At 42.1% G+C, this 72,089-nt stretch overlaps 1 protein-coding gene across 2 annotated transcripts; it reads right to left on the minus strand.

Annotated features, from left to right (window-relative positions):
* Positions 1 to 14,142: 14,142 nt before the first annotated feature.
* LZTFL1 (leucine zipper transcription factor like 1) lies at positions 14,143 to 35,542 on the minus strand. Of its 2 annotated transcripts, none has more exons than XM_026678493.2 (10): positions 35,398 to 35,542; positions 34,304 to 34,428; positions 32,103 to 32,297; positions 31,298 to 31,358; positions 25,127 to 25,195; positions 21,966 to 22,031; positions 21,471 to 21,548; positions 15,892 to 16,065; positions 15,434 to 15,537; positions 14,143 to 14,987 (listed from the first exon to the last, which is right to left on the minus strand). In XM_026678493.2, the coding sequence occupies exons 1-10, from the start codon at positions 35,398 to 35,400 to the stop codon at positions 14,969 to 14,971; spliced, it is 894 nt and encodes a 297-aa protein (XP_026534278.1). In that variant the 5' UTR covers positions 35,401 to 35,542; the 3' UTR covers positions 14,143 to 14,968. The 2 variants fall into 2 exon arrangements, with proteins under 2 accessions (XP_026534278.1, XP_087802415.1); XM_087946289.1 differs by having other exon boundaries at positions 31,301 to 31,358; positions 35,398 to 35,517.
* Positions 35,543 to 72,089: the final 36,547 nt, after the last annotated feature.

Consider the following 72,089-nt stretch of genomic DNA (forward strand, 5'->3'; position numbering starts at 1 on the left):
AGTGAAATTGATCTATACTGATGACGATGGAAGAATACTAATGGTGGAAATAATGGACAATAATATGAAAACACTCCTGATTGCAATCTATGCCCCGAATGACAATCAAGAAGAATTTTATAAAAAATTACATATGAAAATAATTGAACTGGACTATGCTAATATAGTTATGATGGGAGATTTTAATGGAATTGTAGATAATAAACTAGACTATACAGCACAGAAAACAAAGCAAAACAGAAAGACTCTCCCTAAATCTTTTTTTAAAATGATAGATGAAATAAACTTAAAAGATACATGGAGAGAAAGAAATGCTAAAACTAAACAATACACCTTCTACTCAAATAGACATTTATCATGGTCCAGAATAGATATGATATGGATGTCAACAGAATTGTTAGCTTATATTCAAGAAATAAATATTGAAATAAGTACTTGGGCAGATCACAATCCAATGACAATTAAATGGAAAGGACAAGAAGATCTAGATGGATGTTAAATAATACTATATTAAAGTAAAAAGACTTCACACAGTGGATGGAGAAAGAACTGGCTTTCTTCTTTAGAGAAAACAAAAAAGAAGATACATCAATCCAGAACGTATGGGATACAATGAAGGCATACGCTAGAGCAGGGGTGGGCAAACTACGGCCCGTGGGCCACATCCGGCCCGCTTTGTCTGTCCAATCCAGCCCGCCCCTGAAAAAAATCGCTGGCCGTGGCGTAATTGCCCTGTGCTGCGTGGCCCCCAAAGCTGCAAAACAGTGCGGAGCGATCTAGGGTAGGAAAGAAAAGAAATTTGCAAAGGCCTCGGCTGGGAGTTCGAAATCACCTTCGAGTGCGACCTCTCCGAAGGTGAGTCCCCGCCGATCCCCTTTTTTTCCGGGGCTTCCAGGCTTAAACTTTGCAAAGGCAAAGCTTGCAGGCTGGAGGGTCTTCCCGCCGAGGAGCGGGAAGGGTTCCACCCGGCGGGCGGGCGGGCTGCTTGGAGCCACCTAAAGCTAGGCCGCTGCTGGTGGAGCTTTGCCCTGCCTTGGTGCCCCGTTTCCCGGCTCGGCGGTCCTGCTCGGCGGCACTTTAAAAGCCTGCTCCCAGCACCCGAGCAACTTCCCAGCAACTTTCGGCTTCGTTTTAACTCGCGGGCGCTCGCGCCTGGCCCCGAGCCACGCGGGCGGAAGGAAGCCCGGCGGGCGGGCGGGCAGGCTGCTTGAGGAGGCTCCGGGCTTCCCTTCCGCCAGGCGCGAGCGCCCGCGAGTTAAAACGAAGCCGAAAGTTGCTGGGAAGTTGCTCCATTTTCCAGGGCTTTGCAAAGGCAAAGTTTGCAGGCTGGAGCGTCTTCCCGCCGAGGAGCGGGAAGGGTTCCGCCCGGCGGGTGGGGCGGGCTGCTTAAACTTTGCTCGTGTGGCACTTTTAAAAGCCTGCTCCCAGCACCGAGCAACTTCCCAGCAACTTTCGGCTTCATTTTAACTCACGGGCGCCGCGCCTGGCCCCGAGCCGTGCGGCGGAAGGCAAGCCCGGTGGGCGGGTGGGCAGGCTGCTTGAGGAGGCTCCGGGCTTCCCTCCGCCAGGCGCGAGCGCCCACGAGTTAAAACGAAGCCGAAAGTTGCTGGGAAGTTGCTTGGTTTTCCGGGCTTTCCAAAGGCAAAGTTTGCAGGCTGGAGAGTCTTCCGCTGAGGAGCGGGAAGGGTTCCACCCGTGGGCGGGCGTGCTGCTTGGAGCGGGCTGCCGGCTCGGGCGAGGTGCGAGAGCGCCGCGAGTTAAAACAAAGCTGAAAGTTGCTGGGAAGTTGGTTGGTTTTCCAGGGCTTTGCAAAGGCAAAGTTTGCAGGCTGGAGCGTCTTCCGCCGAGGAATGGGAAGGGTTCCGCCCGATGGGCAGGGCGGGCTGCTTGGAGCGGGCTGCCGTGCGGCTCGGGGTGAGGCGCGAGCGCCCGCGAGTTAAAACGAAGCCGAAAGTTGCTGGGAAGTTGCTCGGGTGCTGGGAGCAGGCTTTTTAAGTGCCGCCCGAGCAAAGTTTAAGCAGCCCGCCCCATCCGCTGGGCGGAACCCTTCCCGCTCCTCGGCGGGAAGACGCTCCAGCCTGCAAACTTTGCCTTTGCAAAGCCCTGGAAAACGGAGCAACTTCCCAGCAACTTTCGACTTCGTTTTAACTCGCAGGTGCTTGCGCCTGGCGGAGGGGAAGCCCGGAGCCTCCTCCAAGCAGCCTGCCCGCCCGCCCGCCAGGCTTCCCTTCCGCCACGCGGCTCGGGGCCAGGCATGAGCGCCCGCAAGTTAAAAGGAAGCTGAAAGTTGCTGGGAAGTTGCTCGGATTTCCGGGGTTTCCAGGCTTAAACTTTGCTCAGGTGGCACTTTAAAAGCCTGCTCCCAGCACCCGAGCAACTTCCCAGCAACTTTCGGCTTCCTTTTAATTCGCGGCGCTGCGCCTGGCCCCGAGCCGCGCGGCAGAGGAAGCCCGGTGGGCGGGCAGGCTGCTTGGAGGAGGTGACCCGGCGGTGCTCCGGCAGCAGCAAGAGGCAGTTTCGCCCGGGCTCCGCTCAGGTGTCCGGCTGGGGCTGTCAGGAGTTGCTACCGCCGGCGCAGCTCGTGCAGCTCCAGTCCTGCGTTGCCTTGGGAAGGAAAAGGCAAAACCAGGAGCCGCTGAGCCTGAGCCTCCGGTGCCGCTGCTCCCGTTGCAAACCACCGCCGCAGCTCTTTCTTTTTGCCTTTCCCTTCCTGAGGCAACGCGGGACTGGAGCCCCGCGGAGCCGCGCCGGCGGTAGCAACTCCTGACTCAGAGGGCCTCCGAGGGGAGGGGAGCCTCCGAGGGGAGGGGAAGGAGGAGAAGAGGGGGGGAAGGGGGAGATTCCCAAAAAATCTTGTGCTGACCCGGCCCGTCTGTCAAATTTTAAAAGTCAATGCGGCCCCCGAGCCAAAAAGTTTGCCCACCCCTGCTCTAAGGCCTTAAAGGATGAGTATAAAAGACTTGAAAAAGAGCTACAGAAAATGACACAGAAAAAGGAAATTAAGTTAAAAATGGATATAATTAAACATAAAATGGGTCTAATAGAAAAAGAATTAGCACAGAAAATCAGAGGTGCTAAACCTCTGAACTACTTTGAAGATGCAAATAAACCAGGTAGATGGTTAGCATATAAATTGAGAAAGGAGAAAGAATCAAGGAAAATATTGCAATTAATAGATGACCAAGGCCAAGTTTGCTATGGTAGTAAAGAGAAGAAGGAAATCATACGAGGCTATTATGGGAAACTATACACACAAGAGAATATTGATGAGGAAAGAGTTAAACAGTATTTACAGAATGCTAATTTACCCCAGATACCTAAAGAGATTGAAACAATGTTAGAAAGCAATATAACGATGATGGAGTTAACTGAAGCACTCAAGAAGCAAAATAATGGAAAGGCACCAGGCCCAGATGGACTTCCGGCAGAATTTTATAAAACACTACAAGAATCGTTGAACCTTCCATTGCTAGAAGTTATGAATGAAGTTATGTTAAATAAGAAGATACCCAAATCATGGTCAGAAGTTTATATTACATTTATCCCAAAAGAGGAGGCCGATTCATTACAAATCAAGAACTATAGACCTATTTCCTTACTAAACACAGTTTATAAAATCCTTGCTTCAATATTGGCAGAAAGACTTAAAAAATACTTAAACAATTTTATCCATCCTGATCAAAATGGATTTCTGCCAAAGAGACAAATTAAATATAAGAGTAATCTTGGACACTTTGGAATACTACGAGGCACACCCTGAAAAACAAACGGCTTTGATATTTCTAGATGCACAGAAGGCATTTGATAATGTGAATTGGCGATTCATGTTATTACAGCTGGAACAGATGGGCTTTCCTAAAAAATTTATTCAAGCAATAGAAGCTATATATCATAAGCAAACGGCAAAGGTAATGATAGAGGGGGAAATTACAGACTCTATCAATATAAAAAAAGGAACAAGACAAGGGTGCCCACTATCACCTCTGTTGTTTGTGTTAACCTTGGAAGTGCTAAACAGAAATATTAGAGAAGAGAAGGATATAAAAGGGATGAAAATTAAAAAGGAAGAGTTTAAGTTGCAAGCATTCGCAGATGATCTGGTTTTCATTTTAGAAGACCCACTATAAACAGCATCAAAATTGTTAGAAAAGATAGAGGCATATGGAAAGGTGGCTGGTTTGAAAATAAATAAAGATAAGACAAAGATCTTGACAAAGAATATGCTATCAAGACAAAAGGAAGAACTGGCAGATCTATTGAAAATTCAGGTCATGAATAAGATCAAGTACTTGGGGATACATTTGACAGCAAGATGCAGTACACTAAAAGAGAATAATTATATCAAACTTAAGCAGCAGATAGTGCTAGATTTGGCGAAATGGGAAAATTTACAACTGTCATTAATAGGGAGAATATCAACAATCAAGATGACTATATTACCCAGAATTTTATATTTGTTCCAAACTATTCCAATTAGACTTGGAAAAGATTACTTTGAAGATTTAAATAAAATTGTGTTGAAATATATATGGCAAGGTAAGAAAGCGAGAATAAAGTTAAAACTTTTGCAAGATGCCAGAATAAGAGGAGGATTTGGTTTGCCTAATTGGGAGTTGTATTACCAAGCTAAAAATTTGATGTGGTTAAGGAATGGATAATATTAAGAAATACTAGATTGTTGACATTAGAAGGACATGATCTGTTGTTGGGGTGGCATGCTTTTCTATGGTATAAAGGAACTAAAACACAGGGGTATTTTAGAAGACATTATATACGGGAGTCTCTATGGTTAAACTGGGAGAAGACTAAAAGACAATGTTATTTGAAAATTCCAGTCTGGCTATCGACTATTGAAGTATTTTCTTATCCTATAATATATAAAAAGGAACAAACAGTTAGATATGGTGAAATATTGAATAAAAAGGGTGAACTTAAATTTATACAAAAATTAGAGGAACAAGGTATAAAGATGAATTGGTTTTCATATGTGCAAATACATTCAAGGTATGATAAAGACTCTAAAACAGAAGGTTTCTATGATAAACTGACTGATTTAGATAAGATTTTGACTGATGAAAAGGTGATTAAAAATTGTATGGATATTTATTAGAAATTAAACTAGAAGGAGTACAAGTTAAAGAAACAATGATTGCTTGGGGGAAGAATTTTGGATCTAGAGAAATGGCAAAAATTGTGGTCTCAAAATTATAAAATGATAATGTCAACAGCATATAAAGAAAATTTGTATAAGATGTTTTACAGGTAGCATTTCCCCCCCACAAGAATAGCAAGAATGTTCAAGAATAAATCCGAAAAATGTTGGAAATGTCATCAGACACCTGGCTCATATTACCATATGTGGTGGACTTGTGCGGATGCTAAAAAATATTGGACTAAAATCCACACGTGGTTGGAAAAAATGACAAAAAAGCATATAGATTTGAAACCAGAGATATTTTTATTGGGAATTTTACCTGAAATATATAGTAAAGACTTGAAATACCTGATTGTAAATGTATTAACAGCGGCTAGGATTGTATTTGCTAAAAACTGGAAAAATGACAAAATACCATCATAGGAGGAAATCATTAAGAAAATATTGGAATGTGCTGAAATGAGTAGATTGAGATTTGAAATCAGAGAACAAGATGATAAACAATTTTATAAAATTTGGGATCTATTCTATTAATGGTTAGACAATAAAACATGGTAATGAAATATGTAGATTCTTAGAAAATAATAAATATATAAAGATGTATTCTTTTCTTATATCTACAAAATGATTGTAGGATAGATTTGAGATGATAATATGAACTGTTATAAAACAAATTAAGTAAAATATGATTATTTCGTAAAACATGAATGAATAAAAGTATAGTCAAATGATTGACTAACAATGATATTAATGTATTTAATACTTGATTGAAAATATGAGAATATATACAATGTAATTGTAATTGAAGACTACAAAATGGAAGCACAAAATAATTTGTAAACCAACCGGCACACTGTATGTATATATATGGAAGATGGCTTGATGTTTTTATGTTTTGTTTGTCTATGTTCGTCTTAAAAACCAATAAAAATTAAAGAAAAAAAACGTTGCCACCATCTTTGCAAATCATTTCCTTCTATTACTAATATTCTTTTATTTTCTAAGGTACCAATCTTTTATCCATACCATGGCTGCTGCCTGGTAGTACATTTCCCAATATGGGAGTCCAAAGCCACCCCTTTCTCCAGGGTGGGGTTCAAATTTCTTAACAACCAGTTCTGTGGGCATGGCCTAATTTGTGGGTGTGGCTTGGTGGTCATGTGACTGGGTGGGTATGGCTTGCTGACTGGGTGTGGCTAGGTGGTCATGTGACTAGTGGGCATGGCTAGGCAGTCATGTGACTGGGGTGGGTGTGGCCAGGTGACTGGCAAACCAAATATAAGTAGTCCTCGTTTAATGGCCAGTTGCTTAGCAAGTGTTCTAATTTACGATTGACCTCTCCAGAGCTACTTGACCTGTTTTTGTTGTTTTGACAGTGATGCACACACAGACACGCACACGCACACACACTTATGACCAGTTACAACATCCCACACAGTCTTGTGACTGAGGTTTTCTATATTTTTTGCCAGTTTCCAAGGCCTGGGGAGCCCCGGAGAGGCCAGGGGAGTCCCGGTGATCTATGGGGATACCTGCAGAGGGCAGGGCGAAGTCAGGGGAGCTATGAGGAGGCCCGCAGAGGGCAGGGTGAGAGCCTGGGGAGCTGCAGGGAGGCCCGGGGAGCTATGGGAAGGGCTGGGTGAGGCCCGGGGAGCTATGGGGAGGTCCAAGGAGGGCAGGATGAGACCCAGGGTGCTATGGGAAGGCCCATGGAGAGCAGGGTGAGGCCTGCGGAGCTACGGGGAGGCCCAGCGAGGGCAGAGTGAGGCCCAGGGAGCTATAGGGAGGCCTGCGGAGGGCAGGGCAAGGCTTGGGGTGCTATGGGGGGCCCGTGGAGAGCAGGGCAAGGACTGGCAAGCTTCAGGGAGGTCCAGGGAGCTACCGGGAGGCCCGCGGAGGGCAGGGTGAGGCCTGGGCAGCTACAGGGAGGCCCAGTGAGGGCAGGGCGAGGCCCGAGGAGCTACAGGGAGGCCCATGGAGGGCAGGGCAAGGCCTAGGGTGCTACGGGGAGGCCCATAAGAGCAAGGCGAGGACTGGGGAGCTACAGGGAGGCCCAGGGAGCTATGGGGAGGGCTGGACAAGCCCCAGGGAGCTAAGGGGAGGCCCATGGAGGGCTGGATGAGCCCCAGGGAGCTATGGGGACGCCCGGTGAGGGCAGGGTGAGGCCCAGGGAGCTATGGGGAGGCCCATGGAGAGCTTGGCAAAGCCTGGGGAGCTACAGGAAAGCCCACAGAGGGCAGGGCAAGGTGCAGGCAGCTTTTGGGAGGCCCGTGGAGGGCAGGGCAAGGTTTGGTGAGCTACAAGGAGGCCTGCAGAGGACAGGGTGAGGCCTGGAGAACTACAGGGGAGGCCCGGGGAGCTATGGGGAGGGCAGGACAAGGCCTGGGGAGTTATGGGGAGGGCAGCAGAGGGCTGTGCGAGGCCCAGGAACAGTGGGAAAGAGGCTAGCACAATTCACAGGCTTACCTGTGAGCAGACAGGAGCAGTTTCCCGAAGGGAGGGTTGGGGACTTGCAAGCTTTTCACTTTGCTGCAGCGAAAGGCAGGCAGCAATGGCTGGCCTGGTGGGCAGGCAAAAGCAGGCTGCAGGCATGACACGCATAAGCATGATGTTGCACATGCGCGAAATGGACTGACTGGGCAGGGAGCAGAGAAGCAGGTGGCAGGGCCAGCCTGAGGCCCGATTTACCAGTTCTCTAAACTACCAGGAACTGTAACAACCAGTTCTACACACACACACACACACACACTTCTAACCCTGCTGGAGCAGCGAGTTGGACTAGAAAATGACTAGATCACTTCCAAGCCAGCTCTAGATTACTGTGCTGCTTCAAAGAGTCTTCTGAACACAGGGTTTGTGTCCTTCCTTCCTCTCCCTTTTTTCCTCTCTCCCTCCCTCCCTCCTTCCATGTATTTATCTATCCATACATATATCTCATTCACTTTCTCCTCTCTCCTCTCTTTCTCTTTCTCTCTTTCCCTCTCTCTTCCTCTCTCTTCCCCTCTTTCTCTCCTCTCTTTCCTTCTCTTTCTCTCTTTCCCTCTCTCCCTTTTTTCTCTTTCCCCCTCTCCCTTCTCCCTTTCTCTCTCTCCCCTTCCTCTTTCCCTCTCTCTCTTCCCCCTCTCTTCCCCTCTCCTCCCTGTCTCTTTCTCCCCCTCTTCCTCTCTTCCTCTCTTCCCCTCTCTCCCCCTTTCTCTTTTCCCTCTTTCTCTCTCTCCCCCTTCTTTCTCTCTGTCCCCTTTCCCTCTCCCCTCTTTTCCTCTCCCTCCTCTTTCTCTCCCCCCTTTCTCTCCTTCCCTTTCTCTCTTTCCCTCTCTCCCTTTTCCTCCTCTCTTTTCCCCCTCTCTCCCCTCTCTTCCTCTCTCTCTCTTTCAGTTTTTTTTTCCTCTTTCCCCCTCAACCTTTCTCTCTTTTCCTCACTCTCTCTTCCCCCTTTCTCTCTCTCCCCCTCTTTCCCTCTCTCTTTCCCTCTTTTTCCCTCTTTCTCTTCCCCCCCTCTCTCTTTCTCTCTTCCCCCTCTCTGTCCCTTCCCTCTCATTCTAAAGCCAGGAGACCCACCTGAAACACACAAACAGAGAAACAGACCCAGACCCATAACCCCCCCCACACACACACTTCCAACATTGCTCTTTAACTTACGTTCTTCCCAGCCAGTCTCCTAGAGTCCCAGAAACCAGGTGCAATTGTTTGTTCGCACCTGGTCTCATGTTGCCTGGAAAAGCTGGCAGGCAAGGCTACTGGGTCCAACAAAGGGGGTGGGACTTCCTCCCCTCCCTCAAGCACCCACCACACTGATACCCCGAAAGTTCAAACTTATCTTCCTCTCACAGCTGGTGGCAGAGGGAAAACTGAGTCAGTCAGGGAAGAGTCATCACCAGCCCACATCTCGTCCCCTGCTCCTATTCTCCACAGCTGCAGGGCTCGCGGCTGCTGGCCGGGGAGGGGGGTGCAACCAGGAAGCACGTCTCCACCTGCATTGTCCCTCTGGCAGCCATGGCACCCCTCTCTCACCTGGCCGAGCATTTTAACCGAGTGCGGGCCACCAAGGAAGATCTGCTCTCACGAGGCTTGACTTTCTCACAGAATGCAACCCGCATTCAGCTAAAGTACACAGGCCGGCATGTGGCAGAGGGAAGGGGCAGCAGGCAAAGGGGCTCCCTGGTCACCTACTCCCATCCCTAGCAGATAAGACCAAGCAGCTGCAGAGAATTGAGGCAGGGAGGCAAGAGATGAAGGCTGGTGGGGACCCGAGTGGCAAAGGGTCAGGCCTGGCTCACCTTCCTCTGCTAACAGTGAGCCAGGTAAGCTGGAGGCTAGAGACAGTTGGGGTGAATCTTGCTAGGCCATGAGAGCCGCATGGGCAGCGGCCCCTGAGGCTAAGCAAGCTAAGCGAGTACAGGGGGGGAACCTTGCTTACTCACCTAGGGAGATCATGGTGGAAGGCAGACAGCGATAGTGGGCGGGTGAAGGCAGACTGCAGGCAGTGATGGTGCATGGCCGAGAAAATGAGGGGAGGCAGGTGGGGTTAGAATACAGTCAATGTGATGTTGCGCATGCACAATAAAGACTGTCTGGGCAGGGAGCGGAGAAGCAGTCGGAGAGGGGCAGGGCCAGCCAGGGGCCAATTTTACCGGTTCTCCGAACTACCGGGTATGGTAGCAACTGATTCTACCAAACTGGTCCGAACCGGTAGAATCCCACCCCTGCCTTTCTCTCCTATCCTGCAACAGTTTCATTTTAATTCTAGCTTTTTTCCCAGCCCAAAAAAATTTAGTTAGTGTTTTATCCAATTCCCCAAAGTATTTTTTGTCCAGTTTTACCTGTATGGTTTGGAATAGATATAGTATTTTTGGTAAGATAGACATTTTGACTGCTGCAATTCTTCCCATTAATGAAATTTGAAGCCTCCCCCATATTTCCAATGTAAGGCATCCAGAAAATATCCATGATATCAATCACTCCGAGACATTTTATCTCCAACTGATTTATTTAGAAACAGATCTGGTATGTCTAAAGCAATTTCCCAAAGTGAAATATTTTTGCACATTACACAGAATCCACCTTCTCTCCTCCCTTCTCTCCTCCCACTTCTACACTTCATAAATCACAAGAACCAATTAACTGCAACTGGAAGTTCTTAATACGACATACAGAATAACCTTGAACTTTTCAACTCCTCCAACCCCCTTCAAAAAAAATGTGGCAGCTGAATTTAAAAGCTGACAGGCGTCCCCCCTTGAAAACTCCTCCTCCTAAAAGAAAAGAAAAAAACACATACAGGGGTTAATACATTGTCCTTAACCCCCTCTCCCCGCTCCACGAGGACCCTTCAGTTAGTGGGGAAAATCCTCATGGCATTGGTTAACCAATTGATCAGCATGAACATCCCAACTCTTTACCCAACTAGCATCTGGGAGGGCATATCCCTTCCATAAGACCAAATATTGCAGTCAGCCATGATGTAATCTAGAATCAAGAATTTTTTGAATTTCATAATGTATTTCCCTCTGTACCATTAACAGTTTAGGGGGGACGATTGGCAATGGTCTTATCATTGATGTAGTAGCTGGTTTTAGCAAACTACAATGGAACACTGGATGAATTTTCCCCAATAGTCGAGGAAGACTTAATTGGAGTGACCGGATTGATTATCTTTGAAATTGGAAATGGATCCAAGAATTTTGGACCCAGCTTCTTATTGGGCAGTTTCAACCTAAGAGACTTGGTTGACAAATATACTTTGTCCCCTACTTTAAAAGGCGGTTGAAGGGATCTATGTTTATCCGCCTGTTTTTTATAATTTTTGTAGCTTTGGCCGTTTTCAATTCTGCAGTCAGCTTATCTTCCAGGCATTTGGGGTTGCGGTTGGCTTGGGCTCGAGTGGTCACTTGGCCTGCCGATTGAGTGTCTGAAATTAAGGCTTGTAGTATTTCCTCTCGGTGGCTGTCAAACTGAGGTTTTCTGGGCAGATCATCCGCCAGTATGTTTTTCCCTCTGGGGATATTTAATGTTGATGTTGAATCACTGGAAATATTGGGCCCAGCGGACTTGTTTGGGTGATAATCTCCTAGGGGTCTTTAGAGCCTCAAGGTTCTTATGATCAGTCCATACCTCAAAGGCCTCTGGTGCCTTCTAGAAAATGCCTCCAAGTCAATAAAGCCCATTGTACAGCAAATGCTTCTTTCTCCCAGACCACCCACCTTCACTCTATGTCTGTCAGCTTTTTGGACATATAAGTGCAAGGCATCAATCGGCCTTGAGAGTCTTTTTGCAGCAAAACAATAGCCACCACTACATCACTTGCATCTGTTTGGACAATAAAAGGCTTGGTCACGTCTGGTTGCTGGAGGATGGGCTCAGCTGCGAAGAGGCATTTTAAGGTCTTGAAAGCTTTCTGACAGTCCATAGTCCAAGCCAGGGGTTGACTCAGCTTTGGTTTGGTGGATGATGGGTTCGTTTTTAATAGCTCTGTCAACGGGAGGGCAGACCCAGTAGTAAGCTTCCCTGAGATCTAGCTTGGTGAATACCTTGCCCTTTGACAGGTGGTTCAATAAGTCCTTCATAAGGGGAAGAGGACACGTTTTTTATGCATACAGCGTTCACGCCTCTAAAGTCAACACACAATCTCAACCTGCCATCTTTCTTCTCCTGGAACAACACGGGGGCAGCTAATCTTGATTTGGCAGGCTCAATAAAACCTTGTTCCAAATTGCAGTCGATGTATTTCCTTAATTCAGTCATTTCAGTAGGCATCATGGAATACATCTTTGGTTTTGGTAATTTCGCCCTGGGCTCTAATTCTATGGTGCAATCAGTGGCTCGATGGGGAGGTAAAACATTACACTCTTCTTCACTGAATGCTTAAGTGAAGTCTTTGTATTGGTCGGGTACCTGGGGGTTAACTGTGAGAAGGTGGGATGCCATGGATGCTGGCTCTGGCTCTGGGTTCAAGTTGACCAGTGGCCTTGTAGTGGGTGGAAGAGGGGGCAATGGGTCCGGTCCAATGAGGATATTTCTGAATCCATCCTCCCATTTGATCGTCGAGGCCCATTGTGTCTAGCCAAGCAAGTCCCAGTATGATTGATTCTGACATCTTGGGGGCCACTATGAAGCATATGAGTTTGCGATGGGGCCCTAATTCAATCTTGATCAATTCTGTCATTTGAGTGGCTGTCCCAATTAAGGTTCCATCCACTTGCTCAAATCTGATTGGGCGTTTTAGCGGGTTAGTCTTTATGCCCAATTGTTCAATGATGGGGAGTGCGATGACATCTAGAACACCTAGTATCAATGATAGCTTCTAACTCCCCGGCCTCCCCTCTGTTTGGTTCCACTAATTTGACCTAATTTGATGCTTTTCTGGCTTCCTCCAAATGGCATTTGTATAGCCTCCTCATTCATGATACTTGGGTAAGTGAATATGGATGGGTGGTCTCAAGTTTCCACCCATCAAAACAGACTGTGAGAGCAAACCTGTCACCTTTAAATTCTGGAACTGTTGATGTAAATCTGCCCTTGATGGACTTCCAGGATAAATCTGGGGGGTGCCTTCTTGAGAGAATTCTGACCCCAATTGTCTATCTTCCCTCCAATCTGACAGAATAGCAATATGCCTGGGACTAGAGAAAGATTTCTCTTCAGACTGCTGGGTTACATCTGGGTTATAACAACTTCTTGAGTTGAAACGCTTTGGTATAGCTCCCAAATCTCTTTCTTCTACTGCCATTATGAAAGCATCCATCATCTCCTCCAAACAAGGGCTGGCAGATTCAGTTAATGTTCCGAAGGGAGGCCCCCCAACACTACCCCCTGCACATCTCCAACTTTGGCTGATTGTTGATCTTTCTCCATCTCTGGGAAAAGAACTCCAGGGTATCAGTCAAGCCCCTTCAAAAAATAAAAGTAAACTTTGGGAAATAAATGTAAGGCATCCAGAAAGTATCCATGATATCAATCACTCTGATACATTTTCTCTCCAACTGATTTATTTAGAAACAGATCTGGTATGTCTAAAGCAATTTCCCAAAGTGAAATATTTTTGTGAGTTACACAGAATCCACCTTCTCTCCTCCCACTTCTACACTTCATAAATCACGAGAACCAATTAACTGCAACTGGAATTTCTTAACATGACATACAGAATAACCTTGAACTTTTCAATTCCTCCAACCCCCTTCAAAAAAATGTGGCAGCTGAATTTCAAAGCTGACATCCAATTCCTTTTTTATTTGTGTCATTAATTTGTTATAATTATTTTCCTTAACTGATGAACACCTTGATGTTAGCCAATTATCAAGGTATTTTACCTTTTTAACAATTTGCATTCCCAATTTTCCTTCTAGTTCCCTTTTTTGCTTATCCATCATATTCTTAATTAATACCTTCATTTTATTTTTATTTATTTTAAATCCTGCAACATTACCAAATTCTTCAACTTCTCTTATTAGTCATTCCTGTTTCTAGTTCCTCTAAAAAAATACTATATCATTGGCAAATGCTTGTACTTTATATTCCTCTTTTCTAATTGTAACCCCTTTAATTTCTTTGTTTCTTCTATTGTTCATCAATAAATTTTCTAATGTGAGGATAAAGAGTGGGGTGACAATGGACATCCCTGTCTTACTCCTTTAGGGATAGCAGTATCTCCGTCATCTCAATCCATGGACAGGGGCAATGAAATAACTACCAGTTTCTATCCTTACAGAAACAAACACAAGCATTCTTGGAAGGCAGTGCGAGGTGGGATTCCTTTAAGTGACCAGAAACATCCATTCCAGATGGAAGAATTTATGCTGCTTATAAATTCCCCTGGAAGATGATTAAATCTGAGAGGGTTCATTCTAGGTTTTGATGATTCCGTGAAGCCACTGTCCTTGTCAAAGAGAACCAAATAGTCAAACTGTTACCTGGAATTGTAGGATTCATTGTTAGCTTTTTAATAAAGGTGATATTAGCATTTAGCATGGCATGAAGTTCAGGAAATCATCTTTTCATTTTAGCCAAAACAATTTATTTCTTTTATTTGCAAATATTAGCTTTTTCAGGGACTAAACAAATAAGGAGCATAATCTGAAGTCCTTATGTACTGCAAATATTAAAGAAACAAGCCCAGATGGGAAAGCGGAAGAGACAGCATATTTTAATAGTGTCTATCTTATGTTTACTTAATGTTTTATTTTATCTGTTGCTTTTTGCACATAGCATATACAGAATGTTATGGAGTATTTGTTTCTTTATTTCTGTACCTAAGTAAATGCTTTTTTCTTTGTCTGAATTACTTGATGATTTGCATTTTCGGGTGGACAATAAAGCTCCTTTGCAAAGTTAAAAGTGTCTCTCTCAGGGTTCAAGTTCTTCAAGCCAAAATTGGGGGCTATGTTTCATGGCAACAGAATTAATTCGTTTCTAGCTAATATTCTGAAAAAGAAAAGCAATGTTTCAGAAAAATAAAAACTTTAGGGAAAACGTTTCATTACAACTGCATTTTAACAGTATGTAAAGAATTATAATTAACAATTTGAACTACTGTTCATAATAAACTTTTTTACTGAAAAAAGAAATTGGTAAATGTTTTGCATTTGTACTTGTTATGCAGTATACAATCTAAACATTCAAAATGGCCCTAAACTACAAATATGTATTTTTCTTTATTCAGCATTTTCACTTATGGCTTTCTAATAATAAAATGTTTAAAAAAGGAAGTAGACTGCTTGGAAAATATACTGAAACATATTGAATAACAAATCCTTTTTCCCAAATCTTCATTCCATTTCTTTTGTGGCTGTTTCTTGAAACAAAACAAGCTCTTCAAAACTAATCATCTGGCTCATATCTATGGAAGTAAAATAGAAAAATAGTTAGATGTAATTTTTCATACTCCACATTTTGCATTTTACATTACAATAATTAATCCATTTTTTGAATAAATAATCAGTATTTGTTGAAAGAGTCACATTCTTCCTGAAAGAACAGACCACCGCCTGGGAGCATATTTATTTAATTTATTGACAGAATTTAGATGGCTTCCTATTTCATATACTTATTCTAGGTTGCTCACAATAATCCAGATAACAGATAATCAGAGTTGGAAGGGACCTTGTAGGTTATCTAGTCCAACCCCAGCCCAAGCAGGAGACCCTACACCATTTCTGACAGTTGGCAGTCCATAAAAACAAATTTGAATTTTTAAAAAATTAATCATGATTCTGTAAAACCAAATATCATTAATAGAAAAAAACACAGAAAATATAAAAATACAAATGAAGGATAATCACTTACTTTGAAAGCTTCTTTCGTAGCTCTTTTATCTGATCATTCTTTTTTGAGAGAATCTCCTTCATATTGCGATAGGCAGCAGTTTGTTGGAACTTCTTTTCTAATTCCTATGCATTTTGAATCATTAAAATATTATTTTAATGATACTACATTTGTATTATACTAGCATTAAAACTTTCAAAATGGCAGTATCTATAAATACATGAAAAATAAGTATGATAGAATATTTGTACAACAAAAGTTTAGTTTAGCAAATTACTTCATGTAAAAAGCCAAATCAAACCCAAAGAATTTCATTATTTATATTTATAATATGTTGAAGCTTATTTTTTATAATTAAAATCATCATGGGATTAAAATAATTTCTTTCAAGAGCATGGTATTTAGCTACTGTTCCAGATAACAAGAATTAAAGTTGAAAAAAGGCAAAGATGGCCACAAATGTAGCTAGGGAAACAAACCTTTTCAGCCAGTGCTAACTGGTCTTGAACCTTAAGTAAGTCATGTTTTGTTGACACCAGATTCTCCTCCAAGGATTTTTGGCTTGCAGTACTGTCTTGCAGTGTTTTCTCAAACTGACACTTCAAATTAGCCATAGTATTTTCTAGTTCAGTAACATCCTGAGTAGTGTTAAACTGAAAAAAAGATATATGATTATTGAGAAAATAAATGTCTAGCCAAATATTTATTTAACAATATTGTGTGTGTAAAGATAATCCTCAGAATGGATACTCATGGTCTGTAAAACATTTACAGTCAAAGTTTGCACCAACTGGCCCACCTGCGTTATTTGACTGCCTTTTGGATGCTTGGCAAACTGTTTGCATTTATGATTAAGGCCTTTTCAGGTTGCCAAGTGCCCTGCAATCATATAATTATCACTTGCAATCTTCTCTGCCACCTTCCCTGGAAAGTCAATGGGAAAGCAGACAGAGAATATATTACATTTGAGGTTTGTTCTCCTGGCGTGCCAATGGATTTCCCATCTCCTCCATGCAGAAATTATCCCACAAAATGAAAAAGCAGACCTCAGATCTGGTGAAAATGCAACAAATGCCAGCATTCTGAATCTTCCAGAATGGTGGTGTTCACTATCATTTTCCCCCTTCCCTTGAAAGGTTCTAGAAGGAAAAATGCCAACAAGTATTTCCAGAGGGGAAATCTCTTGGCATTTTGGAGAAATGGGCCTAAAATCTGGCAAAAGCATTAGTGAATGGCAGTGTTCATGCAACTGTTTTCCTTGGTAGGGTGGAGAAGGTTTAGGCTCAAGGTGTGATGGGAAGCCTGCCCATTCTGCCCACTCCTAGGAGTTTCAGGCTATCTCCCTGGCAGTTCACTTAACAATCCACAAAGCTGCTCAACAACCACAACTGAGGGAGCTGGGACTGATGTCTTTGAGTGAAGCAGTCAAGTGGCATCTTGCTTAATGATTGCTTCATTCAGTAACTGAGATTTTAGCCAAATGTGGTCATAAGTAGAGGACTACTGATATTTTTACATAGAATTTCATAAAAATAAACCCAATTCACAGATACTGTAGAAAACTTGAAGCCGTAAAATTCAATGGACTCAAATGCCTAGCATTTGTTAACATTTATAAAATAATATTAAATGAAAATTTTAAATTGATAGCATTAAGAGAAAAGGGAGAAACAAATGAAACAAATTCATAAACAATATTAGGCAAATTTGCTTTTTAAAATAAAAGTAACATGGCATTTATGGATGATTTACAAAATGAAAATGTATTTGATTAGTGTTATCAATATTTCTAAAATGATACATATACTATATATATAGTTTTATTAGTTTCATTTGATTCTATTCATACACAAAACTTGCAGGTACGTCTTTAAGAATTACCCAACTAACAGGCTAGGTAACCAAATGGCAATAAATGAGGCCTACACAGAATTTGAAGGTTTTCCTAGGAAAAAGAAGCAAGATTATCATGACAGCCTTTAAATTATTCATAGTGAAAGCAATGACCAAATTTTTTAGGGTCCTCAGTTAGGTACAGATAAAAAATTTGATGCTACTTTATTAGCATGAGTAAAATTCAAATTTCAGAGTTCTGCTTTAAGCACCAAGATATATATTTAATGCTAAAACTGGATAACCATTTGTTCAAGATTGTATGAAAATTCCTGCACTGGGCAGGGGAGTTGGAGTAGAAAACTTCCAAGTACTCCTCCAAGTCTAGGATTCTATATTTAGTCTTATTTTGGAAATGAAGGAAAGTACATGGTTTTCCATTTTCAAGCAATGGCTGTCAACCTGGAGCCATTTTCTTTGGCATCTTCAGGGCTACCACAGCAGTGACTGGGCAAGCTGTGGGAATGGGAGGGGAGAACGGAGGTAGAGAAAGCGAGGGCTTTGTAACCAAAATAAAATTATTTCCTCTGAGAACAAAACACCAGGTGTGAAGAGGCGGGATGTGAGTTCAGATGAACTTTGGACTGTGACCTGATTGGGCCATGTGATGGTCTAAAGGGGCAGAAGGGAGGAAATATTATTTTTTATTAGGGGGAAACCCAGAGGATTTTAAATTCAGGTTTCCCTGCCTCGGAATTCTGATTCTGTTGCAGGTGTTCCTTGGAACCTTGACAATGGCTTGAATTAAATTCTTTTTTAAGTGTTGCTGATATTTTCAAACAACTTAGAAAAATTCATATAAAAATACTGTTACGTGACACAAGTTCTTATATGAAATAACCATTAGTGTTCTGTAATTTTAAAATATTACTCTATAGAAAAATTATTTGGATTTCTTGGTCGATTTATTTCATTTGTTGATTGAATTTATTGTAATTTTACTGATTCTAGTGTATTTGAAACTATTTTTAGTTTATTTGGATCATTTTGATTTTTCCTCATCTGAAACCATGAAAGGGCTCCAACACAAGGAGCTGAATATTGTACAAAGTTTGATAATTGTCAGAATATAATGGCCTTTAATGAGATGTTATTAAAGCCTACACATACCTGTGTTTCCCAAAAAATAAGACCGGGTCTCATTTTCTTTTGACCCCTGAAAAAACGATTAGGGCTTCTTTTCGGGGAGGTGTTATTTTTCCCCCCATGTACCAGGAGCCACGAGCTATCCCTCATAGCTCCTTGCCTAATGGTCTTACCAGTAGTGTGGTCCGCGGAACAGCTGATCAGCAGGTGATGTCCTGCCGCCACCTCGAAGAATCACGGCTGCTTTTGCAGCCGATTGAGGCTGCAAAAGCAGCAGGAGGCCCCACATGCCTCACACCCCTTTCACACCCCTTACTTCAATCGGCTGCAATGGCCCAAGTTCTTGGTGCACCCTAGCCTCCACCTGCCCTTCTTGCTGGCTCTGCTGCTGCTGGGACACTTGGCCGCTAGCAGCCGAGCGGCTGCCTGTGCTGTTGCTGGCCTCGCAGGAGCTCTTTGCCTTCCTGGCAGCGCTGCTTTTGGCCATTGTTGGGCTGCTCCTGCCTGGTGTGAGGGGAGTTGTCCCAGATCTATGTCCTCCGGAGCGTCCTGGAGCGCACAGCCATCACGACAGCTAGCATCCACCAGGGCCAGGGCCCAAGGAGTACCGGACTTAGCTCGTAGCCCAGCACCTGCAGCACCGAGTAGACCTGCAGGAAGGTACTCAGTAGCCCGAAGGTGGTGGCAGGCGAGGCAGCATGGCTCTACCGGTGGCCACTGACGAAGGGGCCCTGGCAGTTCAACAGAGCGATGGATGCTCCAGAGGATGTAGTTCTCGGCTTACTCACTCCCGCACTAGGCAGGAGCAGTCCAGCAGGGCAGCCAAGAGCAGCTCTGTCAGGAGGGCGAAGAGCTCCTGTGAGGTCAGCAGCAGCACAGGCAGTTGTTCATGCCAGTTGCTGCAAGTGAGTGGTGAGAGCATCAAAACCAAAAAGCAGGACTTGGCTCTTTTCTGAAATGAGTTTGCAGCAGCTTCTGGACACGGAGTGAGCAGCCCATGCCTCTGCTTGCTGCCAGTGCCATCCTGGCATGTTTTGGAAGGGAGATAAAAATAAATCCTGCACTCTTTCGCTGCCGCTGTGCAAACCCCAACACAGGCAACAACAGCTTTGCCTTCTCCCTTCCAAAATATGCTGGGACAGCATCGGCAGCAGGCAGAGGGCAATCCAATCAAACCTCTTTTGGGGTGATTGTATCCCAGGATTGCAACACTGAAGGTTCGGCAGGAAAATGCTGTTTAATGAAGACATACAGGCTCAGCTCAGCAGAGCTGCTTCTTCTTTCGGACCCTGAATGGGCTCCGCTAAACAAAATCAGCTGTTTAGTGAAGACATGCAGGCTCAGCTCAGCTGTTTGCGGAGGATGTTCAAGCTCTCAATGGGGCGGCAGCTCTACTGTTTAGAGAAGACATGCATGCTCAAATTTCGCTGCAGATTGCTGAAAAGGCTCCATTCTGAGACTTCAGTGTTGCAATCCTGGGACACCCCCAGCTTCCTGATGCTGCTCTGGGGCTTCCACGGTGCCAGGGGTGGGGAGGCCACCAGAGGAATTGTGTGTGGCCACCTGGTTCCACTTCACCTTTGCTAGGGCAGCGGGCGCTAGTCCTTGGCCGGGCAGCCCCAAGTGTCATTCCAAAGCCTTCCTGCCACTTAGTTTGGGGTGGATGGCGGCACAGCTAACTCGAGTTGCAAACAACCTGGGGATTTCGTCAGCCTTTACTTGGCCAGTATGCCTGCAAGATTCCTGGTTTCCGAGGCTGGCATAGTTCAGCGTTTGGGCTCCAACTTGCTCTTTTCCTCTCGGGTAGCAACTGCACATGTGCGGTGCCTACGGCTGAGTCTGGCCTGCTAATCTCAGACGGCAGCAGCTTTGACCCAATTCTGGCTGCCAACGTTGCAGGCAAAAACCTGCTTCATGGCCACGCAGACAGAGCCCACACTGCCCGCTGCTTCATGTGGGAAAGGAGGCGCTGCAAGGGAGCCCATTTGTAATGTTGGCTGGGTGGGGGTCACCCATGCAGAGGCCGGGCCTCGGAGCACCACCCTGAGCGGATGCCAAGCCAGAGGCATTCCCCTTACCCAATTGCCCTCCGCCATTTCTCATCAAATGTCCATTTATGTGTGTGAAAGAGAAAAACAGAGAAAGAGAAACAGCGGAGAGGGAACCCTTTCAAACAGCGTTACCTGCAATTCTTGTTACTCCTCTCCGTTTCTCTCTCTCTCAGCTGATTCAAGGGCCGCTGTTAAAGGGCCGAGGTGACCGGGGAAGGAAAGGGCTGCCTCCTCAGCTGGCCACGCCCACCCACTTCACTAGGGCTTATTTTTGGGGTAGGACTTATATTAGGCCCACTCCCAAAAAATCAGGGGAGGGTACTTTCAAGGTAAGTTGTATTTTGGGGGAAACACAGTAATATTTTATGAATTTATTTATATTTATTAGTTCTTTGAACAATTAAAACTTGTTATTTAAAAACTATTTTTAAACATAACCTTTACTTTTGAAAAATGAGCAACAGAGATAAAATAAAAAAGAATCAATAAGTCTGAAGGAAATTAGTGGGACAGTGGAGAAATTGGTGTTTATTTATCAGAAATCAAATGCCTATTCACAAATGAACAATTAATGTAAAAAAGTTGACTTGAAATAAGGTTTTGACTCATCTGTTTAATTGGGTTCTCTTTGTTTAGTTTTAGGATTTGCGTGAAGAATAGATCACATTTTAGAGAATATTTATGCAGAAATATTGAAAATTCAAGGGGTTCACAAACCTTTATGCAACATTGTTCTTTGAGAGGCATGTATTAAAAAGATAGTGTTAATTTGCTAATGCAAGGATTCAGATAAAAAATTATGGTGGAAAAAATTAAATAGCTATGTATATTAGGAATATCATAGAACTTGAAAAAACAGGAGGAAGCAGGGAAATTTTTATTATGGTTTAAAATTGGACTATACAGCAAATTATTATATTTAGATGAATTAAGTTCACCATAAGATTTTGAAACACAGCTAAAAAATAATTTTCATGGAATAATTTTATCAAAATAGTAGTTATTGATATGGCCTAAGTATTTTTTACCTTTTGATCCCCCTGAGCAATTTGTATGGTCTGTAAAGCCTTTTCTAACTTTGACTTTTCATCCAGTGCATTTGTAGCCTGCAAAAGATTTGAAAATTCAAGTCAAATCTTATTTTAAAAAGATACATCCATCCACTCTAGAAATGGTTTACCATTTTCTTCTTTCTTTATCCACATAACCATCTACTGTAAAGCCTCAATCTAACATATCATGTTGGATAAAGACAGTTCAGATGAACATATGTCATTCATTGAGAACTGCATCATTATGTTGTTTGCATATTTTACAAATTGTGTCATTTTTATGGCAATCTGCATCCTTTGTGAAATGAAGTCATTATGTAAGTTAAAATTGATTCAAATTATATAATATCTAATTTAAGATTTTTCCATTATTTTGTGGAATATCTAGATGGAAATCTCCATTGCAACTCAGATACCCTAAATGAATGTCTGTTAAGTCAAAGTCATACTTGATTTATCAAAGAATTTTACCTGCAGCTCTATTGTCTTTAATCTAGTCTTCAGTTTTTCATTTTCTTCATGAAGTCTTGCAATTTCCTGCAGGCAAAATATCAAACAAACTAGAAATATTTAGATGTTTTATAAAATCATTTATCACAATTTGAAAAAAGTAATGCTTATATATATTGCACCAGTACATAGAGATTGTCTGGATTTTCCCCCTGTGGATTTTGGATAGTGTGGATTTTCTCCCTGACATAGGTTTTAATTACTATTTAAATTGATTTTTTTACCCTTGCACATTGCTCGAACTCATGTACAAGTGAATTGCTGTAGAAATAACTGAAGTTATAAATTAACTAAAATGCATTAAAATACATTTAGTTTCATTCATAAAATACATAAACCCCAAAATGAGATTAATCTACAGAATATATATTTGGAAGGAAATTAAATATGGTGAAATACCTAAGAATACACAAAGATTGTGAATCAAATGAATCAACAAATCAACAGGGAAGCTGGCAGGGAAAGTTGTAAGCTGCTGACATTGTCAAGAAATCCCCTCTTGTCTCTAGGGGCTGATTGAAAGAACTGCTTCCCAAAGGAATCTAATCTGCTTTGGCAGGATGCAAAAACAGAAGAGTAATCCTGCAGATGATGCAGAGGGGACTTAAATTCCTCTGCTGGGATGCAGAAATGGAGCCAAAAACAGTTTAGAGTTTTCCTTTTTATTAGTTTATAATATTATAATACAAAAGCAAATAATAGGAAAAATAGGGGAGGGAAAAGTATTAAAAAGGGGGGAGGAGGCATTGATTTCCGACTCCCTTTGCAACAGTAGAATAAGATAGTAACATCAAACCTCATTTTTTTTACTTTTACTTAATAGTACAAACTAGCCATTTCTTCTATAACAACAAACCTATCTAATCAGTAAAACCCAAAATCAAAGTTTCATTGTTTTTCTTCTCAAGCACAAAGTCCAGAAGCAGTTTCCAAGTAGAAACAAAAATAATTGTTTTTTCTTTTCTTTTATCAAAGCAGTCAATTTAGCCAACTCTGCTAACTCCATCAACTTTTGCAGCCATTTGTCCATTGTGAGGAAGCAATGAATCCAAAATCCTGAAGTTATCTCTGTTCCTGCACCCCAACAAGAGTTCCCCTCCGTGTATGGAGGGCTGCTGAACTCCCCTGAAAAGCAGTTTTCAGACCTGTTATAAGAGAAGTGAGATTCAAAAATTTCAGCAACTGGTTCTCTGCCTGGTTGCTGGGTGGGCATGGCCATTTAGGGGTGGCCTAGTCAGCCTCCTGCACCATGGCAGGTGGGAGCATTTTCAGCCTCCCCGGGCTCCAGAGGCTTTCCTCGAGCCTCCAAGAGGGCAAAAACGGCCTCCCACGGGCTCTGGAGGCCCTTCAGAAGCCAGAAACTGGCTCATTTTTTGGCCTTCTGAAACTTTCAGGCCTGTTTTTCACCCTCCCTGAGCCTCCGTGCGGGCCCTGCATTTACCTCACATCCAAAATGGGCTGCGTGGAGATTTTTGCAGGGGGGCAGTCAGGGGTGGGATTTGAAGGTTCGCTGAACCAGCCATAACAATAGTCATAGACATAGAATAACAGAGTTGGAAGGGACCTTAGAGGTCATCTAGTCCAATACCCTGCTCAAGCAGAAGAGTCTATTCCAAATATTAGCCTCTACCTAGGATCAATCTCACAGCCTTCTGATTGTGAGGCGAGAGCTCCACCTCTAGGCAGGGGCCGCCAACTTTTGGACCTCAGGCACCACCAAACTCATAATTTTAAATCCCGCAGACCAGAGACCATGAGAAAATCCCCCAAAAACTTTGCAGGAAAATTCCCCACCCTGTTTTCCTACCGATCGATCCCTCTTTATTTGGGATTGCAGGATACTGTCTCCAGCTCCGTTCTCAGGGGGAAGGAGAGAGGGGGGAGGGAGGGAGGGAGGGAGAGGGAGAGAGAGGGGGAGAGAGAGAGAGAGAGACAGAGAGGGAGAGAGAGTGAGTGAGTGTTAGTTTTCTGGCAGAGTTTGCGGGAAAGAAAGACTTTTGCTGCTTTCCTTCCATGCAGCCAAAAGCAGAAGAAATGGAAAGAAGCAGCCAGGTGCAGGTGCATGGGCGAGAAAGAAGCAGCCAGGCCAGGTGCATGGGCAAGTGGAGCAAGTTCCCCCCTCCTCTATCTACCTTGTGCTGTTCGCAATGCAAGCGACACAAACCTTGTGTTCCCACGCAGCCTGGATTAATTGCTTTGGGGATGACATTTCTCTGTGGACCACTGGTTGGCAAACACTGCTCCAGGCCACCGTACTGGTTGTTGGCTTATGGGTTATTAGCTATGGGTTTGCCCAAACCTGGCGAACCCGTAGCAGCCCTAGAGTTGGTGCCTCAGACAAGTAGGGGAAGCCCTGGGATGCAGCATGTTTTTTCATTCAGTAGCTAAAAAAGCAGTGTGAGGTAATCACATGGGAGTTGTGCTTAACTTCAACTTTCCTCAATAAGTGAATTTTCTGCCCCAATTGTATTTTTTAACTACCTATACATGTATATCAGAAAGGATGGGGCAGGCTACATATACTCTGGGTCACTGACCAGGAAGTAATAAATAATAAGCAGTTAACATTCAGAGATGCTGCCAACTGCTTTTCCCAATCTGATGCTGTGGGAGAACTTTTAGGGAATGTTACTTTTTCTAAAAGTTCTTCCAATGCATCACATTGACAGAAGCAGTTGGCAGCATCTCAGACAACAGCCTTATCAAGCTCACATTTTAAAATATAATATTTCTTTTGAAGCTTCTCCCTAGAACTTTTGCTTCCATTTTACTCAAGCTCCAGAGCACTACTGTGCGTTCACCAAAATTCTGGCCTCTTTTAAATATTTTTTAACATTTAATCTACTTGCAAATACAAAGAAAAAGTATACAATATTTCCAAATTATTTGTGGACTTTTCTTTTTTCAACTATTTCCAAATTATTTGTGGACTTTTCTTTTTCCAGATGTGTGTGCTAAAATGCAAAGAATTTGTTTTTATAATTATTAAGTCATTAGCAATTTAAAGTTATTATAATTGGTTACTTAAACTTCTAAATATAGCTTGAATAATAAGGAATACAGTTAGTTTAATTGATAACTAGTTATACTGAGCAGAGTGAAGTGAAACAATGAATGGTCACCTTGTTTAGCAATTCTGATGCTCCCTCATGCAATGGAGTAAGTTTAGTTTTAGCCAACTCTGGATTCAGCTAAAAAGGAAAAAAATACAAATCAAGTATCTCTAACACAATATAAACTTATTCAGAAGTAGGATCTTCCAAATCAAACTAAAGTTAAGGTGTACTCTAAAATTTATATTTAGAAATTATTGTTCATCCTTCTCTTATTCTGATAGGAAAAATCCTTTCTAGTTACCATTTGCAATCAGACAAGATCTGATATATACATATGAGACAAAATAAGGTGTATTCTAAAAATCGTATTTAGAAATTATTGTTCATCCTTCTCTTATTCTTATCCTGGAGCACAGGGGAAGTACCAGATGTTTGGAAAAGAACAGATGTGGTTCCCATCTTCAAAAAAAAAAGGGGGGGGGGAAACAGACCTAGGAAACTATAGACCAATCAGCCTAACATCAATACCCAGGAAGATACTGGAAAAGATAATAAAAAACAGCTCTGCCAACATCTAGAAACAAGTAAACTAATAACTAGCAGCCAGCATGGGTTTGTTAAAAACAGATCATGCCAAACCAATCTTATTTCATTCTTCAACATAGTGACTAAATTAGTAGACCAGCAAAATACTGTGGACATAATATATTTAGATTTCCGCAAGGCATTTGACAAAGTAGACCACAATCTATTTCTTGGTAAGCTAGAAAAAAGTGGAATAGATAGCACCACCACTAGATGGACTCGCAACTGGCTGACAAACCATACTCAACGAGTAATCCTTAATAAGTCTAAATCTACATGGAGGGAAGTAAGCAGTGGGATGCCATAAGGTTCTGTCTTAGGTCTAGTAGTCTTCAATATCTTCATTAATGACTTAGATGAGGGAATAGAAGAACTTACCAAATTGCAGATGATACTAAGCTGGCAGGAAGAGCTAACACCCAAGAAGATAGGCTCAAGATCCAGATGGATCTTGACAGACTAGAACCTGGGCTGTATCTAACAAAATGAAATTCAATGTAGAGAAAAGTAAAGTCCTACACTTAGGCAAGAAAAATCAAAAGTACACATACAGACTGGGTGAAACCAGGCTCAATAGCAGTAACTGTGAGAGGGATCTTGGAGTCTTAGTGGGCAACCAGCTAAATATGAGCCAGCAGTGTGCAGCAGCAGCCAAAAAAGCTAATGCAATCCTAAATTGCATTAAGAGAGGGATACAATCAAGATCAAGTGAGGTACTAATACCACTCTATAAAGCCTCAGTAAGACCACACCTAGAGAACTGCATCCAGTTTTGGTTACCACATTGTAAAAAAGATGTTGAGACTCTAGAAAAAGTACAGAAAAGAGCAACCAGGGTGATTAGGGGACTGGAGACTAAAACATATGAAAAACAGTTACAGGGACTGGGCATGGCTAGTCTAGTGAAAAGAAGACCAGGGGAGACATGATAGCAGTCTTCCAATATTTGAGGGGCTGCCACAGAGAGGAGGGGGTATTTTCTAAAGCACCTGAAGGCCAGACAAGGAATAATGTATGGAAACTGTACAAGGAGAGATTTAACATGGAAATAAGGAGAAACTTTCTGATAGTGAGAACAATCAACCAATAGAACAGCTTGGCCTCAGAAATTGTGGGAGCGTCATCACTTGAGACTTTCAAGAGATATTTTTTATTTATTTTTATTTTATTTAGTTTGTCAATTGCTTACAAGATAATAGATATAAGTAAAAACATAGTTATGAATACATGGAGACATATAAAAAAAATAAAAGAAACAATAGGACAGGGACGGTAGGCACGTTGGTGCGATTATGCACGCCCCCTACAGACCTCTTAGGAAAGGGGTGAGGTCAATAGTAGAAAGTCTAAGGTTAAAGTTTTTGGGGTTTGGGGAAGAAACCACAAAATCAGGTAGAGTATTCCAGACATTGACCACTCTGTTGCTGAAGTCATATTTCCTGCAATCAAGTTTGGTGCGATTAACCTTGAGTCTGTATCTATTGTTTGCTCTTGTATTGTAATGGTTGAAGCTGAAGTATTCATTGACAGGTAGGACATTGCAATGTATGATTTTACATACTATACTTAGATCGGACTGAAGGTGGTGTAGTTCTAGGTTTTCTAGGTCTAGAGTTTCAAGTCTGGTGGCATAAGATATTCTGCAATGAGTAGGAGTGGAGAACTCTTCTTGTGAAATATTTCTGGACTTTCTCAACTGTGTTAATATCAGATATGTAATGTGGGTTCCAGACTGATGAGCTGTATTCGAGTATTGGTCTAGCAAATGTTTTGTATGCTCTAGTTAGTAATGTATTACCAGAGAAAAAGCTACGTTAAAACTAGGTTAATAACTCTTAATGCCTTTTTGGCAATGTAGTTACAGTGGGCTCTAGCACTTAGAGCATTAGAGATGAGTACTCCAAGATCCTTGACAGAGTTTAGATCATCAACAAGGTCTTGACTATTCAGCCTGTATTTTATTTTCTGATTTTTTTTTTGTCAATATGTAAGACAGAGCATTTATTTGTTGAGATTTGAAATTACCATTTGTTTCACCATTCTGATATAGTCAAGGTCTTTTTGAAGGGTAGCAGAATTGTCTGTGGTGTTGAATAGCTCTACATTGTCACCGAAGAGAACTCAGTTGCTCTTAATATGATCACAGAGGTCATTTATGTAAAGTATGAAGAGGGTTGGTCCTAGAACACTGCCTTGGGAGACACCACTGTTGACAGGTACAGAATTTGATAGGATGCTCCCAATTTTGACCATTTGTTGCCTGTTTGACAGGAATGCTTCTGTCCAGTTATGCAGGTGTCCAGAGATACCATAAGATTTTAGTTTTAGTTTTAGGTGTACCACTGAATCAAAGGCTTTACAGAAGTCTATGTAGATTGTGTCTATTGCTTTGCCCTGATCGAGTTGTGTAGTCCATATGTTTTTGCAGTGTAAGAGTTGCAGATTGCAGGATAGTTTTTTTTCTGAAACCAAATTGTTTATTAAAGAGTAGGATGTTTGTTTCTAAGTGGAGGATGATGGATTGGTTAATAATTGATTCCATGACTTTACAGGTGACGCAGCATAAAGAGATTGGTCTGTAATTTTCAACTAGGCTGGGGTCTCCCTTTTTGAAGATGGGGATGACTGTGGCTTGTGACCATAGTTTTGGCAAGGAGCTGGTCCTGAAAGATTTTTCGAAGATTATGCTTAGAGGTTCGGCTATGGTAGTGGAAAGCTTTTTTAAGAAGTAGGCACATATTCCATCCGGTCCAATAGATAGAGATGGTTTTAGATTGCGTAGTGCTTTTTCAACATTGTCTTCTGTAAAATCGATATGTATTAGATCATTGTAGTTGTCTGTGGTTCGACTAGGAAATACTGGGCATGATCCATTGCTGTTTACAAATACTGAGCCAAAGAATGTGTTAAAGAGGTTGGCTTTAATAGTGTCGTCATTGCAGTCTTTACCATTAGGTCCTTTCAGGGGTGGGATGGACCTTGAGTCTTTTAGTTTGTTGTTTACAAAATTGTAGAAAGCGCGGGTGGAATTGGTGCATAGGTTTTTCTCTTGTTTAATGTGATAATTGGTGCATTCAGTCTTTATCTGGTGGCATAAATTTTTGTATCAGCTTTTGAAGTTGGTAATGTGACCAGATTTGTTTTTCCGCCAAAGTGATCTCTTTTTGGATTGAAGCTTCCTTATTGTTATGGGTAATGTTTTTTCTGGTTTTTGGAGTTGTTATTGGTACATATAGTTTGATGACTCTTTTGACTTCAAGTAAAAATATGTTGTAATGGTCTTCAACAATATTGCATCCAGTGAATAGAAATTGCCAATCAAGGGATGAGAGATCGTTGTCTATAAGATCATAGTTGCCTTTTTTTGTGCTGTGGTCACTGTTAGAAAAGGGATCTTTAATTTATATTCCATAAATTGAATTCAAACTATTGCAGAAGATGAGTTTGGAAAGGATGAGATTTGGGTGAGGGTTTAGTGGAGGTTATCCAATCAGATGAGTGGGAATTTAAATTCAGGCTGACTAATCAGCTGGGTTGTTTAAATGGAGCTGGGTGATTTATATGGAGACTATCAATTCTCTGTGAGTCTCCTCTGTTCTCCCCAATTGGTGGCCGTTTAGAATTATTTTTGGTGATTTGATTTAAATGGAGACTGTAGACATCATTCCAGTTCTTCCATCATCGGAATTCACAATCAATCTCAGTTTCAAAAGGCAATTTTCCTGAATAAAAACCTTCTTCACACCTCTTCTTCTTGTCTAGTCCCCCTTTTTTCTTTTTTCTCTCTCCTTTAATCACTCTTTTCTCAAGCTGCCATTTAACTTCCAGAGTTAGAGGGTAAAAACATAAATTAAGCCGCTGCCGCTTAATCTCCGCTCTGGAGTCTTCGCTTTTTAAGTTGTTTCTGACTCGGGTCCACAGTAAATCTTCGAGCCGTTTACCTGCTCCTTCCTGCCACTGAAAAATGCACCACTAATCTATAAGGAGCCGGGGGAGACACTCACCCACAGTTGGGTAGCTTCTAAGCTTGCAGTTGGCAGTTGCCGCAAACCCACAGCTCGTTCGTTCCCCGCGTTGGCTTCCCTCTCCCGAGATCAGGCAAATTCTTTGACCAGGTAGCTTCTTTTCACTAGGCAGCTTTTTCCTCTCCAGGCAGCTGAAAGGGAAGCTGCTCAAGACAGGATTCCTGGACCCCAAAATGCTGGTCCATGTTACACAATGCTGGATAAATGATGTTCATCCCAATGGTTTATGGTGGCCATGAGGAAATCACCTGCATCTGCATGCCATTTGTCAGAAATGGTGTAGGGTCTCCCACTTGGGCTGGGGTTGGACTAGATGACCTACAAGGTGTCCTTCCAACTCTGATTATCTGTTATTCTGATAGAAAAAATCCTAATTACCATTTGCAATCAGACAAGATTTGATATATACATATACTGTATATATCAAAAAGAGATATAAATTAAAATAACACCAAAGATAAAAACAAAAAACAAATTTTGTTTTGTAGTTAAAAAGAGATTAGAAAATCTGCTTTATATTTTCCAAGTGATTTTTCTGATGCTACATACCATTGAAATTTTTAAAGCAAATTCTGTATGTATCTTTGGATCTGAACTTAGTAAGCAAAAAACTACTTTATGACATCCTTTGGTAACATTGGAAAGATTCTTGAAATAGGATTGTGTTGATATATATCTTCAATATATCTCTGATATTCTGTTGATTTCACCTGAAGTCACAAAGGTAAATTGTAATACCATATATAGTTTTCCTGTATTGCAGCTTTTTAAAATCTATATACAGGCATGATATTCCCCTCTGAAAAAAAAATCGGGGCCGGCCAAAAGAGACCCCCCACCGCGCGCCAAGAAATCGCTGCCCAGCTCCCTTTTCCTGCCGCTTAGCGGCCTCCGCTCGCACCGCCCGCCGCTCGCACCGCCCGCCCAGGCTCCGCTCGCACCGCCCGCCCAGGCTCCGCTCGCACCGCCCGCCACTCGCACCGCCCGGGCTCCGCTCGCACCGCCCACCCGGGCTCCGCTCGCACCGCCCGCCGCTCGCACCACCTGCCCGCGCTCCGCTTGCACCGCCCGCCCGTTCAGGCTCCACTCGCACCGCCCGCCCAGGCTCCGCTCGCGGCGATTCCCAAAAAAATCGGAATTCCGATTTTAATCGGAAGAATATCATGTCTGTATATAGGAATTGCTATACTAAATAAATAATAAGTTGGCCTCAGGAAACAATTTATTTAAATCTTGGTAAATTGGACTTATCCAACTGGTACACCTGGTAAAATTTCCCTTTAATATTGGCTCCAACGTTTTCCAATCCTAATGCAGACAGTAACTTTCTTTAACTATTTATTTAACTATTTGTCCTTAAACTGCAATTGACAAACCATATTCAACAACTTTTTCCTGCTGACTGGTCATATATTCAGACTTGAACACAGTAAGCATTCAAAATACTTTGCATTGATTTGTGCTACCAGATATCAAACTTAGCAAGGCAGTAAAAAAACCCGCTGAGGACAAAAAATGAGAATAATGTACTAAATTTCTATAAAATCCTCATACATATACCTATGACAACAATATAAACCCACAGCTATTTTTCCGTTTAATTACTCTTTTAAAAATAAAGTCATACCTTCTTATTTGAAGATGTAAATTCTGATTTTTCAAACTCAGCAACGTGCTCTAATAAATCCCTTGAAAAAGCAATAAATATTTTAGTTAAGTCTATTGAACATTAAATTACTTTCAATAGATCACAGAATCTCTCAGCTCAACCTTGTTTGATCTCAGATGCTAATTAGATGTAAGAGAAGGACTGGCAGAGCCAGGGAGAGGGGTGAAAAGGTGGATTAGCCTAGAATCACTACATAGACTCAAACAGAGTATATCCACCCTCCTCCTCCACATGACTGTGATTATCTGATTCTAGTCAAACTGATTATTAGATGAGAAGATTTCTGAACATAGGCTTCCTGCAATAAATCAGTTAAATTGACCCTTCAGGTTTGGACCTATTCTTTTATGCCTGACACTAGATTCTTGATGGGAGCGGGCACCTGAAAACTCCAGGGTTGTTAGCTAGATTTGAATGTAAAAAAATAGCTTAGAAAAAGCAATGACAAACATCCTCAGCAATAGTGCCAATATAAATGCAAACACAGTTATTAGGATTTGAGCTTAACTTGAAGGTGTCTTTATAATATAAACAGGATACATTAATAAGATGTCTCAAATGAAAACATTACTTTTGAAACTAAGACAATTAAAAACATACTTTTGAAAGAATAGCAAACTAGATCCACTTCTAAATAAACAGCTTTAGGACTCTGCTATCAATTATTATACTAATGTACTGGACTGATAACATTATGACTAAAGAAAGCATATGTATTAATAGCAATATTTAAAATTTATGAAGTTATCTTTAAAGTCCTCACCTATTTTCCAGTTCTGAAATATCAGTCTGCAATTTAAGACACCATTTTTCTGCCTGAGAAAAAAACTGTCGTATAAGTAATACATTGGTGTAAGTTGTATTAATAAGTTCTGATTCCACCTCACTATGCACTACAGTCTGTAAACCATCCAGGATATCTGTCACTTCATCAACAGTGAATGTATCTTCCACAAGCCTAAAGAGAAGAATCCAGAAATAGGATAATTTAAAAAACTATTATTCCAAAAACATTTTTAAAGTAGTTTACGTAGGCATTCCATTTCACTAAATATAGACAAGATGTAATATATCATCAATGGAATTCAGATTTATTCATAAATTTATTCAGAATTTATTCAACAAAACTAGCAAAAACCAGCACAAATTCATAGTCTCAGAGGACATTATCATTTCATCAATAAATAGCAAAGATGAAACTAATACATTAAGAATATCATTTCTACATTTGTAAGTAAATTATTTATTTATTTTATATTTATTTATTATGTCAATCTATATACAGATGCCTTCAATTTTTAACAACTGGAATCAGAATCTCAATCATTGAGTGCAGCATTGTTAAGCAAGATATCCACATTACTGACCATGTGACTGTTTTCCTTAATGACTGTAATCCCAGCACTCCTGGTTGTAGTCATTAAGCAATGGCACAGGTTAAGTGGATAGAATTTCAGGTAAGGAGCGTGAGGGGAGTGAGAAAGACCCTAGAACGCTGCCCTCTAGAGCCAAAAATCTTCCCTGCCAAATCCAAGCAGGATTTTCAAGATGGTAGTTGTAGTGCAACATTTTGCAATGGTCAGAAGTCCTTTATGAGTTGTAAAGCATCCTTTCTAAAACCATCATAATTCCAGACCATCATTAAATAAATGATGATAAGTCAAGGACTATGTGTTCTTCCCATCTTACACTTTCTGTTGGAACTGCATTTAAATAAAATTATGGTTGATATATGGAAGAGAATTGCTTTTGCATGAATGTGGGTGATACCATAATCAAATTTTAACTTTCTATATTTTCTCATACTTCATGAGGGATTTTCTGAAGATAGGTAATCAAAAGGTGATAGGCTATGATGAAACCAGTAAAGTATTCTAAGTGCACAAAATATACAGGGCAAAATCCTAACAGTGGTTAATTAAAGAATTTTAAATATTCCACTTTATGGTATTATTGAAACAAGCTAATTTGAAACAAATATTTGCACATTATAATTAATAAGAGTACAAAGCTTGTCTTTCATATTTGAGTTCTATAATATGGATTAGATTATATTTTATAACAATTTTTTGGCAAAACACTGTCAAAATGGCTTAAAACAATTTATATAAAAATCTGGTACACATAAACTTAATAAAATAACAAACTGAAAACATTTTTAACACAAGGAGAAGAGGCTATAAGAGCAGAGAAGGGTTGGTTGATACCATAATAAAGATGGCTATATACAAATATGCCACAATTTGGCCTCCCATTTTATTAAAAAGAGAGGTGTTGGGAGTCAATTCTAAGTACTGATTTTAATCAATATTGGAGTAATTATGTAAGAGACTAATAACAAATGCAATATAGAAAGAGATTATGCACATCTTGACTGTGCAGGCTTTTGGATTCAAAGGCAAAAATGAGATTTTTATTCATACAGCATTCATTAAAGCAACAGTGCCTTTTCCCAGTACTGAATTGTGAGAATAGTGCTTTAAAAATTGTAGAAAGTGGACCAAACCACCCCCACCTCTAAATAGTGGCTAGGACGCTATGATTGAAGTTATATATCTTTTATGTGTGTTACACAAACACAGCTGCCATCTTGAATATTTGGATATCCTATGCACACATTCCTGGTTGCATGCTTGCTTGTGTTCCAAAGTAACTTTTTATCTTTGAATTCAAAATATTGTAGACTCTAATATTAGTAAATGTGCTTGAGTCTTATCATTATTTATTTTGTAAAGAAGTACTTATATGTTCCATATGTTATCTGGTATAAATATTCAAAATAAAATTAAAAAGATTTAAACTGCATGAGGATGCTTCCAAATCTCATGCATTAATTGCAGTATTGTTACATTTTCATATTGGTAAATATGATTATGCTCTAATTAGAGTACACATTTTCAACAGTACATTCAAAGATTATTGCTAAAATTGGCCTCTAAGTTAATTTTCCCATTCTCATATTACCTGCTTTCCTTAAGGTCTTGAAAACAAGAATCTACCGTCTTAAGGCGCAGACCACGTTTAGAGCGTGCAAATCGCATGTAGTTGATTACTTCATTCTGATGGTGATCATTTAGACCCAACTCTGCCTGCATATAGAATTCAAAATACAAATATAAAGATACATAATGAGGATTTTCTATAATATTTAAAGACTTATATGCTTAATATAAAGGGTACTTAGGTTTCCCCATATCTAAAGAAATGATTTACAGAAAAATTTATGAAAATATACTCAGAATTGCCCCTTAATAAAATACTGTATATATTTATACACCATTTTAAAGTGACTGTACCCATTGTATAATTACATTGTCCAGATTTAAAAACCAAACCTGGTAGCCATGATGTTAATAAATACTATATAAACTGAATAAATATATACAATTTTCATATACTCTTAGAAAAGAACAGCATATGGAAAAAGTAAAAACAAGAATGAGAGAATATCAAATAGAAATTCATCATAGTCATTCTCAGATTCATTTGACACCAACAATCCCATTCTCATTCATTCAAAGCAAGAAATACCCGTACTGAAAAAGATGCACCACTTTTTGTCTGACCTATCCAGCATAAACCAATACTAAGAATGGTCCTGGAAGTGATTTGATAATAAACTAGCAAAAAGAAGAAAAGGGGGTGTGTGAGTGGTGATGAGGATCGTGATCAAATGCTGCAAGACAAAATCCAGTACCAGAGTGTAATGCGAATTCGGCGTAAGTAAAAGCTTCCATTATCAGTGTTATAAAAACAGCGTGCACTTTCTGTCTCTGCTGCTATCTAGTGATACGGATTTTTGCAGTCAAGAATTGGTAGCCCTATCTTTGGGGTCACAGGAGTCCTAATGTTACACGATTTTAATTTTTAATGTAAAGATCTAAACTGATAATTTGGAATACGATAAGGGAGCGATCGGGCCTCTTTTGAGTTGGGGGAGGGAAGCGCCACATTTTGCGCGAATAATCCCAAATTCCATTTCTCCCGGGAAGTGAAGCAAGAGCATAACCGAATATTGAAGGGGCAGCTGAAAAACAGCAAAATCCTCGGTTGCTCACCATGACGAACCGCCGGTGGCCCACAACGAAGAAGACGCGACGATTTACTGGACTAAGGTTGCCATGGTGAAGAAACGAAAACCTCGCGAGCGTCTTCTTTAAAATATCATTGGCTGATCGAATGTTCGCGCTGATGGAAACGAAGTCCTTTAATGGTCGCGTGGGCGAAAAGGCGGGTTAACGGCTTTTTGGAAGGAGGGGTTAGTGCGGTAGCTTAGGGGTTTCAAAGTCGGAAACTGGCGCTGTATTGTTGTTACTCTTTAGGTTATTTCCCGCCCTTTCCCAGTACGCCGGTGATAAAATAATACGGTGTAGAATACAATGCATTTAACGGCTTTCGCTGTCATCACCAAGCAGCCTTTTTTTCTCTTTTTCTCTTTGCTTTGAAAGGTTCGATTGAAATCAATGCACCCGATGGTGGCTGAGTCGGAATTCAGTCTCTCAAATAGTTCTTTTCCGCGTAGTTTCTTTACACTGATTATACGATGTGGAATATTTATTTATTTATTTATTTATTTGATTTGATTTGATTTGCCAATTGTTTACAAGATAATAAGTATAAGTATACATAGTTGTGAATACATGAAATGGGTACATATAAGAAAAATAAAAGAAGAATAAGAAACAATAGGACAGGGACGGTAGGCACGTTGGTGCGCTTATGCACGCCCCCTACAGACCTCTTAGGAAAGGGGTGAGGTCAATAGTAGACAGTCTAAGGTTAAAGTTTTTGGGGTTTGGGGAAGAGACTACAGAGTCGGGTAGAGTATTCCAGACATTGACCACTCTATTGCTGAAGTCGTATTTCCTGCAATCAAGTTTGGTGCGGTTTACTTTGAGTTTGTATCTATTGTGTGCTCTTGTGTTGTTATGGTTGAAGCTGAAGTATTCATTGACAGGTAGGACATTGCAATGTATGATTTTATATACCATGCTTAAGTCAGACCGAAGACGCGTAATTCAAGGTTTTCTAGTTCTAGAATTTCAAGTCTGGTGGCATAAGGTATTCTACAACGAGTAGAAGAGTGGAGAACTCTTCTTGTGAAATATTTCTGGACTTTCTCAATTGTGCTAATATCAGATACGTAATGAGGGTTCCAGACTGATGAACTGTATTCGAGTATTGGTCTAGCAAATGTTTTGTATGCTCTGGTTAGTAGTGTGATATTACCAGAGAAAAAGCTACGTAGGATTAGGTTAACAACTCTTAATGCCTTTTTGGCTATGTAGTTGCAGTGGGCTCTAGCACTTAGATCATTAGAGGTGAGTATTCCAAGGTCCTTTACAGAGCTTGGGTCATCAACAAGCTCTAATGTTTCATTGTAGCTTTTGCAGACTAAATAAAGAAAATAAGGAACTAGAAAGTTAAGGAACTTTTTGAAATATTAATTAAAATATTGTTAAGGCGGTTGTCATTACAATTCTACCGTTTGAAGCCTCCTTTGCATGCAAAAATGGCTTTATGTCAATCTTACGCCTCCTATGTAAGACTTGCCATTGGTTGCTTTCCTGTATATGTTATAGGCTTAATACTGTGGAAAGGGAACTTCATGAGGACAGTGGTGACACCCAAGCAGGAAAAGCCCGAGGGGAACATCAGGCCAGCCATAAAACAAACTTGCATAGGAAAAGAGATTTAATAAAAGGTATTGAAAGAAGCTCCCTAGACAAAAGCCAAGTAATTAAGAAAGCTAAGGAAACAAGAAAAGAAAACCCTTACAAACACAAGACATGCCAAATCAGCTAAACAAACAGACAAAAGACACGAAATAAGTTCCATAGCAGACAGGAGATTGCCACAAGAAAACATTAGGAAACTGATAATCCAATCAAACCACCCTGCAAAGTTTGCCTTCTGCACCCCACGGAGTTTACCCTCCGGCGGAAATGAAGACAACCCCTGACAGGATTTAAAACATTAAGAAATACAAACACAAGCACTCACACACAAAAGGAGAAAAAAAGTATAAAAATCAGGGTTTTTATTATACAAAGAGAGCTAGCTCCAGGAACGCAGACTTCTTGCTATCTCTCGCCTTCCTGAAAAATAAAAAAAAACCCGGCTTCCAAGTAGTTGTCTGAATCTTTGCACTGGAGTACTCCCAGCAGGAAAACCGAACCCTCAGAAGAAAGGCATTTTCCAGCCTTTCAACAATACTCTTGCTAGATCTTATATTTGAGGGTGATTTTAACTGTTTTATAATGGAGGTATGGAGGTACTGATGAGTCAATACGAAAAGCTTGCATCTATCTCTATTTGTCTTTTGGCTATATTATTTAAAATAGTATTGTTTTACAATTAACAATGTGATTCAGAAAATTCTAGAACAGTGGTTCCCAAACTTTTTCAGTCCACAGCCCCCTTGGTGCTACAAACTCATCCTCAGTGCCCCCCCCACCCAGGGGTGGTATTCAAATTTCTGTGGGCGTGGCCTAATTTGAGGGTGTGGTTTGCTGGTAATGTGACTGGGTGGGTGTGGCTTGCTGGTCACATGACTGGGTGGGCATGGTTTGGTGACTGGCAAAGCAAATACAAGTGATCCTCACCTAATGGCCAGTTGCTTAGTGAGTGTTCTAATTTATGACTGGCCTCCCCAGAACTACTTCACCTGTTTTTAGAGTTTTGACAGCCATGCACACACATACACACACACTCCCTTCTAACCCTTCCAACCCTGCTGGAGCAGGTCATTGGACTAGAATCGGCAAAGCATCTCTGATTAGATTCTAGTAGTGAATAAAATCTAATCAGAGATGCTTTGCCAATTCTTGTTGATTTGTTTTATTTGTATTTCTTTATGTTGCTGGATTGCATTGACATGTGTGTCCCTTCTTGTATACAACCCAGAAGCTTTTGTGATTTTTTTGCAGCAAAAATTACCGACCTCTGGCTTTGCTCTACTTTTCAAACGTGCCGGCACTGCAGCATTCTAGGTGCCGGCCCCGCAGGACCACCCCATTGAGCCCGCTGCACTGGAGGGACCTGCCCAAGCAACTCCGAGCGGAGCGGTGCACCAAATCAATGGGGTGAGCCTGGCAGAGGGAAAGAGAGAGAGAGAGAAAGAAAGAGAGAGAGAGAGAAGAAGAAAAGAAAGAGAAAAGGGAAAGAAAGAAAAAGGGACAAAGAAAGGGGGGATGGAGGGATGGAGGGGGAGAGAGAGAGGAGAGAGAGACCTGATGCATCAGATTGAAATGATGCCTAGTTTAGAGGCCCTTTTCCACATTGAAACATCTTTGCCAGCATCTTTGCCAGCACATTGAAACATCTTTGGCTTCTATTAATTAAAGGTTTTGTGGACGAAACATGGCCAAGCCTATCAGGAAGCTCTCACATTTTGTTGAGGCTTTAAACAGGATCCATTGGACCAGACCTCCACCCTAAAAAGTTACTTTTCCCCAATGTATTACAGTGCCAATTCTGAAGAAGGCAAAACCAAAGTGTATTGGTAAATTACAAGGAGAACACACACACACACACACACACACACACACACACACACACACACACACACCCTTCTAACCCTGCTGGAGCAGGTGATTGGAACTAGAATAGATATCTCATTATCTTTTTCCTCCCTCCCTCCCTCCTTTATTTCTTTTTCTTTCGGTCCCTTCCTTCCATCCCCCCTCTTTCTTTGTCCTTTTTTCTTTCTTTCCCTTTTCTCTTTCTCTTCTTCCTTCTCTCTTTCTTTCTCTCTCTCTCTTCCTCTCTCTTTCCCTCCCTCAGGCTCACCCCATTGACTTTGTGCACTGCTCCATTCGGACTTGCTTGGGCAGGTGCCTCTGGTGCAAGGGGCTCAATGCCACTCAAAGCCACTTTGGCTTTGCTCTCCTTTCCCAACGCTGTGTTCAGGGCAAGGCCCCGCAAGATCACCCCATTGAGCTCCTTGTACCAGAGTGTGATCCTGCAGGGCCTTGCCTCGAACGCGGTGGCGGCGGGATTTTTTCTCACCCCTGAATTGTGCCCTGCCGCTCACCTCCAGCGCCCCCCCGCCGCCTCTTAGCGCCCCCCTAAGGCATCCCACCGCCCCCCAGGGGGCAGTACCTCCCACTTTGGGAACCACTGGTCTAGAAAGAAAGGGGGCACTTTCTGACACATTTCAAAATATAACCAATTATGCAAAACAGCAAGGGAAAGTTATGATTTATGCATAATTACACCATGTCATGGTGGGTTTGGGGGGAATATTGTTAATAGATGCAACAGATAGATTGTGAGCTTGGTAGGGAGACAGGATATAAAAACCTTTTACATGCTTTGATCTAGATCTATCTTGTGTGCACCCGTATTTGCAAATATGTTAATAAACTTTTGCTACTTTTTGGTACCATATTACCTTCAATGGTTTATTGCTTCATTCCTATTTCTAACAACTATGTGTTTATTCAATGGAGAAGAACCCCTAAACATACATGAGTGTATGGTAAAAGTGACAGGAGCAGAAATAGGAAAAGATATAACTGGTTAAAAATGATATATAATGATGCTATTTGGATCATCTACCCAAAAAGTACTTTCTTCTTAAACAGTCGGTTAAAAATAAAATCCTGACATGAAAACACCTACAGTTTCATGACAGTATTACTCTGCTGAACAAAGAAATAAAATACATTTACAATGTATTTGTAAAATACATTTACAATCAGGTATTTCAATTCTTCACTATATATTTCAGGTAAAATTCCCAATAAAAATATCTCTGGTTTCAAGTCTATATTCTTTTTTGTCATTTTTTCCAACCACGTGTGGATTTTAGTCCAATATTTTTTGGCATTTGCACAAGTCCACTACATATGGTAATATGAGCCAGGTATCTGACGACATTTCCAACATTTTTCAGATTTGTTCTTGAACATTCTTGCTATTCTTGTCCGGGGGAAATGCCACCTGTAAAACATCTTACACAAATTTTCTTTATATGCTGTTGACATTATCATTTTATAATTTTGAGACCAAAATTTTTGCCATTTCTCTAGATCAATGCCATATCCAAAATTCTTCCCCCAAGCAATCATAATTTCTTTAACTTGTTCTTCTAGTTTAATTTCTAATAAATATCCATACAATTTTTTAATCACCTTTTCATCAGTACCTGTCAAAATCTTATGTAAGTCAGTCAGTTTATCATAGAAACCTTCTGTTTTAGAATCTTTGTCATATCTTGAATGTATATGCGCATATGAAAACCAATTCATCTTTATACCTTGTTCCTCTAATTTTTGCATAGATTTAAGTTCACCCTTTTCATTCAATATTTCACCACATCTATCTGTTTGTTCCTTTTTATATATTATAGGATAAGAAAATGCTTCAATAGTCGATAGCCAGACTGGAATTTTCAAATAACATTGCCTTTTAGTCTTCTCCCAGTTTAACCACAGAGGCTCCCGCCTGATGATGGCAGATGAGATTCTGCTGAAACGTTGCTACAACTTTAAAAGCACAACTACTATGACATGGGAAAATACCCGAACAAAGCTGAATGCCATACATGTAAGTATATATATATATATATATATATATATATATATATATATATATATATATATATATATATATATATATATATATATATATATATATATCTCTCTTTGGTTATTCGGGTTTTCTCCCGTAAGATTGGAAGTGTCTAGGCAGCGTTTGATGAAGTCTCATTCATCATCTTCAGGCTTGTGTCTTTGGCTCTGTGCTTCTCAGAGTGATGTGAGCTTGCAGCTGCTTCTTCCTTTTAACTGCTAGTGGGGGGGTGTTCTCATTGGTTGGGGGTTTGGCTGTGTTCTGATTGGTTGGGGGGTTGGCCGTGTTCTGATTGGCTGGAGGCATGTTCTGTTCAGGTGGGGGCTTGGTTGTGCTCAGGTTAGTCTTAGTTGCTGGGGGATTTGAGCTGGTGAGCTGTGATCCTGCTGTTTGGCTTCGAGTTCGTGGTCGTGCTGCATCTTCATGGTGGGGGTCAGTTCGCTTCATGTATGGCTCAGAGGGGTTTGAAGTGGGTAGTGATGCAGCTGCAGTGCGGCTTCTGGTTCGTGGTCGTGTCTCATCTGTGTGGGTGTGAGTCTGCTTTCTACGTGGAAGTGTGGTGGTGGCATCTTGTGTGGCTCTCATGGGTGTGGGTCTGGTGTCATTTTTCATGTTAGGTACTCGTCTGTTCATGAGGGCGGGTTTCCAAATGGCTGGTAGGCGGGAGGTCATCTCGTTTATTCATGCTGTGTGGGCGTTTTTCTATCTCTATGGCTTCTCTGATTATTCTGCTGCTGAAGTGTTTGGTTTTGGCGATAGTTCTGGTATTTTTAAAGTCAATCTCATGTCCTGTGGCTTTGAGGTGTTGGACCAGGGAAGAGGTCGGTTCTTTCTTTTTGATTGAGTTCTTATGTTCTCCAATGCGTGCACTTATTCTTCTGTTAGTTTGTCCAATGTATGTGGTGGGGCAGGCAGTGCAAGGGATTTCGTATACTCCTTGGTTTTCTAACTCGATTTTGTCCTTAGGGTTTCTTAGGATGGTGGATATCTTTCTGTTTGTGCAGAATGCTGTCTTAATGTTGTGTTTTTGGAGGATCTTGCTGATTTTGTCTGTAGTGCCTTTTATATATGGGAGGAGGGCTTTGCTGTTCTCTTGTTCTCTGTCTTGGATTTTGGTTGGGGTTTCTTTTTGGATTAGGTGGGTGATCTTCTTTCTTTGGAATCCATTGGCTGTCAACACGCCGGTGAGAGTGTGTAGTTCGGTCTCTAGGTGTTGTTCGTCGGCTAAGCATTTTGTTCTGGAGATGAGTGTCTCGGCTACGGAATTGATCTGTGCTGAGTGGTGGTGTGAGAGTGTGTGTAGATAGCGGTTTGTATGTGTTTTCTTCTGGTAGATGGTGTGTCCTAGGGAGCCATTGGATTTTTTGTATACCAAGATGTTACGTTTCACCTATATTCACAAGTGAGAATACAGAGTTCCACAGTTCCAAACATCCAAACAAAACAGAAGCAGACTAAAAAAGGGTTAACAGTACTTATTCCAGTCCTTGGCAGACTTCCGGAATCTGTCTGGTAATTCAGAATGTCCATAAATTACAAAGGCCACTCCACACGTATTCTTTCGACACATCAAACACTTTGCTTCCAAGCAAAGTTTGAGAATCATCACGCCTCCTTAAATCACCTGGATTGGCGTGTCAATCTCCCTAATCAATGTCTGGCTTGACGCCTCCCCTCAGCTTGACGTTTCAGTCTCCTCCTAGTTCTGGCGTCAAGCCACGATCTGTCAGCTTCCCCACTCGAAGCCTCTGACTCATTTTGTGGATCAGTTGCTGGCATGAATGAGGTCGAAGGTTCTGGGGAGGACTGTCTCTGTGACAAACTCTCATCCCCTGGCTCACATCTGTGTCCTCTAATAATTCAGACTCCACATTCACAGCAGGCTCCAGCCTTCCATCTTCAGAGTCATCAGAGTCAAAACTCCCAGCAGGATCGATCCTTCCAGTCACAACACTATCCCTCACCGCAGGGCCCTTCCCCCGAGTCTGACGATCAGGATGTGGTTTTGAAGGGAATTGTGCATGATATGTGCGAATAAGATCTGGGGCATGCACCTTGGATACATCCTGCCAAGAGCGAATCTCCGTTTCATTTTCCAGTCTTCCCACGAAGTACTGGAATTGTCCCTTCAGCCATCGTGAATCATAAATTCCGACCACTGTAGTATCCGTAACAGGCTCAGTGCTGAGCCTGGATGGAGAACCTGTATCTTCTGGAGAGCGGATATTACACGATGGAGTGTCAGGTACTAACAGGGAGCGATGAAAAACAGGGTGAATGCGCATGGAGCGTGGTAAAGTAAGTCAATAAGCCACCGGATTAATAACTGCCTCGATAGGGAAGGGACCAATAAAGCGATGATCCAACTTCCTAATCGGATGATCGACCCAAAGATGTTTCGTTGACAACCACACCTTGTCTCCCACAGCCAACGGAGGCGTCGCTCGACGCGAACGATCTGCAAAACGCTTATAATCTGCTTTCGCTCGTTCCAATTGTCTAGAAATTAATTGATGCACCGCATATAACTCCGACAAAAAATCTCGTGCCTCCGGAACTGGAGAATCCGCGATTGACAGGGGGAAAAACCTCGGATGATAACCCACATTGGCATAAAAAGGCGTCATGTGGGTGGAGGTGTGCCGAGAATTATTAAAGGCAAACTCTGCCAATGGAAGATAGGTCACCCAGTCGTTTTGTCGTTGATTTACAAAACATCTGAGGTATTGGGCGAGGATGCCAATTACCTTCTCAGTCCCGTCATCGGTTTCTGGGTGGTGTGCCGACGCTAAATATACTTGTACTCGTAGGGCATTCATTAGACTTTTCCAGAATTGAGCGGTGAACTGAACACCACGATCTGAAACAACTCTGTCCGGTAGGCCATGTAAACGGAACACGTGTTGTATGAAAAGCCGGGCAGTAACACGAGCCAAGGGTAATCTCCTACACGGGATGAAATGGGCCATCTTAGTGAGCATGTCAACCACCACGAGCACCGTCGTATAACCCGACGAAAGGGGCAAGTGCATTAGAAAGTCCATGGAGATCACTCCCCATGGTCTGCTCGGAGTCGGCAGTGGTTGAAGAAGTCCAGGAGGTGCACCCAATGCCGCTTTCGCTTGTCGACATTGTATGCAAGAAGCGACATAGGAAGACACATCGTGTCGAACCCGAGGCCACCAAAAAGTCCGAGTGACCAAGTGCAGGGTTTTGTGAAAACCAAAATGACCAGCAGCGGGGTTGTCATGACATTGCGTCATGATGAGGGCTCTAAGCGTCCTGGTGGGTACGTACAATAAATCCCGATGTCTTAGCAAGCCCTCTTCAAAGGACCATGGGGAATCAGGTCCGACTTCCCCCCTTCTCTGCTGCGTCCACGCGTCCAATCGCTGTGCCTCCCGTATTCGAGCCCGTAAATCTACCGGATCTTGAAGTACGGCCAAGGATTCCGGTGGCAACACCATTTGTGGAGGAAGAGGATCCTCGGGACCGATATATTCGGGTTTCTGAGACAATGCGTCTGCCCTCCGATTTTGACCACCTGGAACATAAGTGACGAAGAAATTGAACCTTGTGAAAAACAACGACCACCGGATTTGGCGTTGGTTCAACTTTTTAGCGGTAGACAAATGTTCCAAGTTTCGGTGATCCGTCTGAACCTCCACCTTGTGCCGAGCCCCCTCTAGATGATGTCTCCAGGTCTCAAATGCAGCCTTAATAGCCAACAACTCTTTTTCCCAGATGGTGTAATTACGCTCAGAAGCTGTGAGCTTCCTAGAATAGTATGCACAGGGGAAAAGAGGCACGCCATCCTTCGGAGCTTGCAACAATACTGCTCCGATAGCGACATTAGAGGCATCTGTCTCGACCACAAATGGACGATTCGGATCAGGATGCTTCAATATTGGCTCGGCCACAAACGCTTTCTTTAAAGTTTCAAAAGCCTGTTGTTGCAGGGGCCCCCACAGAAACGGGACCTTCTTATGGAGGAGCTGAGTGATGGGATCCATTAACTTAGCAAAACCCGGAATGAAGGTCCTATAGTAATTGGCGAACCCCAAAAGACGTTGCACGTCCTTGACTCGACGAGGGGCTTCCTAACTACACAAGGCCTCGACTTTTTTAGGGTCCATAGCAATGCCCTCGGGAGAGATGATATGCCCTAAAAACTCTATCGACGACTGAAAAAAGAAGCACTTCTCCAGTTTCACGTAGAGTTTATGCTCCCGAAGACGTTGAAGCACTTGACGAACCTGCTGAAGGTGGTGATCTCTGGACCAAGAGTAGATTAAAATATCGTCCAGATACACCACGACAAACCTATCCAGCATGTCCCGGAAAATGTCGTTCATCAAATGCTGGAATACAGCGGGAGCGTTGGTCAGACCAAATGGCATGACGGTGTACTCGAAATGACCATAACGAATGCCAAACGCCGTCTTCCACTCGTCCCCCTTGCGCATCCGAACCAGGTTGTAGGCCCCACGCAGATCGAGTTTAGTGAAGATAGTAGCCTCCCGCAACCGCTCCATCAATTCCGGAATGAGCGGCAAGGGATAGCTATTCCTCACTGTGATGGAGTTCAACCGTCGGTAGTCGCAGCATAGACGAAGTTCTCCCGACTTCTTTTTAACAAAAAGAACAGGAGCCGAAAGAGGGGACGACGGGGGTCGAATAAATCCCCGAGCTAAGTTTTTATCTAAAAACTCTCAGAGTGCAACCAACTCAGGCTCCAACATGGAGTATAACTGCCCCTTTGGCAATGGAGCATCCGGTATCAGGTCCACAGGACAATCATAAGCACAATGTGGTGGTAATTGGTCTGTCTCCTGTTCGCTGAAAACATCGGAGAAGTCCGACAGCTCCGAAGGTATTGAGACAGCAGGAGCGGCGATATCTTGGCCAGCGCAGACATGTCTCAGGTGGTCCACACGTTGGAGACTTGGCAAAGAAATGGCATTCTGCGCCCAAGCCACCAACGGATCGTGCAAACGCAGCCAGGACACTCCGAGAACCAAAGGGAGATGGAGGTTCGAGGTGACATAAAAACTTATCGCCTCCTCATGATCCCCAATAAGCATACGCACTGGCTGGGTGGCGAAACGAATGGGCCCAGACTTGAGTTCAAGCCCATCTACGGTTTCCACCTTAATGGGTGGATCCACAGGAATCAATGGGATTTCAAAATGTTCGACAAAAGCACAGTCCATAAAGCTGGTTGTAGCCCCTGAATCCACCAGCGCAACGGCGGGAATTCCCTCCTTCTGGGACTGCAAAAAGATACGAGTGTCCAAAAGTAAATGCCGAGGAGGGCCAGGATTTACTTCAGCAATTTGGGATGGGGGTGTAGAACGTGCCCGACCTAGGGTTTCCCCGAGGTCGGGCCTACCCCGTTTCCCCAACAGGCCAGGAGTGGTTTCGGGCACAGGTCTGCGAGTCCCCCTCCGTTGGCAGGAATTTGCAAAATGTCCCGGACCCCCGCAATAAAGGCACAAGCCTTCCTGGAACCTTCTCGAACGTTCTCGCGCCGTTAAACGAGGGCGGAGTGTGCCTAACTCCATCGGCTCCTCAATCTTAACCGTGGTTTGTGCACGAGAAAAAGAAGGTGGTTCCACAACGGGCCGTTTCCTTCCGCGCTGTTGTAAACGGGCTTCAATACGTAAGCACTGGATTACCAATGCATCCAGAGTTGAAGCCCACTCTGCATGGACTAACTCATCCTTGATGGTATCAGACAAGCCTTCCTGGAATGCAGCCATATGAGCCGGTTCGTTCCAATTAGAGTCCATACACAGCAAACGAAATTCTGCAATGTATTCCTGCAGGGGACGTTTCCCCTGATAAATGTCCCATAACCGTCTAGCCACAGTTTGTATTTTAATTGGATTTTCGAACATAATCCTCATTTGTTGTAGAAAACCCTGAAAATTGTCCAACAACGGGCTATCTTGAATTAACAAGGGAGTAGCCCTTTTGGCAGCCTGCCCAGATAATAGGCTAATCATAAATCCTACCTTAGCCCGGTTGCTTGGAAAATCTTCAGGCCTCAAAGATATAAATAATTGGCACTGCCCCATGAATGCTGGGAACATGTCCGTTTGCCCTGAAAATTTCTCCGGCATGGATACCGGGCTTTTCCTCAAGGGAGGGGCTGAGGCAGCAGCAGCAGGGCTTTGCAAGCTGGAAACATAATTCACCAGTTGTGTCACCTGATTTTGAAGAGTCTGATTGCTTTGAATCAGTTGAGTTATCTGTTGCTGTTGCTGCTCTACCAAACTCTGCAGTTGGGTTTGGTCCATCTTGTTTTGAAGATGGTTTGTTAGGTTTGGAAGCAAAAATGTTATGTCTCACCTATATTCCCAAGTGAGAATACAGAGTTCCACAGTTCCAAACATCCAAACAAAACAGAAGCAGACTAAAAAAGGGTTAACAGTACTTATTCCAGTCCTTGGCAGACTTCCCGGAATCTGTCTTCCCGGAATCTAATTCAGAATGTCCATAACTTACAAAGGCCGCTCCACACGTATTCTTTCGACACATCAAACACTTTGCTTCCAAGCAAAGTTTGAGAATCATCACGCCTCCTTAAATCACCTGGATTGGCGTGTCAATCTCCCTAATCAATGTCTGGCTTGACGCCTCCCCTCAGCTTGACGTTTCAGTCTCCTCCTAGTTCTGGCGTCAAGCCACGATCTGTCAGCTTCCCCACTCGAAGCCTCTGACTCATTTTGTGGATCAGTTGCTGGCATGAATGAGGTCGAAGGTTCTGGGGAGGACTGTCTCTGTGACAAACTCTCATCCCCCTGGCTCACATCTGTGTCCTCTAATAATTCAGACTCCACATTCACAGCAGGCTCCAGCCTTCCATCTTCAGAGTCATCAGAGTCAAAACTCCCAGCAGGATCGATCCTTCCAGTCACAACACCAAGACATCTAGGAAGGGAAGTTGGTTGTTAGCTTCTGTTTCCATGGTGAATTGTATTTTGGGGTGTAGGCTGTTGAGGTGTGTGAGGAAGTTGTTCAGTTTTTCTTTCCCGTGTGGCCAGATTATGAAGGTGTCATCTACGTATCTGAGCCAGAGTTTGGGTTTGTGATCATATTTTTCTAGAGCTTGTGTTTCAAAGTGTTCCATGTAGAGGCTAGCGATGACAGGTGAGAGGGGTGATCCCATGGGTGCTCCTTCTATTTGTTTGTATTTTTGTCCGTTGTAGGTGAAATATGTATTGGATAGGCAGTGGTTGGTCAGATCTAGGATGTGCTTGGGGGGGGTTGTATTTGTTTTGGATGGCTGTCAAGGCTTCTTTTATTGGCACTTGGGTGAAGAGGGATATGACATCGAAGCTCACTAGTAGGTCACTTCGTTGTAAGTTTTGTTTCTTTATGATCTCGATGAACTGGAATGAGTTTCTTACGTGTGAGTTGATGGATTCTGCATAGGGCTGTAGTTGTTTGGCAAGAAATTTAGCTAGGTTTTGTAGAGGTGAGCCTATGGAGCTGACTATTGGTCTAAGTGGGGTTCCTTCTTTGTGTATCTTGGGGAGACCATAAAGCTTAGGGCATCTGGATGATTTCTCTCTGGGTATGATTGCTGGATTTCTTCACTGATGGGGGAGGCTTTTATTTTGGATCTGGTGGTTTTTTCTAGGTAGGTGGTGGGGTCTGTCTTTAGGGGTTTGTATGTGGGGTCTTGGAGTAGGTTGGTTAACTTGGATTGGTAGTCAGATGTGTTCATAACCACTGTCGCGTTGCCCTTGTCTGCTGGTAGGATTATTATGCTGGTGTCTTCTTTCAGGTTAAGTAGTGCAGTTTGTTCTTCTTTGGATAAGTTGCTTTTGGGTGGTTTGCTAGTGCAGAGGATGTTGGTGATTTCGAGTCTGATTCTATTAGCATCATCAGGGTTGGTTTTGGTCAGGCTGGTTTCAACTCCGCATATGATGGTTTCTGTGGGGATGTGTTTGGGAGCGACAGCAAAGTTGAATCCTTTTGAAAGGACCTTGGTTTCGGCTTCGGTGAGGATCTTGTCTGAGATGTTGTGCACTTTTTGTTTCATGTGTGGCTGTGAGGGGGGAGGAGTTGGTTTCTGGCGTTGCTGTAGTTTTCTGAGTTTGTTGGTGTGTGTGTCTGTCTTGAGGGTGGTCTGTGTTTCGGCTCTCCAGACAGCGAGTTGTTTGGATTTGTCCCAAAGTAAGGGGTGAATCCTGTTGCTGAGTCTGAGGTGAAGTGTGAGGAGATCTTTGTTGATTTGGTCTAGGAGAAATCTTTTTGTGTGAAGTTCATTTCTAATCAGGGCCAATTCTGTTCTTTTTAGGATGCGTTTGGTGGCTGCTGTGTTGGTGTGGAATTTCAATTGGGAGCTTGTGGGAATTAAATTTTGATCTCGGCAGTTGCATAGGAATGCGAGGTCACATAAAATGGAAGCTCTTTGGACTTCAAGTTTTTCATAAGTCCTGGTCAGATGGTGGGTTTCCTCCCCGTAGAGGTGCAATATCTGTTTTCTGAGGTTCTCGCGGGTATTTGTATGTGGATCTTTGGTTATTCGGGTTTTCTCCCGCGTAAGATTGGAAGCGTCTAGGCAACATTTCGATGAAGTCTCATTCATCATCTTCAGGCTTGTGTCTTCGGCTCTGTGCTTCTCAGAGTAATGTGAGCTTGCAGCTGCTTCTTCCTTTTAACTGCTAGTGGGGGTGTGACTTGATTGGGTGGGGGCTTGGCTGTGTTCTGATTGGGTGGGGGTGTGTTCTCATTGGTTGGGGGCCTGGCTGTGCTCTGATTGGCTGGGGGCCTGGCTGTGCTCTGATTGGCTGGGGGTGTGTTCTGTTCAGGTGGGGGCTTGGTTGTGCTCAGGTTAGTCTTAGTTGCTGGGGGATTTGAGCTGGTGAGCTGTGATCCTGCTGTTTGGCTTCGCGTTCGTGGTCATGCCGCATCTTCATGGTGGGCGTCAGTTCGCTTCATGTATGGGTCGGAGGGGTTTGAAGCGGGTAGTGATGCAGCTGCGGTGCGGCTTCTGGTCCTTCTATCCAAAACATAGGAATTATTTTTTTCCTGTTTTTATGGGGATGGGGGAACAGCGGGAGTAACTCAGATGCTGTTGTTGGAGACAGCGCTGGCGAGAGGCACCAGCACCGGCAGGAACCGTGGAAACTATGGAGGCCTGAGAAGCAGCTGCAACGCTGCCGGTGTACATCCCCGCCTACCCGCTGACCCGGGTCTGCAGCAAAGGCACTTGGTGGGGGTAAGGGAGCCCTCTGTGCTCCACCATGATTGGCCGTTAGGAGTGGCTGGTGGCAAGGCATAGCTGCCGGCGGGGGCACCCTAGGCGAAGATGCGTGGAGGGGGGGAGAAATTAATTCACCCCTGAAAAGACATCCTAGCCATTTTTTCGGGGCTCAAAAAAAAATAAGGCCCAGCCTTATTATATGAGAAACACGGTATATATATATATATAAAACTTACTACAAGTCAGCTAGGTGTTGAAAGAACCTTAACGCCATGCAACAGGAAGAAGGGAGGAAGAAATTGTCTAAAATAGTTTCAACAAGACCTTTGTGTATGTGTGTGGAATCAAATATGGGAGATTAATGGAATCCAACAAATTTGGATTGTGGGTGGCTATTGCGTTTTGCCCAATGGGACTGGACTGAGCGAAGTTCTAATAAAAAAATGTAACTGGTAGTGAAGTGTGTTATTGTAAGAATCATGAAGCAAATAATAGCAACTGGACTGCCCCAGAAGGTATGTATAGGGAATGTGAAAAATATGCCTATACTAGCCTCCCCACAGGGTGATTTGGACTCTGTGTAATGAGATTCATAAGGCCAATCTTTCATTAAAGCAATAGAGGGGAATCCATGTCGAAGGAATGAATTCAGGCTTGGAAAGCAAAGAGCTCCTGAATCCCTAGATACCAGTGATGCCCTGGATGCTTGGAACTCTAGAAAAGCCTACACGTAGGTGGGGGATGGCACTCTGGGAGGTAATGGACATACAATTAAATTTGACTACAAACTGTGGTAGAAACCCCCTTAAAGGAGGTGACTGCAGTCTTGGGAACTTAGCCAAAGAAAAGTGTGGAAAATAACATTGTGCAAAACCAGCTAGCCCTAATAAAATTTTTGGAGCATAGCAAATTGGGTTGGTGAATTGTTAAACAAAATCTGCTGTATTAGGAGTCTGTGTTCCAATGTCTCTCTCCTGTTTGATTCCCTTTATCAGAGATATGTTACTATCAAAGTTTAAAAGAATCAAAAGGAATAAAAGGAATTAGGTTATCTCCTTTTGAAATGATGTTTGGAAGACCCCCTGTCATAAGTACTAATTTGAGAAATAATATAGGGGATTTAAGTCAATTAGGGGATTCATGGGTGAGTCTAATGAGTGGTACGCTTGAAGAAGCGCCCCTATAACTGCCCTACTGGCAATGGGCAGGCAACATACGGGGCAGAAGAGGCCTTACTGGTGTCACCCCGGAAGCTGACCCTCTATGTACAGCTGAAAATAAGAACAAGTAAAACAGATGTTAATGTGTTAAGGATAGAGTGTGTGGTGGAAAGATATATTCTTTTGAATTCTTTTAAAGGATTTTATGTATCAAAAAGGGGGTTGGACTAGATGACCTAGAGGGGTCCCAAATTTTAAAAGCTGATATGTTTAAAGTGCTTATCTGAGTTGAAGAAACCACAACATGTTTCTTGCTCAGTTGCCTAGCTAAGAGTTTCCTGGTCAAACTTCCCTGCTTCGATAGAATACCTAACATTATATGCGTAAGGGCTAATCTAAGACATCATAAAAGTGAGACTTAATTGTTAAATAAAATCTCAAAGGGGGGAATAAGGCAGGACATAAAAATATATTAATTTTAGAGAAATAATTATACAAGTTTTATAGATAGTGAAATAAGTGGTATTAGCAAGAGAAAGAATAAGGAAGTGTGAAAAGCTAAACCACAAGGATCATCTATCAGTCACAAAGTCATATTTGCCAAGATACCTTGTCTCACTTGTAACAAAACCACAAGCTAGGAAGTTTAGGAAGATGGGTTGGTGTCAACCAGCCATCCTAGCCTAGCAACAGGGGAGGGGGAAAGCTGTGTTTCAAGTAACCAATGAATGACTGACAAGTTATATTTCTGTGTTTTGCCCCTTCTGAAGAAGTATATAGGCATGTGCTGTTCTATAAGAAATTTGTTCAGAAGTGACTCTCACTAAAATATTCTGAATCTGTTTGTGCAAACAAAAACCAACTTATTTTTGGATTCCAAGGTCTGAGTCTCGTAATTTCCTGCAATAGAAAGACTGCAGAATGTAAAATTGAATGAGAAATGCTTAACTGATCAACACAAAAGATAAACCATTATTCACAATGGAGCTGTGAAAATACTGGATTGATCTGAAATACAGTAAATGACAGCCTGTAATCTTGTTGCATAATTTAAAAATTATTAATAATTTTATGATATTCCTTGTATTCCCTATTCCTGGGAATACAAGGTTCTCCCAAGCAAGAAGAAGCAGGCTAGTCAATTGATAGAACAGGGCAGACTGATTTAGTCACACAGCCAAAAATTGACACAATATTTTGGTCCCTTATTTCTTCTATGTCTTTTAGTACAAAATATAGAATTTATTATTATGGAAGAGCTGGGATACTCAGTATAATGCATTTTTTCAAACCACAGCCAGAGATTCTAATATATTTGCAACAAACCCTCTTTTTTTTTTACAGGCTCAAGATGTAATGAATTTTAAAAATGGCAAAACTCCTGGAGGGGACTTGATCCTCCTGGAAATGCTTAAAGAAAAGCATTGGTGAACTACTATATTTTTCAGGAACATTAGTACATCCCTCTAAGTCCTCCAAGAATTGACCAGCATAGTCCAGTGTTCAAATAGTCACAACCTGACTGTTTCTATAATATTCTCACTTTGAAGTGAGCTAAACAAGAATGTACACTTACCATTTTGTTATTTTTTTACATTGATACTATTCAAGACATTATCAGATATTAAACATATATACAGTATAATGTCTGGGTGGATGATTATGTAATAAGATTGATCAAAAGAAATGCACTGAAAGACTTTCATATCCTACTGATGTCCATCTTCCAATACATACAGTTTGTCAGGGTTCCAGCGATTGCCCTAATTAAATCATAAGCCTCGAGCCAAGGGTCAAAAAAATCCAAAATATTTATTAGGAGCAACATGTCAGCATTGAGCCATATGAAGCCACATGTAAATTATGATCACGTGTGACCTTCTTTCCCCCCTCCCCCCTGGGTGTTATAAATCAGATTCTGCAGTGAAGCACGTTCACAGCCTGGGTGTCATCAGTCACATTCTCTAATGAAGGATTTTTTGCGGGCAAAAGATCCAGTAGCCTAGGCTACAATCTTTGTAAGATAAGCATGGAGTGTTCTTCTCGTTTTAATTGCTGTCCTGCTCCTTCAGGTTTACCCCCCAATTGCTTATGGCAACTCCAAAACAGGCATAAGATTGCTTTACAAGTTGACACAGTTCACAATAGAGAAAAAAACAGCTAGTGTCAGATCCATATATCTGTCATTTCTTCGGTGGAAGAAGAAAAGGGGGGGGGCTGATAAAGAAATCATTCTTGATGTAACCTGAATATATTTAATCTTATATCAAATTTTTATAACCTACACATGATACAATGGAGGGATGAAACCCAGATGGCCGGAAACTATTACCTCTGGGAGAGACAGCCAGGGAATGAAGAGACCATAAAAATTCCACAGTAAGATGTGTCCTGGGAAACCCTGGAAAAGATCATTCTAAAAAGGGGGTGGGGGAATTAGGTATGCCCTGGGAAACTCTGAAAAAGATCGTTCTGAATAGAGCAAGGGGAAGCCAAATGCTGGGGAGAAACGTCGACAGTTACCCAGTCAGATACTGACTCGGTGCACCCCATCGAGGATAGCAAAGCTATCTGCGAAGCCTCCACAAAGCCCCGGAGGTCTCTAGGTGTAGAAAAGCTGGGATGGAAGAACCAAGGGAGTAACCCTCACCCAGGGTAATCGTAAACCCAGGTGGAAATTGGAGTTGGAGGCCCTATCATATCAGGAAGAGTGGATCAAGGAACCACCGGCCGATGACCGACTGAGACAGTACACAAATCACCTTGTGAGGGAAGCCATGGAGGACCTCAATGTGAGAGATGCATCAGGACGCCAATGTAGGGGGGCAAGGGAACCAGGAATTGAGGGACCCTGAGCCACTACCCCGGATCCAGCTGAGAATGGTCGGGTAGTGGGACAAGTCAAAGAACCAGGAGCCATACCAGAGACTCGACCACTTATTGCCCCAGAACAGGAGATCCACCCTGGCCAACCCAGAGATATACAACTACAGAGGTAGGTACCATCCCTGGGAGTAAAATTCGATGGAGACCCCCAGAAACGGATTTTTCCTGGCACAAGTGCTCACCTACATGCCAGAATACAGGCGGAATTTCCCAACCCAGGGGTCCTGAGTATGAGTCATCACCCTGGCTCTTGAAGGAGCAGCAGTCAGATGGATGGTGACGCTCCACAACGTCAACGCCCCAGAACTGAGAAAACTTGATCGCTTCATGACAGCCCTATGCCACCATTTCGAAGACCTCCTCGCTGATAAAAAAAAGCCCGCGACCATATCAGAGTCGTAAAACAAGGCCATCGCCCGGTAGTGGAATACACCAAGAAATTTTGTGACCTGGTCAGCTGAGTCGACTGGCCTAGATATCCTAGTCTGTTGGTTCAGAAATGGTCTAAATGATGACCTGTACGCTGCCTGCCTCGCCCGAGGGGCCCCAAACCTCCTGCATGAATGGTACCTGATGGCAGAGAAGGCGGAAATTGACATGACTCGTAATCGATACCGCAGTGGTAAGCTTTGGAAAAGATCCCCACCCCAGGGGAAACAGGAAATTTTCAAACCCCAAACCACCATGACTCCAAGAATGTCTGGCTGTTTTAAATGTGGAAAGGAGGGACACCATGCAGCAGAATGCCATTCAAAAATCCTTGCCAGAAAGCCAGACCACCAATCGGGGGGGGGGGGGACCTGGAACACCCAGCCCTTGAGGAAAGGAGACTGACCTGAGAAGCCGAGAAGCTGTGGGATTCGGATCATCCCCCAACCCAGAGAATGAAACCCCAATGTTCTGTGGAGACCTGAGCCAGTCCGAAAGGAGACCTGAGCCAGTCTGGAAGATGACCCATTGGTAAGTGACCCAATTGAACCAATTACTCTACCTCTAAGACTGTTCATCCCTAGCCGAGGGAAGGGGAGGGAAGTTGCAGTGCTACTGGATTCAGGATGCACCCGTTGCCTGATCAACCCCTCCCTAACAAAGAAATTGGGAATCCAACTAAAAAGATTGAGGAGCCCCATCGCCTTCTGCCAATTAGATGGAATGATAGCGGGGGCAGGGGAAGCCAGCTAGGTTTGTCACAGAACCATTGAAAATAAGACTAGGAAACCATAGTGAAATGCTCTCATTCATTGTAGCCCCAGGGATGGAAGGACCACTAGTCCTAGGTCCCACATGGCTGTGGAAATGGAATCCAAAAATAAATTGGAGGAGAGGAACCATACAATTCCAGAGAGACGTAGTATCTGCAAATAGCTCAGAGGAAAGGATAGAGAAAGGAACAGAGAACAGAGAGTCAGCCATGACCGGAACCCATTTAAATCCCCAACGAGTACCAGGATCAGGCCCAAGCATTTAGCGAGGAAGCTTGTGATGAACTCCCACCCCATCACGCCACAGACTGCGCTATCAAAATCCTACCAGGGGCTAAACTCCCAAAACCACAAATGTACTGCATGTCTCCCAGAGAACTAAAAGAACTCAGAGCGTTTATCAATAAAAATCTAAAAAGGGCCTTCATCAAACCCACCTAACCAAAAATAGCCGCCTCAGTGTTATTCCATGAAAAGAAAGATGGCTTTACACACGTTTGTGTGTAAATTACAAAAAATTAAACGTAATTTGCATAGAGAATATGTATCCACTCCCCCTCATGAAGGACATGTTAGCCCACCTCTCGAAAGGAATTTTTTTTTCAAAGTTAGACCTACAAGAGGCATATTACTGCATCAGAATAAAGGACGGGGATGAGTGGAAGACAGCTTTTTTTTATTGAACAAAGTTTCTATTTTTTACAACAAACATACAAACAAAACATAAAAATATAAAACCCTCTTTCAATTATATACATACAGTGTGTCAGTTGGTTACAATCTTTTGTGCTATCCTTTTTTTACCATTACTCACAAGTTATATAAATTCTCACCTTATCAATCTAGCTTGTGCTTATGTAATATCAATTATTAAACATTCATTTGACTAAACTATTTTTCCATCATTTTATATGAGATATTCTAATTTTCATTATGATTTAATTTTATACATTCATCCAATGGTTATATATTTTATATTGTATTCTATACCAATCTGTTAACTTTTATTGTAAGGCTTACTAATCTATTTCTTTACCATGTCTTTTTATCTAACCATTGATAAAATAAATCCCATATCATATAAAATTGTTTATCCTCTTGTTCTCTAATTTCAAATCTCAATTTACTCATTTCGGCACAGTCCATGATTTTCTTAATAATTTCCTCCTGCATAGGTATTTTTTCATTTTTCCAATTCTTAGCAAATACAATTCTAGCCGCTGTTAAAACATTTACAATCAAATATTTCAATTCTTTACAATATATTTCCAGTATAATTCCCAATAAAAATATCTCAGGTTTAAAGTCTATGTGTTGTTTTGTCATTTTTTCCAATCATGTATGGATTATAGTTCAATATCTTTTTGCATCTGAGCATGTCCACCACTTGTGGTAATATGAACCAGGTATCTGATGACATTTCCAACATTTATTCGATTTATTCTTGAACATTCTCGCGATTCTCATCGGGGGTAAGTGCCACCTGTAAAACATCTTATACAAGTTTTCTTTATATGCAGTTGACATTGTCATTTTATAATTTTGAGACCACAATTTTTGCTATTTATCTGTCAATCCCATATCCAAAATTTCCCCCCATGCAATCATAGTTTCTTATACTTGTTCTTCCTCTAATTTAAACTTTAGCAAATGTCCATAAAGTTTTTTGATTACTTTTTCATCAGTATCTATCAAAATTTTATCTAAATCAGTCAACTTATCATAGATACCTTCTGTTTTAACATCTTTATCAAATCTAGATTGTATTTGCAAATATGAAAACCAATTCATTTTTACACCTTGTTCTTCCAACGCTTGCATAGATTGAAGTCCACCCTTTTCATTCAATATCTCACCATATCTGTTTGTTCCTTTTAATATATTATTGGATAGGAAAAAGCTTCAATAGTAGATAACCATAGTGGAATTTTTAAATAATATTGCTTTTTTATCTTCTCCCAGTTTAGAAACAATGCTTCTTGAATATAATGTCTTCTAAAATACCCCTGCATTTTAGTTCCCTTATACTAGAGGAAGGCATGCCACCCTAACAGCAAGTCATGTCCTTCTAAAACTCAAAAGTCTAGTATTCCTTAGTGTTATCCACTCCGTTACCCACATCAGACTCGTCGCTTGGTAGTATAATTCCCAACTGGGCAAAGCAAATCCTCCTCTTATTCTTGCATCTTGTAGCAATTTAAGTTTTATTCTCACTTTCTTCCCCTGCTAAATGTATCTTAGCACTATTTTGTTTAAATCTTCAAAGAATTATTTCCCTAATCTGATTGGAATTGTCTGGAATAAGTATAAGATTCTAGGCAATACATTCATCTTAATTGTAGATATTCTCCCAATCAGTGATAATTGTAAATTTTCCCATTTTATCAAGTCTGTCACAATCTGCTGTTTAAGTTTAAGATAATTATCCTCCTTAAATGTGCTACATCTTGGTGTTATGTGTATCCCTAAATACTTAACCTTATTTGTGACCTGGATCCCCAAAACTTCCTCCAATTCTTTCTTTCGTCTTACTAACATGTTCTTTGCTAAAATCTTTGTTTTATCTTTATTTATGTTCAAACCTGCTACTTTCCCATACTCTTCTATCTTTTCTATCAGTTTAGGTGCTGACTCCAATGGATCCTCTGATATAAATACCAGGTCATCTGCAAAAGCTTGTAATTTATACTTTACTTTTTAAATTTTCATTCCTTTTATTTCTTTTTCTTCTCTGATGTTCCTATTCAGCACTTCCAGTGTTAACACAAACAACAGAGGTGACAGTGGACAGCCTTGTCTAGTTCCTTTTCTTATATCTATAAAGTCTGTTAACTCTCCATTTATCATAACCTTTGCAGTTTGTTTATGATATATCGTTTCTATGGCTTGAGTAAATTTTTACCAAAGCCCATTTGGTCCAATTGTAATAGCATAAAATGCCAATTCACATAATCAAAAGCTTTTTGTGCATCTAAAAACATCAGAGCCATTTGTTTTTCAGGATGTGCCTCATAGTATTCCAGTGTATCTAAAATTATTCTCATATTATCTTTAATCTATCTCTTCAGCAGAAATCCATTTTGATCAGGGTGAATAAAATTGTTTATGTATCTTTTCAGTCTTTCTGCCAGAATTAAAGCAAAAATTTTATAATCTGAATTTAAAAGTGATATTGGTCTGTAGTTTTTAACTTGCTGTGGGTCTGTGTCCTCCTTTGGTACAAGTGTTATATATGCTTCTGACCATGTTTTGGGTATTCTCTTCTTTGTTATAACTTCATTCATAATTTCTAATAAGTGAAGATTCAATGTTTCCTGGAATGTCTTATAAAATTCCACTGGCAAACCATCCGGACCTGGTGCTTTCCCAATGTTTTGCTTTTTTAAAGCTTCTGTTAATTCCATCATTGTTATGTTACTTTCTAACATTATTTCAATATCTTTGGGTATCTGAGGCAAATTTGCTTCCTGTAAGTATTGTTGAATTCTTTCTTCCTGAGCATTCTCTAGATGGTACAGTTTTCCATAATAATCTTGAATAATTTTTTTTCTCTGCATTTCCATAGCATACATGTCCTTGTTCATTTATCAATTGATTTATCCTTCTTGAGTCTCTTTCCTTTCTCAATTTATATGCTAGCCATCTGCCTGGTTTGTTTGCATCTTCAAAATAGTTCTGCTTAGCATTTTTAATTTTTTGTGCTATTTCTTCTTTTTCCATTAGCCCCATTTTATGTTTAGTTATGTCCATTTTAATTTTAATATCCTTTTTTTCTGGAAATTTCTGTAGTTCTTTTTCTAATTTTTTGTAGTCATCTTCCAATATTTTTTTAAAAAAAATTCTATTTTATATTTCTTTTCCTTGTATAGTCCATTATCAAGCCTCTTGTATAAGCCTTCATCATGACCCAGAGGTTCTGTAATGATGTATCCTCTTTTGTGTTTTCTTTAAAGAAAAAAGTCAATTCTCTCTCAATTTTCTGTTTAAAGTCTTTTTCCTTTAATATCGTATTATTTAAAGTCCATCTAGATCTCCTTTTTTGTCCTTTCCATACAAGTGTTATGGGATTGTGATCTGCCCAGGTACTTCCTTCTATTTTAATGTCTTGTATGTTAGAAAGCAATTCTGTTGACATCCATATCATGTCTATTCTAGACCATGATGCATATCTATTTGAATAAAAGGTATATTGTTTATTTTCCGCATTTCTCTCTCTCCATGCATCTTTTAAGTTTATCTCATCTACCATTCGAAAGAAGGATTTTGGCAATGTCTTTCTAGCTTTCTTTGCTGTTTTTTGTGTTTTATAATCAATTTGTTATTTATTATTCCATTAAAATCTCCCATCAGACAGATATTAGCATAATCCAGCTCAATTATTTTCTCATGTAATTTCCTGTAAAAAATTTCTTGATTATCATTTGGAGCATAAATTGCTATTAAAAGTATCTTTAGATTATTGTCCATTATCTCCACCATCAAAATCCTTCCGTCATCATCTGTATATATTTGTTCCGCAGGGATTATATCTCTAATGTATAACACCACTCCTCTCTTTTTACACTGTGTCAATGCTGTAAATAATTTCCCTAATTGTTGTTGTTTCAATATATAATCATGTTGTTTTTTTAATATGTACTTCTTGTAGGCAGATTATATCAAATTTTAATTTCTCTAATTTATGAAATATTTTTCTTCTTTTAATAGCTGAATTAAGTCCATTTATATTAATTGTAATCAGTTTTTTCTCATCCATTTTAGACTTTATAAGAAGGATTTGTTGCTCTAGTAGATCTTGGTTCTCGTTGGCTCTTTTAAAATTTGACAGACGGGCCGCCACCTGGGGTCGAAATGCCTGTCATTACAAGTCAAAATCAAATGAATGCAATCATTCAATCATTCACATCAAACCTTAATTCTGTACCAATCTTCGGCGGGCCGGATTAAAAAGACCAACGGGCCGGATGTGGCCCGCGGGCCATAGTTTGCCCACCCCTGGCCTAGAGCAAAGGGAGGGGAGGGGCCAACTCTCACCCCATCCAACTGTTGCTAGGGCAGATTTGGAAACAGTTAATGTTCAAATCCCACAGTCTTGGTCACCAGAGGGAGCTGTTGAGCTCAATCCTGCCCTTCCTCAAGATTTAAGTAGAAAAGGCCCCAGCAACAGGCCTGTGCTTTGGCCTACTCCTGCCATTCCTCAGTTTATTCCATCCTTTAGCCAGCCTTTTAGTCAACAGTTTAGCTGGACCTTACCTAGGGCTCAATCCACGTTTATCCCCTCTGCTGCAGGACTTTGCTCAGGGGGCCCTTCATGGTCTGACATGTCAGACTCTATGAGAGAGGTGCTGTCTTCAGCCATCAGACAAGGTATTGCAGATGAGATCCACCAGCTGCTAGGTCCTTCTGGGATTGCCCCTGGGTTGTGGAGGGATCAACCCAGGCAGATTTCACCTGGGGCTCCTTCCACCAGTACTAGACCCGTACATTCCAGCATAGCCAGACAGACCTCTACCCTAACCCATAGTGAATTGGGGGGGGAATCAGGAGGCTGAGTCTAGGGAAAGTTCAGAACACAGCCACTCTCTTGACCCAGAGGTGGAGGAAGGGGAATTGAGGGCCCCTAGATTCTCAGACGATGAAGAGGTCTCAATTGATACACCTGTATTCTCAGGTTTGTTTGACCATTCCTTATTCAAATCCTTGTTACACAAGGCCAAGAATACACCCCAGTTGGTTCCAGGTGAGTCCTCATTAGAGCCAAACCTTCAAGGACAGCCCCAGGGGGACTCATTTTTCTCCCAGCCCACTATCCAGGCAGAGGTATTACCATCACCTAGAATGTTCCTGGATGTAATACTAAAACAATGTGCTTCTCCAGGCATGGGCCTTAACCCATCCTCTTCACAGAAAAAAATCTACAATGTGGGTCCAGATTTAGCCAAGGCTTTGCAACTTCCCTCAGTGAATCCACCAGTGGTTAGTTCTGCATCTTTCTCAGGGACCCCCCATGGAACCAGAGGATGCGTTAAAAGGGGAGGACAAATGCTCGGAAAATATCCTGCAAAGGTCCCACCAGGCTTTGGCCGTGCCTCTACAGGCGGTCCGTGCCTCTACAGTGGCATTCTTTTTCATGCAGGCATCATTCCGCTGGTTAAAACACTTGCAGGAGCAAGTACCAGGATCTGACATCAGGACTCATCAAGATCTGTGCAAAATTATAGTCGCCACGGAATTTACAGCTGATGCTACTCTTGATTCAGCTAAGTTTGCCTCCAAGGCCATGGCTACCTCTGTCACTGTGCGGAGGCTTTTATGGCTCCACAACTGGCAGATGGATGCCCGCATAAGTGGAAGGTGGCTTCAGCCAGTCAAGCTCTTTGGGGGGGCTTTGGAACCCTATTTAGTCAAGACCTGGGACAAATGAAGGATCCTGCCTTTGACGCCTAAGAGATCAGAAACGAGACCAGCACCATACTACCAGCGGTCGTCCTTCAGACAAAATTCAGGTTCCAGATTCGCCCGCTCACAGAGGCCCTTCCCAGATCAGCCAGACCAGCACCAGGAATGGTCAGGTAGACAATTTCCTCCCTCACAGGGCAGGCAGCCCTTTCGAGGAGGAGGAGGTCATCTGGCCCAGTGTTCCAAGTAACTGCATTTATGATTCCCCCATCAGCGGTCGTTTGTTTCTATTTGCTGCTCGTGGGAGAGGACAACATCTGATTCCTGGGTTCTGCAGACTGTGAGGTCAGGACTTTGCCTAGAATTTCTTTCTTCCACTCCGAGGTTTTTTTGTAAGCTGCCCCATCTGCAGGGACAAGGCTAGAAGGGTCCTCATGGAATCCGCCATTCAACACTTAATTGATATTCATACCATCCAGGTGGTTCTGGTGGATCAGCAAGGGCAGGGATTTTATTCCTGGTTGTTTGTCATCCCCAAGGCCTCGGGCGCCTGGAGGGCTATCTTAGACTCAAACGTCTGAATAGTTATGTTCTTTACTGGTGTTTCAAAATGCAGTCACTCCAAACTATATTGGAGAGCATTCAGGAGGGCGACTTCCTCACTTCTATTCACTTGATGGAAGCTTACCTCCATGTTCCAGTTTGGACTGGTCATCATTAAATTTCTCCATTTTTATTACAACGGTCAACAGTATCAATATAGGGCCTTACCCTTTGGTCTTTCTTCGGCCCCTAGGGTTTTCACCAAGATACTGGTGGCACTGGCGGCCTCATTGCAAGCCCTGCCAGTGAGAGTTCAATATTATTTGGACAATATTTTAATTCAGTCATCCTCAGAACTCACTGCCAAGAGAGATCTCCAAATTACATTGCAGATGCTGCAGTCACATGGGTTCTCGATAAACATCAAGAAGAGTCATCTGGAGCTGACCAACTGTCTTCTACATTTGGGAGCAGTGATAGACACGGTGGCCTGTGAGGTCTTATCTCCAGATCATCAGCAGAGCTTGCAGTTGTTGGCCGGACATATAAGACAGCATCAGATTGTACCTTTGTCTCTTTTATCTCAGCTTTTGGACAAGATGATCTCATGCATTTCAATTGTCCCATGAGCAAGACTTCATGCATGTTCACTACAGTGGTTCCTACTTCCCTACCAACAGGCAGGCAAGAGCCACTCGACCCTCAGTTCCCCGAACGGTTCTCAGGTCATTCTGGTGGTGGCTTTCCCCAAGCATCACAGTGGGTCAGCTCTTCAAGGAGCCCAGCCGAGTGGTTATCACCACAGATGCCAGACTATATGGCTGGGGAGCTCATCTTCAGTCGGAGATGGCTCAGGGGCAGTGGTCTCAGCTAGAGAGAATACATCCCATAAATTGGCTGGAACTCAGGACTACCAACCTGGCCCTCAAACAGTTTTGGGGCAGTGTAGTGGGGAACCACGTACTTATTATGATGGACAATGTGGCAGTCAGGGCACACATCAACCATTAAGGGGGAACCAGGTCCAGGGCCTTTATGCAGGAAGCAGAGAAGCGAGGTCTTTGGGCAGAGAGGCACCTTCTATTTCTGAAGGCGGAGTACATTTCGGGGTCGACAATGTACAGGCAGATTGGCTGAGCAGAGTCAAGATAGACCACTCCGAATTGCATCTCCATCTAGATTTGTTCAGAGAGATGACTGGGATTTTGGGGATTCCTGTCGTGGACCTTTTTGTGTCCCCAGCCAATGCTCAACTCCCCTGGTATTTCACCAGTTTCTATGCACCGGAAGCAGAGAGGACCAATGCTCTTCAGTCCCAATGGTCAGTAGGTCTAATGCAGTGGTTCCCAAACTTTTTCAGTCCACCGCCCCCTTAGTGCTACAAACTCATCCTCAGTGCCCCCCACCCAGGGGTGGGATTCAAATTTCTTAACAACTGGTTCTGTGGGTGTGGCTTAATTTGTGGGCGTGTGACTGGCATGGCTTGCTGGCTGGGCATGGTTTGGTGGTCATGTGACTGGGTGGGCATGGCCAGGTGGCCATGTGACTGGCAAACCAAATATAAGTGGTCCTCGTTTAATGGCTGGTTGCTTAGTAAGTGTTCTAATTTATGACTGACCTCCCCAGAGCTACTTGACCTGTTTTTGGAGTTTTGACAGCCATGCACACACACGCGCACACACACCCTTCTAACCCTGCTGGAGCAGGTGGTTGGACTAGATATCTCATTCACTTTCTCCTCCCTCCCTTTCTTTCTTTCTTTCTTTCTTTTTCTTTTTTCCTTTCTCTTTCTTTCTGTCCCTTCCTTCCATTCTCCCCTCTTTCTTTGTTTATCCCTTTTCTTCCTTTCTCCCCTTTTCTTTCCCTTTTCTCTTTCTTTTCTTTCTTGTCTCTTCCTTCTCTTTCTCTCTCTCTCCCTCCCTCCATATCCCATTCACTTTCTCCTCCCCCCTCCTTTCTCTCATTCCCTTTTTCTATCTCTTTCCCTTTATCTCTCTCTCTCCCTATCCCATTCACTTTCTCCTCCCTCCCTCCCTCTCTCTTTCTTTTTCTCTCTCATTCCCTCTCTTTCTCTCGTTCCCTCTCTCTCTCTATCCCTTCCTTAACCTATCTACCTATTTTCTGCCCAGGCAGGTGTGGCCTAATCCAGGGGTCACCAAACTTTGGGACCTCAGGGACCACCAAACTCATAATTTTAAATCCTGTGGACCACTAGTTTGAATTTTGACTGATGGTGGCACAGGAAACTTTGGCTGGGCTCTCAAGAGATGAGAGTGACTCCAGCTGCTTCTCTCTGCTAACAGGCAAACTGTCTCTAAGTATCAACAGTGAGGTGTCACATAAAATGGTTCATTCTGTATTGTTGAATTTTTACTGCTTATTGTCTCAGGTATTAAATACTGTGACCTTGATTAGGAGGGAGAAACATTTACTGTTTTGCATTTCATGATAATCAGAAGCCACTCTCCAACCAGTATAATAAAATGGAACTATTTTGCCATTATATTACAATTTCTCTTTCTCTCAACAACCTCTCTGCAATCGGCCAGTAACATAAAATACAAGAAGCCTTGCCAAAAGGCTCCAATTTTGTGACAGGGACCCACGCCACAAATATGTGAAACTCTTGATTCCTCCACCGTCCATGGGAGAAAAAAAACATGGCAACACAAGGAACCAGAAATCTTCCCTTCAAACAAAGGAGTGGTCAGCTGGATGCGGTTTTACACCTGATGCCCCGAAGGACTCCAGAAGCCAGGCTCAGGTGCTCCTAATAGACATGTAATGGGGGGCAGGGGGCATGTCCTCGGGCGGGACTGCAAACAGAACACGCAGGAGCTGGCAGGGTTTATGAGAGGGGTGAAAGCAGCAGTGGCGGCAGAGGGAGGGTTTTCTTCCCCCTTTGTGGAAGCCCCTTCAGGCGCTGCCTCTTCCCTTCCAGCGCTGCCTCCAGCGCTGATTGAAAGTTCATTGCTTCTGAATGGAGCTGTTCTCTGGCTGCCGCACTTTAGTAACGGGTGCAGGCAAAGGTAGTGTCGCTGGAGCAATGCTGGCATTTTGGGGATGAGTCACCTCCCCCCACCCCCCGTGTTAGTGTGGTGCAACAACATTGTGCTCCCCTTTGCACAGGAGTTTGGCCAGCTATCCGCAAAATCGTCTCTCTTGAGGAGCGCTTGACAGTTTGCAGATATCTTGGCAGCCTGTTAGTGGAAAGAAGCAGCCAGAGTTGCTCTCATCTTGAGACCCCGGCCAAAGTTTCCCACACCGCTCACGCTTCAGTGCTTTGACTCCCAGGGGCAGGAGTTCGACAAAATCCCACCCCTGAATTGCGCCCTGCGAAGGGGTCACCTCCAGCACCCCCCTGCAACCTCTTAGCACCCCCCTGCCAGCCTGCTTGCCTCTTAGCGCCCCCCTAAGGCATACCACCGCCCCCCAGGGAACCACCCACCTTGGGGACCACTGGTCTAATGTATGCATTTCCTCCATTACCCCTCATTGTGCTTGTCATCAGAAAATTGTTAGTGGAGAGGATGGACATTTTGCTCCTGGCTCCTCATTGGCCCAGACGCCCCTGGTTCACAGATCTTGTGAACCTATCAGTGACTCCCCCATGGAGGATTCCTCCATCCAAAATTTCTCTCAGCCAGGGAGCTCTGCTGCATCCAGAGCCCCAAAGGCTTCAGTTAGCCGTATGGAGATTGAGTGGGGATTGTTAAGTAAGGATAGTTTCTCTGCCAGAGTCATCGATACTATTCAGGCATCTAGAAAGACTTCTACCAACTGCATTTATGATGCAACTTGGAGGTTCTTCTGCACTTGGTGCAATAAAACTGTTGTTCCTGTTTCAGACAGTGCCAGTCAAGTTGGAAAAGAACTTTTTTGTAGAATTAAACAAAGGTATATCTAAATTTATATGGCAGAGGAAAAAACCCAGAGTGAAATATAAATTATTACAGGATGCCAAGAAAAAAGGAGGATTTGGCCTTCCAGATTTTGAATTATATTATGATGCTGCTATAGTAAACTGGCTTAAGGATTGGGTTAAATTAGAAAATAGAAGGTTATTAGTATTAGAAGGTTTTGATCTCTAACTTGGCTGGTACGCCTTCATGTGGGATGGAAAATCTAAACAACATTCATATTTCCAAAGGCACCATGTAAGAAATGTGTTGTTCAATATCTGGGAAAAGATTAAGAAAAACCACTACCCAAAGGTTCCATTGTGGCTATCTACATTGGAAGTAGTCACATATCCAAATCTATTGGATTATGAAAATATTGTCAGGTATAAAGATTTACTATATGATACTGGAGAGCTTAAAAATAGGAACCAAATACAAATTCAAGGAAAGGAGATAGCATGGTGACCCTTTGCACAAATACAAACCCATTATAAAGAAGATAGAGAACAATTTGGCTTTAATATGATCCTACAAGAATTAGATAAAATATGGTTAGGAGAGGAAAAGAAAACAATTAGTAAAACATATAAATATCTTTTGGATTACAAATTAAAAGAAGAAATCACAGAATCTATGATAATTTGGGCTAAATAGTATTGAATTAAATAAGTGGGAACACATCTGGCAAACAAATTACAAATTAACCATGTCAGTCTCATATAAAGAAAACGTATATAAAATGGTTCATCGCTGGCACCTACCTCCCGCAAGACTGGCTAAGATGTTCCCAACCTACCACCCAACTGTTGGAAATGTAACTATGCACAAGGAACATATTTTCACATGTGGTGGACTTGCCCATGTGCTCAGAAGTTTTGGAGAAATATTAGAAATTGGATTTTAAATATAACAAAACAAAATTTAAAACTTGAACCCAAAACCTTTCTGCTAAGTATGATAGATTTAAACATGGAGAAAATAATATCAATATTTAATTTTGCACATCATAACTGTGGCCAGAATAACCTACACACAAAACTGGAAACTGTCTTTCATTTCTTCGGAGGATATGGTAATTAAAAAAATACATGAATGTGCTGAGATGGATAGCCTAACCAAATAGTTAAAAAATAAACAAGATAGTGACTATTATGAAATATGGAACATTTGGTATGATTGGTTAAAGAAAAGGTAATATTTGATATTTGGATAAGTTATGGAAATGACAGAAGACGTGCATTTAATTATAAACTATATAGATAAATTAAAACATTAAAAGAATGAAGGAGTTATTGTAACAAGGCAGATTACGTCAATGATAAAGATAAAGAAAAAAAAAGACTGATCGTTCACCCATGGAAGCTTCTGTTGGAGACATTCTTGAATTTCTGCAGGACAGGTTGAACAAAAAGTTATTACCTAATACACTTTGCAGACAGATAGCAGCTTTGTCTTCAGTCTTGTCTATGGGGTCATTAGAATCTATTGCTCATCATCCCTTAGTCCACTGATTTCTCAAGGGGGCATCGAATCTACATCCTCCTATTGTCCACAGGTACCCTACCTGGGACTTTTCCAAAGTCCTGCGAGCTCTTACAGGAACTCCCTTCGAGCCACTAAGAACTATTGGCCTGAGTTTCATGACTATTAAGGTAACCTTCTTGGTGGCCATCACGTCAGCTAGAAGGGTTTCGGAACTGGCAGCTCTCTCTGTTATGGCAGATCTTTGCATCTTTCACCACAACAGGGTGGTTCTGAGGCTAGATTCTACTTTTGTTCCAAAAGTTAACTCTTTGTTCCACAGAGCGCAGGAACTGGTCTTGCCAGATTTTTGCCCTAATCTGACTCATGAACTGGAGAAGAAATGGCATGCTCTGCATGTTCGCAGGGCATTGAAGATTTATGTTAAAAGGATTTCTTCATTCCGAAAGACAGAGTCTCTCTTCATTTCCTTTCAACCGGCTTCGTTAGGAAACAAGATTTCCCCTTTAACTATGGGCAGGTGGATTTGATGCTGCATAGCATTGGCTTATGAGACTCAGAGTCTCCCTGTGCCCAGTAAACGAATGGCTCACTCCACAAGGAATGCAGCCACAATGGCACCTTGGGCTACTCAAGCATCTATTGAGTAGATTTTCTGGGCGGCCACCTGGTCATCTCCTTCCCTGTTTATCCGCCACTACCATCTGGACCCTTTCGTGTCTGCGGATGTGGCTTTTGGCAGATGGGTGCTCCAGAGAGTTGTATTGGAGCAGGCAGATGAGGACCAGACCTGACCCTCCTTGGGGACGTGCCAGCTTTGATAAGTTCCACACTAGACTCTTGCAGCAGTCTAACGGAGAAGGGACGTTGGTATAATTACCTGTGAATGTCCTTTCTTGTTGGACTGCGAGAGAGTCTAGGCCCACCCTGTGGAGGTCTGGTGGGGGGAGAAGGATGTTTTAATCTTTTTCAGAACATGAAAACGTCTGTCAAGTATCCTTTGCTGAAAGCTGGGGTATCCACAGCAATGGTGGCAAGGTCAATGATTTGGCAGCCTCAGTCACGTGATGAGGAACACCCACACTAGATTATCTCGCAGTCCAACGAGAAAGGACGTTCACAGGTAATTATACCAACGTCCCTTCATCTCCAAATTTTGAATTTATTTGGCACTGGCCAAGGGTTGAGCTAATCGCAACATGCCTGTACTAACAAGGGAACTGAGAGGACTAACACAGTGCTAGAACAATATCTAAGATGCTTTATTAATTACCAACAAGACAACTGGTCTGAACTTTTACCTTTTGCTGAAGTTGCATTTAATAATTTTATACACTTTTAGAGTAGCAACAAGTAAAGATTTCAGCCCTATGCCTGAACTACCCATAGAAGAACCCACCATCCCCATACAAGGTGTGGATGGATACCTTACAAAACACATGGCCAGTAGTCAAGCTAGCACTCAAGGAATCTAGAGAAGTATTTAAAGCCCAAGCTGACAAGAAGAGAATGGAGCCTAAACCTTTTCACACAGGGAATAGGGTATACTTATCCACAAAATTCCTTCAATCATTGCAACCATCTAAGAAATTAGGACCAAAGTTCATTGAACCTTTTCCCATCACTAGGATTATCAATCCAGTGACAGTAGAACTGTCTCTTCCAAAAACACTAACACTTTCATATTAGCTTACTCAAGTGGGAAGTGATTTCAACCCTCAAACCAAATGCACCTACACCACCTACTTCCATCATGGTAGAGGGTGAACAACACTTTGAAAACAAGGAAATCCTTGACTCTAGAATCCATAGGGAGAAAACTCAATACTTAGTTGTTTGGAAACATTTACCCTCATCACAAAATGATGGGTAGCTAAACAACATGTTAGAGTCCCCACATTACTGAAACAATTCCCAATATCCTAACAAGCCTTACTAGCATATTATAATAAACTTCTTTTCTATTTCTTCTTTGGTTTCAGGTGAACCTCTCTTTTTTCTAAGGAAGGCGGCATGTCAGATCCCAAAAAGTGATACTGCCATTCAATGGGGAGAAGGGGGAGTCTTGGATTTGAATCACTGGTACTGCTTGTGACAAATGGTATTTTTATAACTGGTATCCTGGCTCTGGAGTGGCCTGAGATTGCCCACTTCTTGGAGAGGGGGATAGCAGGGAAAGCCATGTGGTTTATTTTACGCTAATAGTCAGTGGAAGGGGGGGCATGGGAATGTATGCTTCTCTGTTTTCTCAGAGTGACCAGGAAACAACATCTTCATACCTGGGGAGTGGCTGAATTAACATTCTGGCTAAAGGGAGGGGTCTCTGTTGCTTTAATTATACTGGTCTTGCCTAAGGGTAGTCAGACATTGCTTTGAATCGGGTGCTATCACTTCTGCTTGATAAAAATGTTCCTTTTGGAATCCTTCGTTTCAAGATTCTTCACTTTTTTAAGTAAGGAGAATAGAGAAAAAAACAGCTAGACAATTACCATTTTTAGATGTACTTGTCAACAGACAAGATGGAAGCCTAGAAGCTAGTGTGGAAGAAATAGCCATCTAGTTCAGTTCCAGGCCAGGAGAAAGGCATTGGGCACCAAATGGAGGCTGGAGGCTGATTGGAAAGAGGGTCCATGTATTGATGAACAGGATCACATGTGTGTGGTTCTGGTGCAGCTGACTACATGGAGTTGAGAATGGGTTTTTTTATTCTTGCTCTTGGGCTTTACACTTGAACTTCCTGTTCGTGTGCAAGAACATGTATTCTATTGGCTGTTGCCAGATCCCCATGGGGCCATGTAGGGTTCATAGGTAATGTTCAAATCTTAGGTTTTTGTCTGAGCTAGGTTTGGTTGAAGTTTCTGAGGGTGATGCAATGAAGGTGAGTTAGGCAATTCCTATTATGGCCAATCTTACCTTTGTTCAGATCTTGCTGCAGGGAATTTCAAAATATTGTGTTTTGAATGGATTTCTGTCTTCAGTATTTGCTTTGCCTATGTATAGAGCTATCTATCTCTTTATTTCTTAAGTGCTGACATCTGTTGTGGCCTATTAAGAAAAGGTGGGGGCTGCTTTCTTCCTCTAAAAACATGTTTCTCCATTTCTCATCCAGGGAAATATAATATTCTGTCTTTTTAATATTTCTCAAAATATTTCATTCTTCTAGTTAGTTCTCTGCTAACTTTCTACACTAGTTTATCGCAAGGCCATCAATACACATGCATTCTGAATTTCAACAGTAATCATCCACTGTCACACCAAAAGAATTACATCAGAATACTGTATGGCAAGGTGAGAACCCACTGTAGTACCCAGACAGCTAAACAACTAGAGAACAGGTACCTACACGAATAATTTAAGCAGAATGGGTCCCCATACACATTTTTACAACATGTCTGCACAACATAATGGTGAGAAAACAGGAGAAACAAGGTATGAGACCAACTACATGACACACTCTGGCATTCATCAAAAACATTTTGAAAACAGTGGAATGCAGCTTCTAATCTGCAAGTGGGACACTGCCCAGAAGCTACCATATGAGGACAAATTATGCATTGTAAAGATTGCTTGGAGGTGGGAGATACAGGTAGTCCTCAACTTATAACAACAATTGAGCCCAAAATTTATGTTGCTAAGTGAGAAATTTGTTAAGTAAGTTTTGCCCCATTTTATGACTTTTCTTGCCACATTTGTTATGTGAATCACTGCAGTTGTTAAATTAGTAACAAAGTTGTTAACTGAATTGGCTTTCCCCATTGATTTTGCTTGTCAGAAGTTCGCAAAAAGAGATCACGTGACCTTGGGACACTGCAACTGTCATAAATGTGAGCCAGTTGTCAAACACCCAAATGTTAATCATATGACCATGGGGATGCTGTAAAGGTCATAAGTGTGAAAAATGGTCATACGTCACTTTTTTCAGTGCCATTGTAACTTTGAACAGTACTAAGTAAACTCTTGTAAGTCAAGAACTACCTGTACTTCCAATGTAATCTACTGGATACCCTGCATGGATTGCTTCTGTGACTGTAGGACAGACAAGGAGGAAGCTAACCACCAGTTTGCAAGAACACAAGCAAGTGGTCAGACAAACCAATAATATTTTAAATGGATTATGAAGATTTTGGATGGATGTATTTGTCCCTCAACATGGCACATGATGAATTGTCTTTGTCTTGTTTTATCTTGTCTTCTTATGCTGATTTGAGGCAATGATTGAGGGAGCTTCCATGGACTGATATGGAACCCAAGAACTATGTGAAAATTTTTAACAACTTTTGGCTTTTAAAATATTCCAAAGCACTAAATAAACTACCAATGTATAGAATTTTCTTCTTCCAAGCTTTACATGTTTAGAAAATTATTGAAAAGTTAAAGGGT

This window comes from Notechis scutatus, chromosome Z, assembly GCF_049901735.1.
Source record: "Notechis scutatus isolate UNSWTSFEM ecotype Mainland chromosome Z, rNotScu1.2, whole genome shotgun sequence".
Taxonomy (NCBI): domain Eukaryota; kingdom Metazoa; phylum Chordata; class Lepidosauria; order Squamata; family Elapidae; genus Notechis; species Notechis scutatus.

Bases quoted from the DNA above. Each gene is read 5' to 3' on its own strand.
- LZTFL1 (XM_026678493.2), bottom strand. The intron at 22,032-25,126 runs GTGACCATTCAT...TTTTGCCTGCAG, and splicing joins CATCAGAATTGCTAAACAAG to GAAATTGCAAGACTTCATGA. The intron at 15,538-15,891 runs GTTTGTTTCCCT...CAAAATGCATAG, and splicing joins AGTTAGCACTGGCTGAAAAG to GAATTAGAAAAGAAGTTCCA.